The following is a 72,089-nucleotide window of genomic DNA, read 5'->3' as shown; positions in this document are numbered from 1 at the left end:
TAATGCAGAGAACTTCTTCAGTACCATTGGTGTTATCCAACCTTATGGTAAGAGCAAATATAGATCTAACGTGTAGAAAAATGGAGGGCAAAGGAAAATAAGCTGCAGAGTGTTGGTACATGAACAACTACTTGTCAATATAAGTACACTGATAAAGGACAGCCGATACTTACAAGAACAATGCAGAGCTAAAAAAATTCATTGGCATTGGATATATTCTACACTAATGTGACCATTCATACAGATCAGATAATTTGGAGCGAACGATTGATAAGAAAGCTATCATGCATACTACTATCACATAATGAACCAGGTATGTATGCAAGTACAGTGATACAGGACAACAGGTACTAACAAGAGCAAAGCAGCGGGCAGCATATTTGCGATATCATGTCATTCTTTTCAAACCAGAATTCTTCTTCAAGCAGATTTCCTACAAAAAAGATCTATAAGGCACATGCGGAAAAGTAGAAGTTCAAATTGCCATGTGATATCATAGAGAGTACCTCATCCTGGGAACGAGACCAGTGCATAACAAGGTTTTTCCATTCAATGTCTTCTAAATTTAGCACAGGAGACTTAACCGGAAATTCTTTTATAGACTTGCCATCAAAGTGTGATTTCCTCAGGTAACACTGATACTGCTGCAATGCTTCCTTGAAAAGCGCAAGCAAGCTTTGCTCGTCATGACTATCCAGATTGACCTTGGCCTACTTACAACAATGTAATGTAAATCATTGATGTGTTCAATCAGCAGAAAACAGGAAAATAATCACCATGAATAATAGCACTTACACGTAAGTGAGACATGAAGATGTGAAAATGGTGTTTGTCTTCACTATAATCTTCCCATGATGGGAATATATGCACATAGTCCCTAACAACATTGAAAGCATTGTCTTTTAAACTGGGAATAACTGGAATGGGGTTCCAATCTGCAGGAATTGGCCGTCTCTGCAGTTGGGATAGGTCTTCGGCCGGTGGACTTGCTGTACTTTTTGCTGAGTGGGATTTTTCTATGGTACGGTTGGTGCTATGGCAACTGGAATCGGCATACCTTTTGCTGGAGTGCAGGCCTTGTGTGGTGGGGCTAGTGGTGTGTCCACTGAAGTATGGGTATAGTCTACTGGAGTCGGTCCTACGTTTTGTGTCACTAGTTGTACAACCAATATAAGTGGAGTGTTGTCTGATTTCTCCGGCACCACCATGTTTTTCAAGGACTTTGCTGGTGCTCCTTCAGGTTCGGCAATCACCCTCTTCCTTTTTGATGTCTGGTGCACAAGAACAACATTTGAGTGGAAAAACATGGTATGGTGACAGATGGAATATGTATTGATAATGGATGGGCATGGCATCTCGACATATATGATGAGTAAACTAAGCAGATGGCGGTGCAACAAACTAGAAGAAATGCAACACAACATACGCAAGATGCACGCAATCAATAAAACCTTGCCAAATTAGAATAGACACCTGGATGGGTGAACACGACAGACCATCTGCCTTTGACTCCTCAAGGTTAGAATAGTCATTAGGATCATATTCTGAACAAGAATCAACAGGTGGGGAGCGTATGAGTTTCATTGCATCCAGAATGGCACTCAATGCATTGGTGCCAATTTTGCAAGTCATTGCAGTGTTTAGCTTCAAGAGTGGACTGCTGCTAGTTTTACTCAAAGCAGCTACACAGATCATAGTGTAGATATAACAGGAAAACCGTAAGCATCAGAGTAAAATCAGTAAAGTGGAACTTGCTGGAATATATGTGCTAGTATTGCTGGTATGACTAGAAAGGCTTCGGATACCAGCTCTCTTCAACTGAACGTGTGGTACTGTTAATATCAGTGTAACTCTCAAAGGCAACACAGCTCCCCGCATTTCCTTGCTATTCTTATAGGATGCAAGTGGGCAGGCCACTACAAATCCTATTCCTATGTTTACAAAATCCTATGAATCAAAGAGGCTCGAAGAGTTCAAAGTGTCCATCACAACCGACCGTATAGACCTCTACACTGCAAATGTCCTTGCTCATCTTCACTACAAGGAACATAGTGTACTACTATCATACTCCCTCCGTTCCAAAATATAAGTCTTTGTAGAGATTTCCACTATGGATCACATACAGATGTATCCAGATACATTTTAGAGTGTAGATTCACTCATTTTGCTCCATATGTAGTCCATGGTGGAATCTATACAAAGACTTGTATTTAGGAATAGAGATAGTACTTATTAAAGAAGAACGGAAGAGGAACATGCTAAAGAAGAGCAAGCAGATTATGGATAATAAAATGTTCGTTGCGCAGTGCCCACACATGATGAACCAGAGCGCATTAAGAATGCAACTCCCTGTTGTCTCTCTATATGTGGTGCACGTGTTTTCGAAAGTAAAGTAGGCACATTAGGCGTAGCGTGAACAGGGAAGCAGATGACATCGCCAAGAGGGCATTCCGCCGCGAGCCTCAGAAGTTGAGCGTCTTCGAGGAGAGGCTCTTCAAGTGGTTGACTGTGGCTCCGGCTGCAGGCCCGCTACTGCTCCGGGAGGAGCCGCTGCTTGTGCCACCCTCGAGCGCCCCAGCATGCGGCTTGGCCTTGGGAGCCTGCCCGCTCCTGGCGTTGGAACCTCAGGTGGGTGACTGGACCAAGGAGTTCAAGGCGTACATGCTCCGCGGCGCCCTGCTGGAGAAGGAGGAAGATGCAGAGTTTGTGGCTCGACATGCCACTGCGTATTGCTTGCAGGACGGTGAGATGTACTGCAGGTGCCCCAATGATGTCTCACTACGTTGCATATTGAAGGAGAAGGGGCGCGAGCTATTGGCTGACATCCATGGTGAAACTGCGGGCACCATTTCTCGTCACGCACCCTCGTGGGAAAGGTGTTCCACAGCAGGTTGTACTACCTATGGTGATCCACGGCACCACTGAGCTGGTTCGATCCTGCAAGGCTTGCCAGTTCCACGCTAAGCAGATTCACCAGCCGACGCAAGGGCTCTAGACCATCCTACTCTCATGGCCTTTCATGATCTAGGGGCTGGACATTCTGGGCCCATTCCCTCGAGCGGGCGGTAGTTACCGCTACCTCTACGTCGCCATCGAAAAGTTCACTAAGTGGGCGGAGGTGGAGCCTGTGCGCACGATCCCCATAGGATCGGTTGTCAAGTTCATTAAGGGCCTCGTGAGCCGATTCGGTGTCCCCAACCGCATCATCACTGACAACGGCTCCCAGTTCACAAGCAATCTCTTCAGGTCATATTGTGCTAACCTTGGAACGCAAATATACTACGCTTCGGTGGCGCACCCATGGAGCAACGACCAGGCCGAGCGCGCCAATGTGGAGGTCCTGAGTGGCCTCAAGACCATAAGCTTCAAGAAGAAGCTCGAGGCCTGCGGTAGGGGTTGGCTCGATGAGCTACAGTCTGTGTTGTGGTCCGTCTGCACCACTGCGACTAAGCCCACCGGTTAGACCCTGTTCTTCCTCATCTACGGGGCCAAGGCGGTCCTCTCGCTCGAGATCAAGCATCGTTCCCCGCGAGTCTTGACATTTGACGAGGCATGTCAGGATGTCTCACGGGGGACTGATCTAGTGCTCGGAGAGGAGGCCTGCCACCAGGCCTCTCTCCGAGCCGCAAGGTACCAGTAGGCCCTGCATCACTACCACTGCCGTAGCATCTGCCCAGGACTCTCTAAGTCGGAGACCTCGTCCTGAGGCAGGTCCTCTCCAGGGAGGGCCTCCACAAGCTCTCGCCCATGCGGGAGGGCTCATTCAGGGTCGCCTGTGTCTCTAGGCCTGGCGCCGCACACCTGGAGATGGAGGACAGGGTCCCCATCCAGAATGCCTGGAACATCCAGTACCTCCGCAAGTTCTACCCCTAACACTCTCATGTAATAATGAGTGGGGATGTACACGCCTCGGAGTCTCCCGGTGTGCCGTTTCGCAGCCTCATGGGAGCTCCCACCCACATTCTAGTGGAAGCCCCATGCTTCACGCTGGTGGAAACGGTCGAACAATGACTATGCCCACGCCCAAGTGGAGGCCGCATGCTCCGTGCTGGTGGGAAGACTAGTATAGGCGCCAGACATGGCCGTTTTTCATCCTCTCTTGTAAATGAATTTGCCATTTCTTGGATTGAAGTTTGATGTTTTCGCATCTTTGTTCGAAAAGGGTCGAGATTTTCTCCTTGCGGTATTTCCCTTCTTGAATCCCATTTTTAAAGGAAATGGCGACTGCCTATTGCTCCCTCCCACGCGTCCCACGAGCGGGGGCTGGGCACGGTGTTTACGCTTGGGTTAGCCCCAGTGGCATTGAGGACCCATGCCGCAACAGCCGCGGGTCCGCCGGTACGCACACCTTACCAAGGCTTTGGCGCTTAAATCCTTGTGCGACGCTCTCGAGCGAGTCAACAGGCACGTGCTACATTTGGCCCATGGCCTTGGGAGCACTCGCCCCCTGGCCTTGCCGGGCATCGTGACCCAGCACACCAACGACGACTAACCCTCACTCGGGGGCTCTAGTTGCAGGAGGCGTGCCAAGGGAAGGTTGCCTGGGAAGGCAAAATTATTTCCCAACGCCTGGTGGAGGCGTCCCAGAGGGCCTCGGACCCTCGCGAGCCCTCCCAGTGCCTCGCGAGCCTCCCGGGCCTCCGGAGCTGTCCGGCCCGTGAAGAGGAAGACTCCCTAACAAGCTCCTCCGGCTGCCTCGATGCCCCAGCAGCATCGTTGCCGGAACAAGAAGTATGCATAGGATCAAAAGCTCCGGAGAAGCATGCCCCCACGATGCAGGAACCGTCCAAGGGCCACGAGCACACCAAGCTAAGTTATCCTAATCACGCTAGGAAGGAACCTTTCAATTAATGCCTTAATGCCAATATAATTGAAGAACATGAGAGGGAAACACTAATATAAAGGCGCAAGTGCCGTAGTTCATTTCATGCCCCTGCAGGGCTTTTCATGATTCTTGGCGCAGGAAATAAAAAAACAAAAAAATTGCCTCCTGAAGGTCGCAGCTCCTAAGGCGCTGGCCCCGGCGCCACATCACCTAGTTAGAGTCCTCCTCCTCCTTCACCAGGGTACGGTGACGCGGCGGCTCGTCGTAGTCGTCGTCCGTCGAGCTCCCCCTGGAGGAGGTGCCAGTGCTGCTGGAGGTGTCGCGACCATTGCCGAGGGAAAGTTCCCTGCCTAGAACATTGCTGCCACGACGGTCGTCGTCGTCGGAACAGCGATCCCCGCTGCCGATGTCACCCTTCGGGCAGCACCCCAAGCGCCCGCCGTCTTCCTCAAAGATCTTGACGAAGAGCGTCGTCGCCCCATCATAGTTGAAGTGGAGGGTGTGCCTCCCCTTCAAGACGTGGGTGCGGGCGAACGTCTGCCACCCACAGGTCAGGAACACTTAGCCCATGGAGGTAACCTCGACCTCCGCCCACGAAGACCGGTTGCAGCAGCCGTCGGGCTACAGCCACAGTCCGACGGGTCCTCCGGCCGGTAGCTCTTCCATGAAGGAGCATGGAAGCTGGATCCAGGTGTCGGACGGACTCTCCATCCGAGTGGGCATGCGGACGAGGAGGCCTAGCGACCACCGTGTTCCTCCTCCCTTGGCCTCGGCTGCCATGGCTTCCGCGGTCGCTTCTGCGGGAGGGGTTCTTCCTGCGGCTGCCAGAACCAACACGAACCACCAATGTAGGGCGGCCACGGCCCCAAGAAGACATTGCGGGCGTAGCCGTGGACGTGCGAGGGTGTTCGCGCCCCCTCTTGGGTGGTGGTGACTCTGGTCCCTCCTTGGGGACCTTCCCCTTCTCGGCGGTGGAGAACTTGCTCACTAGCGCCATGGCTACTATGACAAATGTTTGGAATGGATAAGCGAGAAGACGAAGACGTGCTGGGGGCTCCACTCCCCTTTCCCTTTTATAGGCGATCGGAGAAAGCCAACCGGCATCCCTTCACATTCAGGGCAATGATGGCCCCATGGCGCGTGCCAGTCTTTTGTTAGCCTGGGTAGCTGCTGAGGCAATGTGGGGAAGTGGGGGCGTCCCTGTCCCGTTGTGCGCCATGCGTTAAGCCTGCCCCGAAGGCGATTGGGGCCCACATCGCTTCGCCCTTCGCCCTTGCCTTCGCTTCCAAGCCAGGCCGAGCGCGCCTTGGGCCCGGCGGCTACTATCGGTGTTTTGCGATTGGCGGTACCTGTTGTAGGGTGGAACCCTATGGGGAGATCTTTCACGAATTGGAGGGTGAATCCCCAAGAACAAGATGAACACAAGAGGGAAAACAAGAGGAACACTCAAGAACAAGTCCAATCACACATCCACTAGACAATCAAACACACAAGATCCACAAGGTACATGAACAATCAAAGGGAAACAAGATACATGGTAGAGTTCATCCCAAATCCTATGAAGGAGATGAGGGCTTGAATCCTAGAAGGATCTTCCCACGAAGGGGGGCTTGAATCCCTCGGGATCTTCTCACATGTAGGTCTTGAACTCCATGGGAGTGGTCTCTCTCTCTCTCTCAAGAGGAGGAGGTAGGAGCTAAGCTCACATAAGAATGAGCTATCACTTCGCTTAGTCTAAATGGAGGAGCAAGGGGAGTATATATAGGTCCAAGGGATGAAGGGGTAAGTAGGGACGAGATGGGGATACAAGGGCCAAGCCCAACAGCCACGCACAGGTGGCCCCGTGTGCACGGGGTAAGTGGAGCCCATGCGCAACGGGGTCTCCAGAGACTTGACGCATGAGCCCGTGCGCATGGGGTCCGTGAGGCCCGTGGACACGGGGGTCCCGTGGGCACGGGGTCGAAGGGGCCTGTGCGCACGGGGTCGCCTGGGAGCGGTTGCCTTCTTCTTGGCGCTTCCTTCTCCACTTCCAGGCTTCCCTCTTGGATGGTGTAGATGTTCTCTTCTTCTTGGACTCCTCCTCGATGAATGCGCAGCTCCGCTCACACCTATGTATGAATGCGAGGGAGGGGTCAAGTAGTATACCATCCTCGAAAGGTACAAGTGAACATGTGTAAAGGAGATGATTCACCTTTGTTTGCATGAAGTAGATGTGGCACGTGTCACTTGCCAAATGGACTCTTGACATGGTGATGACCATAGGATGCTCCGCATCATCCCTCCCCCTCGGGAAAGATCCGAGCTCGGATCGAAATCCAAATCACCATGGGAAAGAGATGGTGTCATCGTGTAGAAGTGGACGATCCCCAAGCATTCGTCATCTTGTAGTTCCAAATTGGCACTCTCCAATGTTGCACCGTCTTGTAATTCCTTCAAAAGGATCAAAGATAACAAGCACTTGGAAAAACAAATGTGGTTGGCGTAAGACCAAAACCAAGCATTCAAGAGGTGATTCACCCAACAAGTGTTGTTATCAAGCATGGCATATGGTTTGAAAAAGAAGTGTGGCATGGCATTTAAGCATATAAATTGAGCACAATCAAGTACGTCATGGGAACAAGCATGCAAATGGGAGGTCGAGATGCAAATATATGTGATAAGTGAACAAGCATCTACCTCAAGGTCATAACAAGCATGCATAAAGTGCTCAATGAATGGTCTATGGTAGGCATAAGAGTCATTCACAACACCAAATATAGTGAAATGTCTAAACACGTGGGGCAAGTGAAAGACAATCCAAGCATACGTGCATAGGGTGTAGTGAAGATATCGTGGCACTCAACACAATGGAAAGAGCAATTGTTCAACATGTGTGAGGCAATCAAGTCAAGCATGTGATAAGCAAAGGGACATGGCATATGTGAAGAACTAGATGCAACACACAAGGCATATATGTCATGGGGCATGGCAATGTGGTAATGATAAGTCGAAGCAAGATCGCTAGCATGTGTGCAAAGTGTCATGGAGCAAACAACACATGAAGTATGATCCACAATATGCATGCTCATGGTTTGTGTGTTCTTGAGATAGAATGATATCACCTCAAAAGCATGTCCTTGTGTGTTATTCACAATGTCGAAGTGGTAGGAAATGTGGTGTAGAAGCGAGTCATGGTCGAATGTATGAGGCTCGCTCTCAAGAGCTCGAATGGTCAACTCACGTGAAGTGGAAGTCGACATGAAGTCCAAGTACCCTACACATGCACACAACAAAACAAAGAGCGTATGCGCATGGTAGATAAACACATCAACCATCATGATGGTTCTGTTCTCTTGCACATAACCATTAGAAGCACAAGTGCATGAATAATATGATGCAATAATGGCGATATTCATGGCACTAGGTATATGGTGCAAAGAGGTAAGACAAGCATGCTTCAAAAGAAATATTTCAAAATCTCCAAGTATATGCGAGAATGATATGGGGGCAATCTTATGAGCAAGACGAGAATCATTGTTGCACTCAATACATGGCAAATCATGTAGCATGAGAGAAGCAACACATGGATATATATGACAAGAAGCAATATGAATCATGTGCAAAGCATATAGATGGTTGTCATCAACCGCATGAAATGAGCAAGTATGAGTCATTGGTGATGCAACATAAGCAAGCATATCAATCAAGTCGTGCAAACTAGTGGAGCGAAGATGCAACACACTAGAGTAAATCATGGCAATCATGTCATGTGAGCAAATAGTGGATATAGGCAATGCAGATGACATATCACTAGCACGAACACAAAGCAAGATCATAGTATCATCATAGGAATGGGTCATAGATGGAACATGGCAATAACAAGCAATATCTCCACCAAACTTGCAAATACACATAGAAGTACTGGAATCAATCATCATGTGTAATGCGAAGCATGAGTCACAAATGCATGACAAAGGCATAGGAATGAACATATCATGCAAAGTGAACATGGCAATATGGGCATAAATGAAGAAGTGATATATAACCCATAACCAAGTGAGGGCCATGTAGAAGAGATGCGAGAAGTCTTTGCGCGAAGGGAGCTGTGGGAAAGACAATCCATGTGATCCCAAGTCATCATTGCTCTCTAGAGCTCATTTTGTCAACTCATGGGATTATGAGGTTGACAAATATACATGGGTACCTACACAAAATAGACACGAACCAAAGAAAGTGTGTGCATGGTAAATGTACACATCATCCATCATGATGTGTATGTGCACGTGTGAGTTAGCACAAGATAAGCAATGCTCAAAGAAATTTGAGGCATGGTATATGAACATGTCATCCATCATGAAAGAATAGTTGTTATGTATGACACGATGGGGACACAAATTGAGCAAACAAGTATATGACACATCAATAGCATGTTTATTCATGGGGAGCATTGGTGCACACAATCATGGAAATCATGCAAATCATAGGATGTGTCAAAATCTCCTAATAGGTATGAGGAAACTATGGGGGTCTCCTCATGAGCAATATCGGAAGTATAATATGGAGAAAATGGACAACATGGCAAACAATGCATGTTCGAAGCTAGGTGGTCATGGCATGGCATATTAGCTAAATGATGCAAAGGGAGCATATCAATATCATCACAAGAAAAACAAATGCCAATCACCATGGGTTTGTCATCTATGCCATATGTGCAAATTGGGTTTATTTTAATGGCATATGCATAGTCACTACAATGAGATTGCAAATATGACATACGGAAGATCTCATGCATAGCATATGACAAGTCAAGCTGATTATCAAACATGATGTGACAAAGAGAATTATCACAAGAAATCCTATGTAACATGGCATCACAACTACTACACTCCTCATGGCAATCATCAAACTCATCATAAATGGGTAAATCATCGCATGGGGAAATCATACTAGCATGAAGCATGGTAATAGGTGGATCAACATCATGCAAGCAATCAAAATCAAGAATGTCCACTAGTGGGACTAGAGCATCTCATTCACCTATGTTACCTTTCTCGTTCCACTCAAGTGGTGTAGGTGAGGTGGGAAAGACCAAATCGTGGTCATCTTCATCGTGATGGAACCATGTGGGGAGTGCATCATAGTCCACCATGGCCATCGTCATGTCCAAAGGGAGGACAAAGTCGTCGAGGATCGGTGTGTCATCATATATGGGACCTAGCACCAAATGAGAAGACATAATAGAGGTAGAGGTTAAGTTGCTAGAAACCAAAATGGCATCATATGCCTCATCAACTATCTCACTCTCTCTCTATGTGCGGTGGCTCACTCACTCCCTCAAGGTAGGTGCACTCAATGTCGCATATGGTGGAGTCACTCAAATCACTCAAGTGGTGGTGGTGGTGGCTCTCCTCACATGGGAATTGGGGCAGCTCATCATATATGGGGCTAGTGGTGAAGTCACTCTCACTCTCAATATGGTGGCAAAAGTCACTCAAGTCATCATATGTCGCCGTGGTCGAAGGGAGAATCCTATGCTCAACCATCTCGTAGTCGTTGCCGTGGATGAAGGCCGAAGATGGCACATCATCACTCTCGCCATCTTGTAGCATGGTCGTTGCAAAGTGAGCTCGGGGTCGAGTAAACTTAGCCTTCTTGAGTTCTTGCTCCGCCTTGAGAGCACCAAAGTAGTAGTCATCGAGGGACTTGTATTTCTCGAGGTAGATCGTCTTGTAGATGTCGTTGTTCAATCCCATCATGAAGTGGAACTTCATCGAAATGGGGTCATCCACTCCGGTTCGTCGCAAGGCAATTTTCATCTCCTTGAAGTACTTGTCGATGGACTTCGATCCTTGGATGGTGTTCTCCAATTGGCGTCAAAGTTGTTCCGTGTAGGTTGGAGGCACGAACTCTCGCCGCAAAGCTCTCTTCGTCTTGGGCCAACTCATCTCGTAGCTCTCCGAAGGTGTGTGAAGCCACCATGTCGAGGCGTAGTCGTGGAAGTTTCTTGTGGCGCACTTCACTTGATCTTCGGGACGAACTTGATGTAGCTTGAGGTAGTCGTCCATCAAGTGCTCCCACTCGAGATACTCCTCGGGTTCTTGAGTCCCATAGAAAGGAATTGCATGGTCGATGTCGAGGTCGTAGTAGCTCGAGGGAGTAGTGGACTTGAGCTCGTGGAGTAGGCGAAGATGCCATACGTCCGAAGGCGAAGATGCCTTGAAGTCACTTGGCGAAGATGCCAAAGGTCTTGAATAAGCCGTAGTCTTGTAGTTGATGTCGCGGTTCTGTAGAGCCCGTGTGCACGGGGGTGCAGGAAGCCGTGTGCACGGGGGTCGAGGGCCCGTGGGCACGGGGGTGGCAGAGCAGCCAACACGTTCCTGAAGCTCGCTCTTCATGGTCATGTCAATGTTGATGCTTGTGTGTACTTGTTGGAGATGGTAGCTCAGGAGTCTTTGCACTTGTGTGTCTTCTCGAAGATGAGGAAGACCGCTTGCGGTTCTTGATGAGGGCCTTGAGCTCCTCCATGCGCTTGTCCATCTTGGCGTCGATGAAGTTCTTCATAGCATCGAACTCGTCGTCGTTGTTGTAGATCGGAGATGATGTGCTTTGCATATCCATCACAAGACTCAAGCAAAGGTGAGTAGGAAATGAGATAAACAATACCAAGCTACCTTTTCCCAAAGTTGAGGATGTATCTCGTATCACTCAATGTGAGATGAAAGAATAGTGGAATTGGTACCGGACTTGTTCACTCACACCTACAAGTAAAAGCTTATCGAGTGGCTTGGTTAGGAAAAGTGGCACAAATTTCATGCAAATTGAAGTCCAAGATATTGTAAATGTTGAAATAAATCCAAAGGACTCAAAATGCAAAGCAAGTGATCACAAATATAGAGGAGGGCAATAAAGAAACACACACGGTGGGATAATGGGGCTTGTGCAACTATAGGGACGAGCAATACAAAATTGCCTAACAAAGACTAAGCTCGTGTTGCACAAACACTAGGAGAGCACTAGCTTGATTGCACACTTGGGCACGATTCACCACTTGGCACCAACCTATATGTATGCAAGCTAAATGTTCCCTATTCCATGTATCATCATGCACAAGTATTTCTTTTCATGCTCAACTCTTTGCTTATAAGCTTATGATCATTCTCTTTCTTGCTTAAAAGCTTTTTTTTGACTTTCCTCTTCCTTTCCACTATGCTTAATGAGCCTCAACCACAAATATGGGACATGTATCACAATATATGCACGGGAGTAAACAATGGCACAATATGATATATCTAATGATGCAACAATATGATATCGCATCACTATGGTGCACCAGTTTTCGCGAAGCCCGGCAATACTCGGATAGCTAGTCTCAATAGGTATGAAGGTATTCGCAAAGATAGTGAGACTATCAATATGTAATGGCAAGGAAGGAAAAGTTTATTGCGGAATGGATACCTTTATCACACTTAACCTTTCACGAAGTCGGGGGTAATCGTCCTTGCTTCTGGTTGAAGATGGTCTCAAAGGATGGATGGTCATCGTCGATGTGGAAGATCGTGGTGGATGTAGTCGATGGAATGATACAAGTCGTCGGTGGTTGATGTAGATGTAACCGTCCCTAAGTAGCCGAAACACCTTAGGAGACTCAAATCACAACTCAAACAACCACAAATACCAAAGGAACCAAAATGGGTTAGTTTGCGGAAGTTTTATGTGGTGGTGCGAAAGTTATGGTGGAGGGCCGATGCAAAAGATGCAAAATGGACAAAATTTGATGGAGTCAAATGGTGGTAAAACCAAGATGAGCAGCTCGGGCACGTCGCTAGCTTTTCAACGAGCCAAAGAACACCCAAATCAAAGTTCGGGAGTGGGAGTTATGGGCAAAATGGTGAAATGCTCGTGGCTGTTGTAGGGGGGCCGTGCGCACGGGGTCCAGGGCACATGGACACGGGGTCCTGTGCGCACGGTACACATACCGAGGACATTGGGTCACCAGAGACTTCGCGGGGGCCCGTGGGCACGGGGTAGGCGGAAGTTTCGCGATTTTCTTGTCAAATTCGATGGGGGAAAGAAAAATTGGGGTATGGGGACGCAAGAGGGGGTAGATCTACTTGATATACATCAGATCCATGGATCAAATCAACAAAAACTCACAAAAACTTCAAATCACAAAAAAATTGTATGGCTCTTTTTGTGGGGAATTTTCGAAATTGGGCAAGAACAAGCAAAATTAGGCTAGAAAACTAAGAGGGGGGCTCCAATTTCGTGAGAAACCATGGCTCATGATACCAAGATGTTGTAGGGTGGAACCCTATGGGGAGATCTTTCACGAATTGGAGGGGGAATCCCCAAGAACAAGATGAACATAAGAGGGAAAACAAGAGGAACACTCAAGAACAAGTCCACTCACACATCCACTAGACAATCAAACACACAAGATCCACAAGGTACATGAACAATCAAAGGGAAACAAGATACATGGTAGAGTTCATCCCAAATCCTATGAAGGAGATGAGGTCTTAAATCCTAGACGGATCTTCCCACGAAGGGGGGCTTGAATCCCTCGGGATCTTCTCACATGGAGGTCTTGAACTCCATGGGAGTGGTCTCTCTCTCTCTCAAGAGGAGGAGGTAGGAGCAAAGCTCACCTAAGAATGAGCTATCACTTTGCTTAGTCTAAATGGAGGAGCAAGGGGAGTATATATAGGTCCAAGGGATGAAGGGGTAAGTAGGGACAAGATGGGGATACAAGGGCCAAGCCCAACAGCCACGCACAGGTGGCCCCGTGTGCACGGGGTAAGTGGAGCCCGTGCGCACAGGGTATCTAGAGACTTGACGCATGAGCCCGTGCGCACGGGGTCCGTGAGGCCCGTGGACACGGGGGTCCCGTGGGCACGGGGTCGCCTGGGAGCGGTGGCCTTCTTCTTGGCGCTTCCTTCTCCGCTTCCAGGCTTCCCTATTGGATGGTGTAGATGTTCTCTTCTTCTTGCACTCCTCCTCGATGAATGTGTAGCTCCGCTCACACCTATGTATGCACACAAGGGAGGGGTCAAGTGGTTTACCATCCTCGAAAGGTACAAGTGAACACGTGTAAAGGAGATGATTCACCTTTGTATGCATGAAGTAGGTGTGGCACGTGTCACTTGCCAAATGGACTCTTGACATGGTGATGACCATAGGATGCTCCGCATCAGTACCTAGACTTGCCTGCCTACGGCCCAGAGCATGGCCCCGCTATCGGCCCGGTGCGGCCCAGCTGCAAGACCTAGTGAACAAGACCCTTGCAAGGGCCCTGGTGTCGGTGTCAAAACCGGCGGATCTCGGGTAGGGGGTCCCGAACTGTGCGTCTAAGGCTAATGGTAACATGAGACGGGGGACATGATGTTTACCCAGGTTCGGGCCCTCTCTATGGAGGTAATACCCTACTCCCTGCTTGATTGATCTTGATGAATATGAGTATTACAAGAGTTGATCTACCACGAGATCGTAAGGGCTAAACCCTAGAAGCCTAGCCTATGAGATTATGATCGTTGTCCTACGGACTAAACCCTCCGGTTTATATAGACATCGGAGGGGGCTAGGGTTACACAAAGTCGGTTTCAGAGAAAGGAATCTACATATCCGAATCGCCAAGCTTGCCTTCCACGCAAAGGAGAGTCCCATCCGAAAATGGGAAGAAGTCTTCTATCTTGTATCTTCATAGTCCAACAGTCCGGCCAAAGTATATAGTCCGGTTGTTCGAGGACCCCTTAGTCCAGGACTCCCTTAGTATCCCCCGAACCAGGCTTCAATGACGATGAGTCCGGTGCGCAGATTGTCTTTGGCATTGCAAGGCGGGTTCCTTCTCTGAATACTTCAAAGTACCTGACTTAAAGAGCGGTATTTGGCTTTCCCGTCAAAGTCGTGCTCCTCGGCTTCTGCACCTTCATGATTTCAGCTTCCACGTGTCGAGCGAATGCGAGAGGTCAGGGCATTTTTACATTTACCACCCCGACCATATGAGAAAATTGTCTATTTAAGGAGATGAGGATCCTCAGATCTAATCCCACACCAGCTCCCCCAAACGAGGAATCCTCGGAGCTTGCACGTAGAAACCACCCCAACATGGCTAGCGCTCCCAGCTCTTCCTCCCGTTCTCACGGCCCCGAACAGGGTGATTGGGAAAAGTGTTCCATATCCCACGGCCAACTTGTGAAGCTGCAGACCCAGGGATTTCTTCCCCCCGCAGATCTAGTTCCCGTTCGAGCCGGGTTGGCTTCCTTCGATGGTGGGGAGCAGGCGGAGAAGTTCCCCAACCCATCCAGGGGGGAACGAGTATGTTTTGTTCCCTATTTGTTGAGAGGCGTTGGCCAATCCATCCATGTAACACCCCGAGACCGGCGCTCTAGAAGACTTCTAGCTATTCCGAGTTTCGTCATGTGATTTATTTGTTTGATGCATTCGTCATTGCATCATTTGCATTGCATCATGTCATCATGCAACCCTTTTTTTTAAAGCTCAACTAAATAAATCGTAAGGATCCTCGGTCCATTTAAATTGAGGGATATTCACAATGGTGATTTCTCTTTATAACATATCCTCCCAATATTAGGGAGCTATTATATTGAAATATTCCATTAGTTTGGAACCACCCTCAAACACACTTGCAGTTTAAATTATATGCCTTTCGTAATTTCCTTTTCAACCTTCTCCTAACCCTATGCCCAATTCTTTCCCTAACCTTTGCTCTTCTCTCTTTTTCTCCTTCCTTTTTTTCTGTAATAGAAGAGAAGTAGGGAGAGAGCGAGAGAACCAGGTCGGCCCAACCCTGCAGGCCCAGCCGTTGGCCTCCAACATCCCGGTCATCACCATCTTAACCCTAGCCTCCTCCCGATCCCCTCGCTCTCTCCCTCGATGCCCCATCCAGCGCCGCCATGAGCCCCGATCCCCATCTTCCTCCGCTCGATCTCCTCCTCACCCTCTCTATCTCCTAGCACGCGCCCCTTCGCCTGCCTGCTCCCTCCTGCTTCTTCGACCTCGCCTCGCCCCGTGACCCCGCCGTCGCTCTGGGCGGCGAGCCCATGCTCCGACGCCGCCGTCCTCGTGCTGCAACGCCGCCAGCAAGCCCTGCCTCTGTCTCCTCCTTTCCCGCGCGTGAGATGCTCTCCTCCACCAGCCACCTCCCGCTCGCCTCCTTCTTCTCTTCCTCGTGCGCCTGCGACCATGGCTGCCTCATCATCAAGCTCGCCTTCGTCTCCCTGGTGGCCGACTGCCTCGACCTCCTCTGTAAGGACAAGCCACTGCTGCTGCCACCACCACCACCTTGCTCCGTCGCTCGCCTCCCTCACGACCTCGCGTCGCCCCGCTGCCTGAGCCGTCCTCTCCACCCTCCTCCTGTGCCGCACACACACGCCCCGCGCCTCACCTCCATGGCCTTCTGCCTGAGCCACCACGACCACGTGCGCCTCCTTCATGGTTGCCGCACTGTCGGTTTTTCATGCCTCGTCCTGTTGCTGCGGGTGCCACGCGAGCCGCCGATGTCCCCGCGAGCTGCTCTGTCTGATAGGGCTCCCCTCCAAGACAAGTTGGCTGCCCCGTTGGCCCTGCTGCCTTTGTCGTGGCCAAGTCAACCCAGATGCCCGGAGTCCATCTTTGGTTCCACACCAAGTCGGCCATGCCTTGCTGCCTCCTGTAAATTGTTGGTCAACAGTTGATGCACGCCAAGTACTTTGACTACAGCCGATGCCCCAAGGATACCGAGTACGACTACACATGGCGATGCGTCAAGTTCCACTACCGTCGACCCCATGGACCGCCAAGTTCCTCTACTAATGACTCAATCATCTTCAAACATGTACAACTACCGTCGCCAAGCCCGTGAGTACCACTACTTCCCATGACGACCCGTGAACGTCTACTTCCACTACCGTCGCGAGTACGACTACTTCCACTACGGCCCGTGTACCACTACTTCCTTCGACGAACTCGATCCGCCCCAAAACGCACGCTTCAAAGGTATAATAACGAGACGACCGCCCATGTACGAATGCATGTTCTATGAGATGTCCGTGTTTGCTCCGTGTCCAAGTTGTCTTTGCACGTTCCTTCTCATTTGCCATGCCGCCGTCTCGTGGGAACCCGGAATCCTGGATCACCACACCATCTTGCATGACTCGCTCACGTCACACTTCCTTTTGCACCGGTATCTCCATGAGCTAACGGAATTGATATGTTGTCGTGGCATCATTTTCGAATTTGTTGTCGTGGAACCCTTTCTTTCCACCACGGTGACTAATGTTTCATATCATGCTCATGTCAACATTTTCATAAAATTGCATAAAACTTGCATATGTCATCCACATCATGATAACAACATTTAAAATGTTTAAAATTGTTGTTTGCTTTAAATTGCCAAATGTCATATGGGGATTTTCCGGAATTGTTGTTTGTTGTTTCCAGACTCATTTAAACTTGCCTAAATAGTAGTTCACTTATGTTTGACCCCTTGCCATGTTTAATAACATTTAATGTTGTTGGGTACATAAACGAGAGCGGACTAAATAAATGGATGGGGTGTTTTGTCGATATGCAACTCGTTGCATATTAAACTCCACCTAACTTGTAGTTTTGTTTGTTGCACTTTGCCATGCCAAGCCTTATTACAGCGGACATGCATCATACTTGATTTTGCATCATGCCATGCTTACGTGATGATTGTTTACCATGTTGTTTGCTTCTTTCCGGTTGCGCTTCCCCTTGATAGTTCCGGTTATGTTGCGATTGTGAGGATTCGTTCGACTATGTTGGTTCGTCTACTTCTTGGACTCGTTCTTCTTCCTAGCGGGATTTTAGGCAAGATGACCGTCACCTTGGATCTCACTACTATCAGTGTTATGCTAGTTGCTTCGTTCAATCGCTATGCTGCGCTACCTATCTCTTGTTGATCAAGCCTCCCAAACTACCATGTCAGCCTCTAACCTTTTCACCCTTCCTAGCAAACCATTGCTTGGCTATGTTACTGCTTTGCTCAGCCCCTCTTATAGCGTTGTTAGTTGCAGGTGAAGTCGAAGATTGCTCCATGGTGGACAGGATTATGTTGGGATATCACAATATCTCTTATTTAATTAATGCATCTATATACTTGGTAAAGGGTGGAAGGCTCGGCCTTATGCCTCGTGTTTTGTTCCACTCTTGCTGCCCTAGTTTCCGTCATACTGGTGTTATGTTCCTTGATTTTGCGTTCCTTAACCGGTTGGGTGATTTATGGAACCCCCTTGACAGTTTGCTTTGAATAAAACTCCTCCAGCAAGGCCCAACCTTGGTTTTACCATTTGCCCACCTAAGCCTTTTTCCCTTGGGTTTCCGGAGCCCGAGGGTCATCTTTATTTACCCCCCCCCCCCCGGGGGCCAGTGCTCCTCTGAGTGTTGTTCCAAACTAGAGCACCATGCGGGACCGTCCCTTGGCAACTTGGGTTATGTTGGTACTCGTACGCTTAGCTTATCCAGTGTGCCCAGAGAACGAGATATGTGCAGCTCCTATCGGGATTTGTCGGCACATCCGGGCGGTCTTGTTGGTCTTGTTTTACCATTGTCGAAATGTCTTGTAACCGGGATTCCGAGACTGATCGGGTCTTCTTGGGAGAAGGAATATCCTTCGTTGACCGTGAGAGCTTGTGATGGGCTAAGTTGGGACACCCCTGCAGGGTATAAACTTTCGAGAGTCGTGCCCGCGGTTATGTGGCAGATGGGAATTTGTTAATATCCGGTTGTAGAGAACTTGACACTTGACTTAATTAAAATGCATCAACCGCGTGTGTAGCCGTGATGGTCTCTTTTCGGTGGAGTCAGTGAACCTGGTTTTGGGTTATGTTTGACGTAAGTAGGAGTTCAGGTTCACTTCTTGATCATTGGTAGCTTCACGACCATTCCGTTGCTTCTCTTCTCGCTCTTATTTGCGTATGTTAGCCACCATATCATGCTTAGTCGCTGCTGCAACCTCACCACTTTACCCCTTCCTTACCCATTAAGCTTTGCTAGTCTTGATACCCATGGTAATGGGATTGCTAAGTCCTTGTGGCTCACAGATTACTACAACAACAGTTGCAGGTACAAGTTTTGCGATGATCTTGACGCGAGAGCGATGTTACTTGTTTCGGAGTTCTTCTTCTGCTCCTTCTTCGATCAGGGGATAGGTTCCAGGTCGGCAGCCCGGGCTAGCAGGGTGGATGTCGTTTGAGCTTCTGTTTGTGTTTCATCCGTAGTCGGATGTTGATCTTATGTATGATGTATTGTTGTACCCTTGCGGCATTTGTATGTCTTGTATGTATCCCCAACTATTATGTAATGGTATGATGTAATGATATCCACCTTGCAAAAGTGTCTCCAATATGCGCTTCTATCCTTAGTGGGACTTTCGAGTTCCTTTAGGATAGGGTCACATATTGGGCGTGACAATCCATTCCTCTGAGGGCTTCTAGAGCACTATGGCCTCCAACTGCACAACTTTACACCTGCCTCCATCCTGCATATTGCGGGTTATGTTGCTCTTTGCGAGCTATTTTTGGGTTGCGAGGCCCATTTCGAGTTATGGAAGAAGTTGTTTTGCCTCGTCCCTCGTAATCAGGAGGGATCAATATTCCAAGTGGGCAGAGCCGAGATATGGCGCATCGCCGGAACTGGATACCTATCCGGTACACCGAAGAAGGCATCCGAAGAATGGCCTTCTGAATGGTTTTATGTTGAAGACGTCTCCCTTCCTGACCCAATCCGGAGGGGTCTTCCTGAATATTCAAGTACTCCATTGAAGAAGCGCCTCAGCTGGCGTCCTCGGAGCCCCGGGGAGGAAGATAGTATGGAAATCCACCAACTGATGAGCAAGATAACGACGCTCGCTCAATCTGGATTGTCAATAGTCGAGGTTATGGTGATATCCATAATGCGAGGGGTTCAGCCACTCCAATACCGAGGGCGCCCTATGTGGCACTTCATTGGAGAAGATAATGCCACCCGCTATGGTCGGAAGGTTCTGGATACTTCCTCTGCTTGGCGAAAATACTGTCCGGATTATACAAAGGGGAGGAGGAGCAGTTTATCCACATTAAGCCCAGGGATGGATTTTCCATGTACAACCCTCCCAGCTGGGTGAGTTTCCGTCCCACTACTCTGCTCCATCAACTCCCTGAATCCTTTTTGGTAAATATTAATCCGTCATTTATAACAGGAATGGCGGAAAGTCACCAGGGAGATCAACAGCCCCGCACCACAGCTAGAGGACCACAACCAGGCCCTAGATCCCGGATTAGAAGAGGATCCGGATATATTCGTGGAGCTTGGGGAATGTGATGCCCGGATCATTAAGCTACAGTAATCCCTCGTTAATGGTGCCATGTCATCACATTACTGTTGCTAATCCTTGTTTGATCCAACTCTTAGTTCAAACTCAAATTCAAATTAAAGCTTAAAATTTAAATTTCCCAACCATGCAAAATAAAATGTTCAAAGTGTGGGAAATATTACATAACTAATTATGGTGGTGATCCAACACTTTTGTAAAGTATTTGAATGCTCTTTTGTGAATATAACAGTGACTAAAAATAATTGTTAAATGCCTTTCCTAATTTAAAATGTTAAACTATTTTTATTATGTGTGAAACCTTTTGTGGTTGTGGTTTATTTTGTAAATCGATTTATAGAGACAGTCATATGTTTTAGTAAAGCTGTTTTTGCCTACTAAAATAATATAAACAGAGTGTAATAAAAAGAAAGAAAACCAAAACGAAACAAAAAAATAAATAAAAAGAACCAGCCTACCCCCGGGCTTTGGCCCACTAAACCATCAGGCCGGCCCACCCTCACCGAACCCTCCTCTCTCTCCTATTCACGCGACCAGGTCGCTACAAGGGCTTGGTCGCCGCCGCACCCTCTCGCCGACAGCGCCGGGAGGGGATAAGGGCGCCACGCCCCGACCCCTCGATCCCATCCCCCCACTCCTTCCCTCTCTCCCTCCCCACAGATCTCCCATGCCCCAAGCACGTCCATGGCAGCGTCATCGTCGTTCCCATGGCCGGAGCCGTCCCCGACCCGTGAGGTTATGCTCTGCAGCTCCGTTGGCCTCGTCTGCATCGCCTACAACCTTCGGTTCGAGCTGAAGCCCTCCACAACCTCGCCATCTGGTCGTCTTCCCCGCCACGGCCACGGCGCCATCGCCGTCGATCTCCATCACCGGCGCCTCCCGGCGGTTCCAGGCACGTCCACGACCTCCCTCGAAGTGAGCCGCGTCTATCCTCCTTCATTACCCCCTTGATTTGTTGCCGTAGCCGCCGTCCCCGAGCTCGTCTGCGTACGCGTACGTGGTGCTGCTGCCCATGGCCTTACCCCCTGCGTCTCGCCCGCGCCTGGCCTCGAGGTCGTCTACTGCTGCGCCGCTGTTGGCCCTGTCCGCCGTCGCCGTTCGCGCCCGCTGGCGCCGGCCGCGCCTGCCTTCGCCCGGCCGCGTCGGCGTCACCCCGCAGCATCCCGCTCTCACCGCCGCCTGGCTGCGCCCGCCTCCGTCGCCTGCTGCTCGCCCGACGCCGCGCCCGGCCCTGCTTGCCATCCCGCACGCGCCCCTGTGCCTGCTCGTGCTGCTTCTGTTGAAGCTCTTGCCCTGCTGCGCATAACTGCTGCTGCTTACTGTACTACTAGTTAGCTTTTCAATATCTACTTTGACTAACCCCCTAGGCAGCCTCTAATCAGCGGTTAAACAACTACTAACAGGCCAAAAATAAATATGAGTAGAATGTACACTTGACAAACTACATATTACTCCACTGGATCAAATTCATTTGATGCATGGTTTAAATCCAACAAAAATCACAAAATGCTATCTTCTCTTAAACCCAAGCATTGTGTGTGCGTGTGTGCTCTGTGTGTTTGCGCGCCGTACGTGTGGCCGGCTAGGCTATGCCCAGTAGTGGCCGGTCCTTGTTTAATTATGTTAGGTGTAGCTTAGTATTAGTTTAGTGCTAAGTTAGCCTATTAGCAAATGACATGTGGGTCCCATCTATTTAGTTTAGATAAATCCTTTTGGAAATTATTAAAGCAGTGACATGTGGGCCACCAACTCCCATTTAGACCAGTCCTTTTGACTTGGTCAATTCGGATTAAAATAAATACATAATTTTAGAAAATGAATTAAAACTTTAAAAATTAATATAAAATAAACCGTAGCTCGGATGAAAAAACTTTGTACATAAAAGTTGCTCAGAACGACGAGACGAATCCGGATACGCGGTCCGTTCGTCCGCCACACACCCCTAACCTATCGAACCCGCAACTTTCCCCCTCCGGCTCCTCTGCCCGAAAACACGAAACACCGGGAATACTTTCCCGGGGGTTTTCCCCCCTTCACCGGTATCACCTACTACCGCGTTAGGGCACACCGAACACCGCGTATTGCCTTGATATATTTTGTGGTGCTTTGTTTGCTCTGTATTCATTATTTCTTCCCCCTCTTCTCTTCGGTAGACTACGAGACCGACGCTGCTGCTGACCAGTTCGACTACGGAGTTGACGACCCTCTCTCTTGCCAGAGCAACCAGGCAACCCCCCCTTGATCACCAGATATCGCCTATTCTATTCTATACTGCTTGCATTAGAGTAGTGTAGCATGTTACTGCTTCCCGTTAATCCTATTCTGATGCATAGCCTGTCATTGCTGCTACAGTCATTGATACCTTACCCGCAATCCTAAATGCTTAGTATAGGATGCTAGTGTTCCATCAGTGGCCCTACACTCTTGTCCGTCTGCCATGCTATACTACTGGGCTGTGATCACTTCGGGAGGTGATCACGGGCATATACTATATACTTTACACTGTTACATTACCTGTGATACTGTTTGGAGTTGGGGGCTGAAGGGGCAGGTGGCTCCATCCCGGTAGAGGTGGGCCTGGGTTCCCGACGGCCCCCGACTGTTACTTTGTGGCGGAGCGACAGGGCAGGTTGAGACCACCTAGGAGACAGGTGGGCCTGGCCCTGTTCGGCGTTCGCGGATACTTAACACGCTTAACGAGATCTTGGTATTTGATCTGAGTTGGCTACGAGCTTATACGCACTAACCATCTACGCGGGAGTAGTTATGGGTATCCCGGCGTCGTGGTATCAGCCGAAGCACTTCAGACGTCAGCGACGGAGCGGCGCGCGCCGAATTGGACTGGAACGCCACTAGGCTAGGTCTGCTTTCGGCCGCCCACGCAACGTGCAGGTGTGCTCAGGGCGATGGGCCCAGACCCCTGCGCGCTTAGGTTTAGACCGGCGTGCTGGCCTCTCTGTTTTGCCTAGGTAGGGCTGCGACGTGTTGATCTTCCGCGGCCGGGCATGACCCAGGAAAGTGTGTCCGGCCAAATGGGATCAAGCGTGTTGGGTAAGTTGGTGCACCCCTGCAGGGAAGTTAATCTATTCGAATAGCCGTGATCTTCGGTAACAGGACGACTTGGAGTTGTACCTTGACCTTATGACAACTAGAACCGGATACTTAATAAAACACACCCTTCCAAGTTCCACAGACAACCCGGTGATCGCTTTTCTACAGGGCGACGAGAGGAGGATCGCCGGGTAGGTTTATGCTATGCGATGCTACTGGAGCTGCTACTTGGAGATGCTACTTGGAGATGCTACTTGGAGGACTTCAATCTACTCGCTTCTACTTGATGCAAGACGGAGGCTGCCAGAAGCGTAGTCTTCGACAGGATTAGCTATCCCCCTCTTATTCTGGCATTCTGCAGTTCAGTCCACTGATATGGCCTCCTTACACATATACCCATGCATATGTAGTGTAGTTCCTTGCTTGTGAGTACTTTGGATGAGTACTCACGGTTGCTTTCTCCCCCCTTTTTCCCCTTTTCCTTTCTTTCTGGTTGTCGCAACCAGATGCTGGAGCCCTGGAGCCAGACGACTACTACCCCGGAGGTGCCTACTACTGCGTGCAGCCCGCTGACGACGATCAGGAGTAGTTTAGGAGGATCCCAGGCAGGAGGCCTGCGCCTCTTTCGATCTGTATCCCAGTTTGTGCTAGCCTTCTTAAGGCAAACTTGTTTAACTTATGTCTGTACTCAGATATTGTTGCTTCCGCTGACTCGTCTATGATCGAGCACTTGTATTCGAGCCCTCGAGGCCCCTGGCTTGTATTATGATGCTTGTATGACTTATTTATGTTTTAGAGTTGTGTTGTGATATCTTCCCGTGAGTCCCTGATCTTGATCGTACACATTTGCGTGCATGATTAGTGTACGATTGAATCGGGGGCGTCACAAGTTGGTATCAGAGCCGACTGCTTGTAGGAATCCCCCTTCCACACTCCTTGGCCGAAGTCGAGTCTAGACGTTGCAAAAACTTTTACTAACATGGCTGTGTGGCCCATGGGCCCACGTCGCCATCGGGTGGTAGTAGGATCTTTTACTCCTCGACCTATACTCTGGGACTCTGATCTCTCTACTATTCGGGTTAAATGAATTTGCTAACTCTAAGATTATGATCTCGTGATCGCATCCACCGAAGAGCCCCTTATTGCAGAGGATCGCCTGCTACATCAGAAGATTCCGAAGATACTCTCTGATGTTCTCTCGAGACTTGTGCCCATCACTTTGGCTATTCCTGACCACCAATAAATCCGTATGGATAACTACTTACACTTGCCATTCATACGATCATCCCCCATTGATCTTGTTATTACAAGATACCCCGAAGTTTTCTCTATTGTTCCGAGAATACTTTGTGCCTACTGCCTAGCAGTTCTTTGCCACATGAATACCCCTTCGAATAAATCCTCGCACTTGTCGAGTATCCGCTCATCCCCAGTTGTTCATGTGTTTCACAAAAGTCTTCGAAATAATATTCGATCTTCCGAAAATCCTTTGGAGCCTTTGGCTCTTGAAAATTCTTGCTTGCTTGCATTATGGATAATCCCATAAGTCTCGTAGTCATATTGACATTCCTTGTCATTATCATTTTGAGTCTGTTGACTCAATATGTTGCGAATACACGCAATCATCATTGCTCCTTATAAATTACCTTTCCGGCTGAGCTTCCATTCTTCTAACTGGAATTGGTTCTCGACCAATCCAATTGTCGTTGATTGTACCCTAAGGCTATTCAACTTATCCATCCCTAATCAGAGCATTGCTTCTGATCCCTTGATTTGGAAATCATAATTCCTTTGCATTTGACAATTGAGTTAGCCAGTTGTTTCTATAATTTGATCTCCTTGCATTCTTCTTCCTCTAGTTGAGTACCGATGCTCACGTCAGATCCCTTGTGGACCACCAGATCCTTTGTTGGATTTTATCTGACAACGCCCTTCATATTCAATAAACTTGTGAGCCTTTTCTCAGATACATAATGCCTTTGGTAAATTGTATCGTCTGCTTTCTCAACCATGCTCTGCCTTTGAGCTTGAGTTAATTACTTCTAAAAGATTTTGGTATAGGATTCTAAGATGCCCCGATGGGTTGAACCTATGCCTTCCTTAATAAGTGTGAACTCGAAAGTTTTCACGAGTCGTACTCTTCTAGTATTTTGCCAGATAAAATTTCAACGCTATAACTTCATCGAAAGCGAGAAGTGAATGAAAGGGTATGCATTGGAGAAGTGGGAGTCGACCTTGAACTTTGTGTTCATGCCCATGGACGCGATATATATCCTATCATGGAAGCTTCTTGTAACAATAACTATTTCCTTGGTAACTAACATATGGTATCTGTGAATTGATCCCTTGCAACCGTGGTTCCGACCATGATTGTTCTTCTTTGATCTCATTTCTCGGACAATTTAAAACAATTGTCTCCTATGGATCAATACGCCAGTCCAACCTTTACTTTGATCTTGTGTCGAGTATTACCCCCCTGGTATCTCGAGATTATCATGGAACTGCATAACTTCTTATGAGTTCTTAATCAAGTGCTACCTTCCAACTAATTCCAATTTTTCACGGGCTCTGAGTTATTATACACTCAAAGACACCGATAACTGAACCGAGTCCGCTCTTCGGTTCAACAACTCTTCAGTAAGCTTCTATAAGTACGAGTTTGTACCCGATCACGCCATTCCTAGCCTGTTTGGCTATATCATTGTCGTGACGATTCTAACTGTGCTACCTGGTCCTTATTCTCGAGCACCAATTTTCGACGATGAACTAACCTTACGTCGATCCTCATCGTCATATCATTTCGCCTTGAACAACAAGCTTGGTTTCGACTTTGTGTCGTACCCTTGGTTCCAATAACCTTTCACTTCATCATTACTTGACTTGATGTCGTTACCGATCGATTACATCTTCATGAACTCTTGCGACAAAGGTGTCGTGATCATCAACATTCTGAGCTCATCCAGGATATCAATTGAATTCATGATGAGACATACCATCCTTGCCCTCGATGAATTGTATTATCGTCGACCACTTTATTGCCCTCCCACCAACACAAGCTTGTTCATGTTTGTTGTTATACCTTGAGTTCCTTGCTATCCAGCAATTGTTCTTCTTTACCTTGGAGTATTACCATCCTTTATGTCAAGAATGTTCTGAGATTTGTTCCACCTCTTGAGAATTCTTGACATAGAAATACTTCTCACCATCACCATTCTATCTTGGTCCCCGTGTTAATTCCAACAAGTGAACGGTGTTGTTTGGATTCTTTCCTTCTAGCAACCCTATTTTTTTTTGAAGTTAATGGTCGAAAGTTCATTCTTAGGCTATTGACTATTGAATCACCATTCTGACATTGGTCGTGCAACCCAACCCATATTTTGGGTGCACCTTTCAACCAATGTTTAATTGTGTATGTTTTCCTCGAGCATACATTTTATACCATTTGATCTGACAAATGTCATCTTCTTGTTCACATTATTGTGGAAATCCATCTTTTGAAAATCTCAATGAATTGTCGCTGAGTCAATCAGCCACCTCCTCACCTCTCCTTGGTTTAATGATGAACTATTGTTTCAGGAACCCGCTCCCATAGTTCATTTCCCGAGAATCTTGCAATGCCATTTCAATGATTTGTGTTGCGCCTTTTATTCTCGGACATCCTGAGTCTGAGGCATCATGACACCAATTGGATCTGAATCTCGGTCAGATATGATGGTTGGGACAACTTTCCAGGAATTATGTTGTTTGTCCTTTGATGGCCCGGTAACATGATGTCATGCCTAGCACCCCCCCTGGCTGGAGGACCTATCATTATGATTTCTTTTGCAAGGATAACCATTCCTCCTGGAGGAAGTGGTAAGACCTATTTTATAAGCTGTTCCTGATGGATCCAATGAGTATCTGTAGTCCGAACTTTGCTTGAAGACCATGTCAATGCTATCTCGAAGCATGTTTCTGGTAAACCGATTTTCAACAAGAACATTTGAAACCCAATACTAAATGTTTCTCGCTCGATTATCCAAACACCGTTGTTTGCGTAATGTCATGAAATTTCTCTCCCCTACCTAAAGAGTTTTCTACATTATATCCTGTCATGGATATCATGCTCTGCTTATCCTTGGGAAGGATATACCCCTGAAATATGTGTTTAAACACATTTTCCTTCCCATTGTTCTGTTTAATCTGATGATCATATTTTCCTTCCATTGTTGGTTTAACCTTTCTTGTGAACTATATGATCTGAGCAGTAATATTCTCCTGCTTATGTAAACACCTTGTTGTACCACTCTGTTTGTAAGACCCTGTTACTATTGTTGATGACATTCCGGTAACCACCGATGGGTGATAGCTTGCCAATTGGTTTGCCTCGTTCAACAAGCAGGAAAATTACTCTCTTCGTTCCCCGTCCTTGGTACCGACATTGTTGCCGGCATAGCTGACAAGCTATTCACTGGCATGCCTCCCTGTCGCGGCTGTTCAAGATGTCACCACCATTCCTACTTTCAACCCACATGGTGGGCCCATAACCCACAGGTCCACTGGATCGAAACCTGACTCTCCTGTACAACCCTGTTTCTAATGAATATTCCTCATGCTTGGCTTCGTATTTAATTCACGGGGCACCTTCCTAGTGCTCTATTCTGGTATCAGACGCAATACTTACTCTCGCTGCTTGGACCCATTTCACACGTTGTTTCAGGCATCGAACGGTTACCCGCCCGCTCAAAACTTCCCATGATAACTCCTTACTTTGCTCTCAATATTTCCTTAAGTTTCAATTCGAGGGTTACTTTCCGCCACCTTCCTTGATGTTATCTACTAGATAAACAAGCATTGTAGCGGTCCGTTCTTCCGTAATACCCCCTTATCCTTTCGTAAGTATGATGGAGTTCCCGAAGGAAGACAACTTCATCATGATGACCCGAAGCAGAGAAATGAAGACATCAACGAAAGGGATCAACCTCTTCGAAAGGGCAGCCAAGACCGAGAAGACTCGTTAGGTTTTTGCTACCAGCCCTTTTCCCCTTACTCCGCCGCTTAAATCTCGGGACGAGATTTCTTGTAGTGGAGGAGAATTGTGATGCCCGGATCATTAAGCTACAGTAATCCCTCGTTAATGGTGCCATGTCATCACATTACTGTTGCTAATCCTTGTTTGATCCAACTCTTAGTTCAAACTCAAATTCAAATTAAAGCTTAAAATTTAAATTTCCCGACCATGCAAAATAAAATGTTCAAAGTGTGGGAAATATTACATAACTAATTATGGTGGTGATCCAACACTTTTGTAAAGTATTTGAATGCTCTTTTGTGAATATAACAGTGACTAAAAATAATTGTTAAATGCCTTTCCTAATTTAAAATGTTAAACTATTTTTATTATGTGTGAAACCTTTTGTGGTTGTGGTTTATTTTGTAAATCGATTTATAGAGACAGTCATATGTTTTAGTAAAGCTGTTTTTGCCTACTAAAATAATATAAACAGAGTATAATAAAAAGAAAGAAAACCAAAACGAAACAAAAAAATAAATAAAAAGAACCAGCCTACCCCCGGGCTTTGGCCCACTAAACCATCAGGCCGGCCCACCCTCACCGAACCCTCCTCTCTCTCCTATTCACGCGACCAGGTCGCTACAAGGGCTTGGTCGCCGCCGCACCCTCTCGCCGACAGCGCCGGGAGGGGATAAGGGCGCCACGCCCCGACCCCTCGATCCCATCCCCCCACTCCTTCCCTCTCTCCCTCCCCACAGATCTCCCATGCCCCAAGCACGTCCATGGCCGCGTCATCGTCGTTCCCATGGCCGGAGCCGTCCCCGACCCGTGAGGTTATGCTCTGCAGCTCCGTTGGCCTCGTCTGCATCGCCTACAACCTTCGGTTCGAGCTGAAGCCCTCCACAACCTCGCCATCTGGTCGTCTTCCCCGCCACGGCCACGGCGCCATCGCCGTCGATCTCCATCACCGGCGCCTCCCGGCGGTTCCAGGCACGTCCACGACCTCCCTCGAAGTGAGCCGCGTCTATCCTCCTTCATTACCCCCTTGATTTGTTGCCGTAGCCGCCGTCCCCGAGCTCGTCTGCGTACGCGTACGTGGTGCTGCTGCCCATGGCCTTACCCCCTGCGTCTCGCCCGCGCCTGGCCTCGAGGTCGTCTACTGCTGCGCCGCTGTTGGCCGCCGTTCGCGCCCGCTGGCGCCGGCCGCGCCTGCCTTCGCCCGGCCGCGTCGGCGTCACCCCGCAGCATCCCGCTCTCACCGCCGCCTGGCTGCGCCCGCCTCCGTCGCCTGCTGCTCGCCCGACGCCGCGCCCGGCCCTGCTTGCCATCCCGCACGCGCCCCTGTGCCTGCTCGTGCTGCTTCTGTTGAAGCTCTTGCCCTGCTGCGCATAACTGCTGCTGCTTACTGTACTACTAGTTAGCTTTTCAATATCTACTTTGACTAACCCCCTAGGCAGCCTCTAATCAGTGGTTAAACAACTACTAACAGGCCAAAAATAAATATGAGTAAAATGTACACTTGACAAACTACATATTACTCCACTGGACCAAATTCATTTGATGCATGGTTTAAATCCAACAAAAATCACAAAATGCTATCTTCTCTTAAACCCAAGCATTGTGTGTGCGTGTGTGCTCTGTGTGTTTGCGCGCCGTACGTGTGGCCGGCTAGGCTATGCCCAGTAGTGGCCGGTCCTTGTTTAATTATGTTAGGTGTAGCTTAGTATTAGTTTAGTGCTAAGTTAGCCTATTAGCAAATGACATGTGGGTCCCATCTATTTAGTTTAGATAAATCCTTTTGGAAATTATTAAAGCAGTGACATGTGGGCCACCAACTCCCATTTAGACCAGTCCTTTTGACTTGGTCAATTCGGATTAAAGTAAATACATAATTTTAGAAAATGAATTAAAACTTTAAAAATTAATATAAAATAAACCGTAGCTCGGATGAAAAAACTTTGTACATAAAAGTTGCTCAGAACGACGAGGAATCCGGATACGCAGTCCGTTCGTCCGCCACACACCCCTAACCTATCGAACCCGCAACTTTCCCCCTCCGGCTCCTCTGCCCGAAAACACGAAACACCGGGGTATTTTCCCGAATGTTTCCCCCCCTTAACCGGTACCACCTCATACCACGCTAGGGCACGCCTAGCATCGTTACTTGTCTTGTCATGCATCGATATGCATCTGTTTACATGGTATTCATTGTTTCTTCCCCCCTCTTCTCTCTGGTAGACTACGAGACCGACGCTGCTGCTGCCCAGCTCGACTACGGAGTTGACGACCCCTCTCTCTTGCCAGAGCAACCAGGCAAGCCCCCCCCCTTGATCACCAGATATCGCCTATTCTCCTCTATACTGCTTGCATTAGAGTAGTGTAGCATGTTACTGCTTTCGTTAATCCTATTCTGATGCATAGCCTGACATTGTCGCTACATCTGTTGATACCTTACCTGCAATCCTAAATGCTTAGTATAGGATGCTAGTTTATCATCATTGGCCCTACATTCTTGTCAGTCTGCCTTGCTATACTATCGGGCCGTGATCACTTGGGAGGTGATCACGGGTATATACTATACATACATACATGCTTTGCAGATGGTGACTAAAGTCGGGTCAGCTCATTGAGTACCCGCAAGTGATTCTGACGAGGGGGCTGAAAGGACAGGTGGCTCCATCCCGGTAGAGGTGGGCCTGGGTTCCCGACGGCCCTCGACTGTTACTTTGTGGCGGAGCGACAGGGCAGGTTGAGACCACCTAGGAGACAGGTGGGCCTGGCCCTGTTCGGCGTTCGCGGATACTTAACACGCTTAACGAGATCTTGGTATTTGATCTGAGTCGGCTACGAGCCTATACGCACTAACCATCTACGTGGGAGTAGTTATGGGTATCCCGACGTCGTGGTATCAGCCGAAGCACTTCAGACGTCAGCGACGGAGCGGCGCGCGCCGGATTGGACTGGAACGCCTACTAGGCTAGGTCTGCTTCCGGCCGCCCACGCAACGTGCAGGTGTGCTCAGGGCGATGGGCCCAGACCCCTGCGCGCTTAGGTTTAGACCGGCGTGCTGGCCTCTCTGTTGTGCCTAGGTGGGGCTGCGACGTGTTGATCTTCCGCGGCCGGGCATGACCCAGGAAAGTGTGTCCGGCCAAATGGGATCAAGCGTGTTGGGTTATGTGGTGCACCCCTGCAGGGAAGTTAATCTATTCGAATAGCCTTGATCTTCGGTAACAGGACGACTTGGAGTTGTACCTTGACCTTATGACAACTAGAACCGGATACTTAATAAAACACACCCTTCCAAGTTCCACAGACAACCCGGTGATCGCTTTTCTACAGGGCGACGAGAGGAGGATCGCCGGGTAGGTTTATGCTATGCGATGCTACTGGAGCTGCTACTTGGAGATGCTACTTGGAGATGCTACTTGGAGGACTTCAATCTACTCGCTTCTACTTGATGCAAGACGGAGGCTGCCAGAAGCGTAGTCTTCGACAGGATTAGCTATCCCCCTCTTATTCTGGCATTCTGCAGTTCAGTCCACTGATATGGCCTCCTTACACATATACCCATGCATATGTAGTGTAGTTCCTTGCTTGTGAGTACTTTGGATGAGTACTCACGGTTGCTTTCTCCCCCCTTTTTCCCCTTTTCCTTTCTTTCTGGTTGTCGCAACCAGATGCTGGAGCCCTGGAGCCAGACGACTACTACCCCGGAGGTGCCTACTACTGCGTGCAGCCCGCTGACGACGATCAGGAGTAGTTTAGGAGGATCCCAGGCAGGAGGCCTGCGCCTCTTTCGATCTGTATCCCAGTTTGTGCTAGCCTTCTTAAGGCAAACTTGTTTAACTTATGTCTGTACTCAGATATTGTTGCTTCCGCTGACTCGTCTATGATCGAGCACTTGTATTCGAGCCCTCGAGGCCCCTGGCTTGTATTATGATGCTTGTATGACTTATTTATGTTTTAGAGTTGTGTTGTGATATCTTCCCGTGAGTCCCTGATCTTGATCGTACACATTTGCGTGCATGATTAGTGTACGATTGAATCGGGGGCGTCACAGGGAAGGGGTGTTTTATCAGGCGAGCTGTGACGGCACCGAAGTGGCCATCATTGCTGACTATCCCGGTCTGCTCCCTACGTCGCATGTAGGTAATTAGGAGACATGTCCTTTGGGAGAATTTCCCCCCTTCCGCCTTACCCACCGCACTATATTATGCTCTAAAGGGGAGGCGATCGGCACGCCACGCTGCACCTGAGGCGACACGCAAGAAGGCTGTCGGATTTCGGGTTCCGGCAAAACCCTTGAGTTTCGAACACTGGGGTGCGCACAAAGATTTCCCCTACTGAATCTCGCTCTCAGCCTTGTCGCGTTCCCTAAGCTTAGCTCGATGAACTCACAACACAAGGGACACAAGATTTATACAGGTTCGGGCCACCGTTGTGGTGTAATACCCTACTCCTGTGTGCTGGTGGTGGGTTGCCTCTTGGGCTGATGATGAACAGTACAAGGGAAGAACAGCCTCCTGAGGAGAGGTGTTCTTGAGCTGGTGTGGTGTGAAGATGAACTGAAAACCCCCTGCCTGCTACTCTGGTGGCTAGCCCTATTTATCGAGGCCCTGGTCCTCTCCCCAAATATTGAGCGGGAAGGGATCCAACAATGGACATTTTGAAAGGGGACAGCTAGTACAAGCTATCCTGACTAAAGGTGGTCTTCGCCTGTCAAAGGCACCAATGATGACGCCGTCTTGGGCTCCACGGTGACCTCCGTCCTGCCATCCTGCTAGTCTGGTCTTGTTGCACTGATATGGAAACCTTTGCCTGATGCCTTGGTACTCCGCGCCTGCACTTGCCCCCTTAGCACCAAAGGGGAAACGAGGACACTGCGCACGCTGGCGCCCGCCTGGCCTTGGTCGTCATGGCTTGTGAGGGAGTCCTGGATTAAGGGGTCCTCGGACAGCCAGACTATATACTTTGGCCGGACTGTTGGACTATTAAGATACAAGATTGAAGACTTCGTCCCGTGTCTGGATGGGACTCTCCTTTGCGTGAAAGGCAAGCTTGGCGATTCGGATATGTAGATTTCCTTCTCTGTAACCGACTCTGTGTAACACTAGCCCCCTCCGGTGTCTATATAAACCGGAGGGTTTAGTCCGTAGGACAACAACAATCAGAATCATAGGCTAGCTTCTAGGGTTTAGCCTCTACGATCTCGTGGTAGATCAACTCTTGTAATACTCATATCATCAAGATCAATCAAGCAGGAAGTAGGGTATTACCTCCATCGAGAGGGCCCAAACCTGGATAAACATCATGTCCCTGCCTCCTGTTACCATTAGCCTTAGACGCACAGTTCGGGACACCCTACCCAAGATCCGCCGGTTCTGACACCGACATTATTGCTTTCATTGAGAGTCCATTGCGTCATCGCGGTAAGGCTTGATGGCTCCTTCAATCATCTTCAACGACGCAGTCCATGGGGAGGTTTTCCTTCCCGGACAGATCTTCGTATTCGGCGGCTTCGTACTGCGGGCCAACTCGCTTGGCCACTTAGAGCAGATCGATAGCTATGCCACTGGCCATCAGGTCAGGTTTGGAAGCTTGAACTATACTGCCGACATCCGCGGAGACTTGATCTTCGACGGATTCGAGCCCATGTCAGGCGCGCCGGACGGTCATGACGGGCATGACTTTGATCTGTCATTGGACACTATTCGGGAGATCATCCCTGCGGCGGTGCCGGGAATCAATCCGGAGCAGTTCGTGCCTTCCGAGGACGGGTGAATGGACCCCGCCACGGAGGCTGCACACTCATCGGCGTCAGAGCCGAACACTGATCCCACCTCCTGTGAGGGTGGTGTCATCGGACCATCGGACTCGTCTCCGGCTACAGAATCTGAACCGCGTGCGTCCGTGCCTATCGAATCTGATTGGGCACCGGTCATGGGGTTCACCACCGCGGATATTTTTCAGCACTCACCCTTGGGTGACGTGCTGAACTCATTAAGGACTCTTTCCTTGTCGATAGATTCTTGGCCGAACTATGTCCGGCTCGAGTGGTAAGCGGACGATGAAGAAATTCGTTCCCCACCCACCACCCACTTAATAGCCACTGTTGACAACTTAACCGACGTGCTTGACTTCAACTCCGAAGACATCGACGGTATGGATGATGATGCAAGAGAAGAACAGGAACCACCGCCTATAGGGCGCTGGACAGCCACTTCATCATACGATATATATATGGTGGACACCCCAAAGAAGGCAATGGCAATGAGGCAACGGATGATAACCCCTTGGAGAAGCAATCTAAATACCGGTGTCATAGGCGCCGCTCCAAGCCCCGCCATAGCAAAAATAGCGATACCGGCACAAGAGATAACAATCCAGATGGTGCCGAAGACGAAAACAATCCTGCCCAGCCAGGCTTCGAGCAGGCTGAGCAAGAGGATGGGCAAGCTAGCCCTAAGGAACATGCGACATATGGAGAATCAGAGGACGATAATTATATGCCTCTCTCCAAAGATGAAGAGAGCCTTGGCGACGAAGAATTCATCGTGCCTGAGGATCCCATTGAGCAGGAGCGCTTCAAACGTCGGCTTATAGCCACCGCAAAAAGCCTGAAGAAAAAGCAGCAACAGCTTCAAGCCGATCAAGATCTGCTAACTAATAGATGGACCGAGGTCCTGGCTGTCAAGGAATACAGACTCGAGCGCCCTAGCAAAAGCTACCCAAAGCGCAGGTTGCTACCTCAACTCGAGGAGGAGGCTTTAAATCCCACGCTACTAGAGCATGATGCGGCTGACCGGCCACCCCGTGGCCGCTACAAAGCGGTGTACCAGCCCGAAGTCCAGACCGCACCCCGTCGCCAATCAAACGATAATACTAAGGCCCGGGGCTACACGAAGGACCTGCGAGATGTACTGGAAAACAAAGCAGGGTAGTCAAGATCGATCTACAGATCAAGGGGGTGTGCCACAAGACGTGACGATGACCGTCACACAGGATACAATAAACCAAAGTCCGGACGAGCCGAATACAATAGACTGGATTCATTTGAACTACGTCGAGATGTAGCCCGGCATAGAGGCGCCGCACACCCCCTATGCTTCACTGATGAAGTTATGGATCATGAATTCCCAAAAGGGTTTAAACCCGTAAACATTGACTCATATGATGGCACAACAGACCCCGTGGTATGGATTGAAGATTTTCTCCTACACATTCACATCGCCGGCAGCAATGACTTACATGCCATAAAGTACCTACCACTTAAGCTCAAAGGACTGGCTCAGCATTGGCTGAATAGCCTGCCAGCAAGCTCCATTGGCAGTTGGGAGGACTTGGAAGACGCATTTCTCGACAACTTCCAGGGCACTTATGTGCGACCACCAGATGCTGATGACTTAAGCCACATAACCCAACAGCCTGGAGAGTCAGCCAGGAAATTCTAGACTCGGTTCTTAACTAAAAAGAACCAAATTGTCGACTGTCCGGATGCCGAAGCCTTAGCAGCCTTCAAGCATAACATCCATGATGAATGGCTCGCCCGACACCTCGACCAAGAGAAGCCAAAGTCCATGGCAGCCCTCACGACACTCATGACCCACTTTTGCATGGGCAAGGACAGCTGGCTAGCTCGTAGCAACATCACACCCAAAAACTCAGGCAATTCAGACGCCAGGGATAGCAACGGCAAGCCACGACGAAATAGACACAAGCGTCACAATAATGGTGACAATGCTGAAGACATGGCAATCAATGCCGAATTCAGAGGCTTTAAATCCGGACAGCGGAAAAAGCCATTCAAAAGAAACAGTCCGGGCTCGTCCAGTTTGGACCGCATATTCGATTGCTCATGTCAAATTCATGGCACCCCCGATAAACCAGCCAACCACACCAACAGGGAATGCTGGGTGTTTAAACAGGCCGGCAAGTTGAATGCCGAAAACAAGGAAAAGGGGCTGCATAGCGATAACGACGAGGAGCCATGTTCACCGAACACAGGAGGACATAAGAAATTCCCTCCCCATGTGAAAACAGTAAATATGATATACGCAACCCACATTCCCAGGCGGGAACGGAAGCGTGTACTAAGGGACGTCTATGCGATGGAGCCAGTCGCCCCAAAGTTCAACCCATGGTCCTCTTGTCCGATCACCTTCGATCACAGGGACCATCCTACCAGCATCCTTCATGGCGGTTCGGCCGCATTGGTCCATGACCCCATCATCGACGGATTCCATCTCACACGAGTCCTCATGGACGGTGGCAGCAGCCTCAACCTGCTCTATCAGGATACAGTGCACAAAATAGGCATCGACCCCTCAAGGATCAAGCCCACAAAAACCACCTTCAAGGGTGTCATACCCGGTGTGGAGGCCTGTTGTACGGGCTCAATCACACTGGAAGTGGTCTTCGGATCTCCGGACAATTTCCGAAGCGAGGAGTTAATCTTCGACATCGTCCCCTTCCGCAGTGGCTATCATGCACTACTCAGACGAACCGCATTCGCCAAATTCAATGCGGTACCGCATTATGCATACCTCAAGCTCAAAATGCCAGGACCTCGTGGGGTTATTACAGTTAATGGAAACACAGAGCGCTCGCTCCGCACGGAAGAGCACACTACGACCCTCGCGGCGGAAGTACAAAACAACCTTCTTAGGCAAACATCCAATTCGGCGATAAAGAACCCGGACACCGTCAAGTGAGTCTGAAGTACTCCGCAACAGGATCATCCGGCACGTCCAGAGCTCGACTAGCAATCCGGCCTCCGCTCTAGTCCCAGTCAAGCGGCGAAATTTGTGTCGCGCGTACACAACTACGCACTTAAAATACCCTGGGCATAGGCGGAGGCATGGCCATGACACAGTCCACAATGCGGTTCGACCGCCCCGGGACACACGCATCTTTGCACCCCTTTTTTCTTTCAAGTCCCTATCTTCAGGAGGCTCTTCTGAAAGACCGGCTATCGGACACATAGCGGGACAGACACACCAGGAGGACAAGAATCTTTGGCGTACAAGGGAATCCTCAAGTGGTCTCTGATAACGATCGTTATACCTATTTTACATACCCGCATACCGCCCGCTCCTGGTCAGGATGTGTCAAACAGTCCTATTTTGCTTATCACACTACTTGTATATGTACGCTTTGACGTATCATTTAAATAACAAGGGAAAATAGTATACAGCGTCAGCTTGCTATTACGTTTATTTACCCCTTTCCTTTACTGCTTATTTATTATACCCGTGCATTTTGGCACGACCAGTTTGCCAGGGGCTTCAGCACCCCATAACCTGGCAAGACAAGTCCGAACACTTTCGACAGTGCAGCACCCCGAACTTATAGCACTATATGCATCAGCTCCGAATCATGTCTTGGGTCAACAGTTGGGTTTGCCCGGCTCCTATGTTTTGGTACCTTACGTTCCGCTATATCGGCTAAGGTAGCACAGGGAGAACTACTGCGATTGTGTCCTGGTTCTTCCGGACGAGCACCTCAGTAGAGAAAGCCAAAAACTGACTGTCATGATAAGGCGAGAGCCGGTCGCTGTTCGAGAGGTCTCAAATCCTTAAATATTTTTACCGCTTCAGGCGAGGAATCGGCCTTGTACGATTTAGGCGTGTATAGCGCCCCGAGTCCGGCCTTCCGGATACTAGGGGCTTCACCAAAATTTAAAATTATAGACTTCTATGGCTAAGTGAGAGCGTTAAAGCTGTATAGTCTGATTGCCTCATTCGCGGCGCTAAACACCTCCATTAAAGGACCAAATTTTTTGGATAAAGAGTGTTTATATTTATCCCGAACACCCCAGTACTAGTTGCATGGGGGCAGAAGCCGACGACTGGACAACTCTCAATATTTTATAAACGGCCGCACAGAAGGTAATATTTTAAATTAACAAGCGCCATATAGCGCACATGAACTGGTTTTCATATTACAGGATGACATGAGTACATTCATTCAAACATTACATCCTTAGTACATTCATCCTCTACAAGGCGGGCACCCTTAATGACATTTTCATAATACTTTTCAGGGTGGCGATGCTCCTTTCCCTTCGGTGGCCCCTCTGTCACTAGCTTCTCGGTGTCCATCTTCCCCCAGTGCACCTTCACACGGGCCAAGGCCCTGCGTGCACACTCAATGCAGACGGACCGCTTAACGACTTCAAGCCGCGGACAGGCATTCACCATCCGCTTGACAAGGCCGAAGTAGCTGCTGGGCAGGGGCTCGCCAGGCCACACCCGGACTATGAAATCCTTCATGGCTAGTTCGGCCGCCTTGTGAAGTTCGACCAGTTGCTTCAGCTGGTCGCTCAAGGCCATTGGATGTTTGGCCCCAACATTCTGGGACCAAAATAGCTTATCCGTCGAGCTCCCCTCCTCAGCCCGGTAGAACTCTGCAGCATCAGAGATGCTGCACGGCAGATATGTGAATGCTCCTGGAGAGCTCCGAACTCGGGTAAGTAAAAGGAAAGTCTCCTTCACATGCTTGCTTTGCATAATGAAAGCCTTACCTGCAACTATCTTCTTGGTCGCTTCAATTTCCAGGAGGGCCTTCTGGTCTTCGGCCTTGGCATCTAGTGCGCTCTGACGGGCCTTCGCAAGCTCCGACTCTTGCGTCTTGGAGTCACACTCCAAGGACTCGAATTTTTTGACGAAATCCTGGAGCTCTTGCTGGACCTCATCAACCCGAGCCTCTTGTTTTTCGCGCTCGGTGTGCTCCTTGGCCGCTTTGTTTTCGGCCTCGGACAGCGCCTTCTTAAGGACCGCCACTTTGGTCGTGGCCCCTAGTAAAATTCATCGTGCTTCTATTAGCATCAACGATTTTTTCCTTTATATAACATTCAGACGGGGTATTACTTACCTTTGTTCTCCTCGAGCTGCCTCTTCATGAGGCCAAGCTCTTCTTCGGCCTGCCCCAGGTTCTGCCTCAGTCCGGAGACCTCCGCAATGGCAGCGGCGGCGGCCAGTAGCGACGCCTACTTATTCACATAGACATAATATGATTAGACTCCTGGGAATAATATTTGATCCTCTGTTCGTCTTTTCTTCCCGAACACCAAACAGAGCATCAGGGAATACTGTCTATCCTGTGGTACTTTCTCATAATTCAAATTACTTACCTCACAGTCTGTCAGGAGGCTGGTGCAGGCTTCAGTCAATCCGCTTTTGGCGGACTGAACCTTCACAATCATCGTACTCCTAAGAGTACGGTGTCCTTCATCACGGGAAGCGCTCTGAAGCGCTTCCACCAAGTTATCCGATGCCTCTGGATGGACAGAGGTAATCGGCACAGGCGGCTCGCCCCCCTTGGCGGGGGCTGCTTGCCTGAATCCGGAACCACTGGAGGTTCCGGCGCAGTATCCGGCTGGGGGCCAAGCTTGCTGCGGCCCCCCTCATCCGAATCCATGGGGATCTTCCCTCCCCCCTGAGCCCGGCATCGGGGTCTCGCCTTGAGGAGTCTCCAGGACTACCTCCTCCTGGCTCGGTATCCTCTGAGATAACACCTCGGTGTCATCCGGGGGCCGGGGAGTGAAAGTCGTCGGGAGTGAATAGTTGTTCATCTCCGACGAGCTCAAGGACCCATCCGAGGAGGATAAGTTGATGTGGTCTTTGGACGGACTACACAAACAAATCTTGACATAATAAGAAGCCATAAAGCTAAAACATGCAAGAAGTATTATGGCATCCGAATACTTATGACTTCGCCAGGGCTTGGCCCTGGGTAGCCACTCCTCCTCGCTGTAGGCGGCGGTTGTGGAGTGGTCCGGAGGGAGGGTCCTTCCCTTCTTGGACCCTTCGGCCTTCCTTTTTTCTCCCCCTCAGTTTGAGGGAGAGGGTTTTCCTCTTCCTCCTCCTCATTGTCATTGGAGGAGTGTGCCTTGGTGTCTTCGGACGATGAGTCCGACACCACCTTGCACCGGAGACTTTTTCTGGTCCCCGTGGCCTTCTTCTTGGCCTTCTTCTCCGGCACCTCATAGGGTGCCGGAACCAGCATCTCCGTCAGGAGAGCGGTTGCTGGATCTTCAGGCAACGGGGCCGGTCAGTCGATCCGCTCCGCCGTCGCCACATACTCCAGTTAAATCAGTACGGTGGCTTAAGTTCCTCCCATCAATATACTGAGGAAAGACACATCTTGTGAAATTGTAGAGTGCTTACCGAGTTGGCGTGGCGCTTGGCGCTGAGTCCGCGGTCCTCGGTGGTGGGAGGAGGAACTTCGCTGGCCTTGAACGACACCTTCCAGACGTCTTTGTGCGTCGTGTCGAAGAGCTCTTGCAGTGTCTGGTGTTGGGCCGCGTCGAACTCCCACAGGTTGAATGCCCGTCTTTGACATGGGAGAATACGGCGAAATAGCATGACCTGGACCACGTTGACAAGCTTGATCTTCTTGGTTATCATATTTTTGATGCAATTTTGGAGTCCGGTCAGCTCCGCGGACGTGCCCCAGGCCAGGCCCTTCTTCTTCTAGGAGGTGAGCCGCATGGGGATGCCGGATCAGAATTCAGGGGCCGCCACCCAGTTGGCGTCGCGCGGCTCGGTGATGTAGAACCACCCCGATTGCCACCCCTTCACGGTCTCCACAAAGGAGGCTTCGAGCCAGGTGAAGCTGGGCATCTTGCCCACTGATACGTCTCCAACGTATCTATAATTTTTTATTGTTCCATGCTATTATATTACCCCTTTTGGATGTTTATGGGCTTTATTTTACACATTTATATCATTTTTGGGACTAACCTACTAACCAGAGGCCCAGCCCGTATTGCTGTTTTTTTTTGCCTATTTCAGTATTTCGAAGAAAAGGAATATCAAACGGAGTCCAAATGGAATGAAACCTTCGGGAGCATGATTTTTGGAACGAACGTGGTCCAGAGGACTTGGAGTGCAAGTCAAGAAGCAGCCGAGGCCTCCACGAGATAGGAGCCCCCCCCCTATAGGGCGTGCCCCCTTGTCTTGTGGGCCCCTCGGGTAGCCACCGACGTACTTCTTCCTCCTATATAAGCCTACGTACCCCGAAAACATCCAGCGAGCCAACGAAACACAATTTCCACCGCTGTAACCTTCTGTATCCGTGAGATCCCATCTTGGAGCCTTTGCTGGCGCTCCGCCAGAGGGGGAATCGACCACGGAGGGCTTCTACATCAACACCATAGTAAGGATGGCAATTTTATCCATGGACATGGATATCCGACCCGAATGGATAGGGTTTGGATATACTTTTGTGTCCACGGGCGGCACCCAAACCCGACCCGATTGTTCGTGGGTAGGGCATGGATATAATCTTGTACCCATGGATATATCCAAACCCGACCCTATAGTATGACTTAATGGGAAAAAATCTGTTATCCCTGCCCCATGTTCAAATGTCCCACTGCAATTTTACACTTTTTTTATCTAAAACATGCATAAGAAATTACACCATCCCCATCGTAACTTTTATAAGTTGATAGTCAATCCCCTCTGTAACATTAACACCCCTTCCCTTATTTTTACCTCCTTCTTAAATGACTCGTCATTCTCATCTGTTAGAAAAATACTAAATGATCTTAGGTTGTTACTGGATGTTGATTTACCATAAGTGAAGCCTAGCCTGCCACGAGGTGAAGAATGGAAGAGTTTATGTTAATATTGTGTTAAGTCTTATTTATATGTCTCGAGAGGACCCAATGGATATCCAGTGGATATGGATATCCATCGGATTTGGACATGGACACAATTTTTCACCCATGGATTTTTTCATGGGCGGGCAAAGACTGTCTTCATGGATATGGATATGGATTTGACATCGTTCAACCCGATCCAAACCCGACCCATTGCCATCCTTACACCATAGCCCCTCCGATGAGTTGTGAGTAGTTTACCACAGACCTACGGGTCCATAGTTATTATCTAGATGGCTTCTTCTCTCTTTTTGGATCTCAATACAATGTTCTCCCCCTCTCTTGGGGAGATCTATTCGATGTAAACTCTTTTTGCAGTGTGTTTGTTGAGATCCGATGAATTGTGGGTTTATGATCAAGTTTATCTATGAATAATATTTGAATCTTCTCTGAATTCTTTTATGTATGATTGAGTTATCTTTGCAAGTCTCTTCGAATTATCAGTTTGGTTTGGCCTAGTAGATTGATCTTTCTTGCCATGGGAGAAGTGCTTAGCTTTGGGTTCAATCTTGCAGTGTCCTTTCTCAGTGACAGCAGGGGCAGCAAGGCACGTATTGTATTGTTGCCATCGAGGATAAAAAGATGGGGTTTATATCACATTTCTTGAGTTTATCCCTCTACATCATGTCATCTTGCTTAATGTGTTACTTTGTTCTTTATGAACTTAATACTCTAGATGCAGGCAGGAGTCGGTCGATGTGTGGAGTAATAGTAGTAGATGCAGGCAGGAGTCGGTCTATTTGTTGCGGACGTGATGCCTATATACATGATCATGCCAGATAATCTTATAATTATTCGCTTTTCTATCAATTGCTTGACAGTAATTTGTTAATCCACCGTAATACTTATCATATTTGAGAGAAGCCTCTAGTGAAACCAATGGCCCCCGGGTCTATCTCTTATCATATTTGCTTCCAATCTACTTTTATTTGCATCTTTACTTTTTGCATCTATATTATAAAATACCAAAAATATATTTATCTTATCTTACGATCTCTATTAGATCTCACTTTTGCAAGTGGCCCTGAAGGGATTGACAACCCCTTTATTGTGTTGGTTGTGAGTTCTTTGTTTGTTTGTGTAGGTGTGTGGGACTTTTGAGGAGCCTCCTACTGGATTGATACCTTGGCTCTCAAAAACTGAGGGAAATACTTACGCTACTATTGCTGCATCACCCTTTCCTCTTCAAGGAAAACCAACGCAAGCTCAAGACGTAGCAAGAAGGATTTCTGGCGCCGTTGCCGGGGAGGTCTTCGCTCAAGTCAAGACATACCAAGTACCCATCACAAACTCACCTCCCTCGCATTTACATTATTTGTCATTTGCCTCTCGTTTTCCTCTCCCCCACTTCACCCTTGCCATTTTGTTCGCCCTCTCTTTCCCAATCTCCTCTTCTCTTTCGCTTGCCCGTTGTTTGCTCGTTGTTATGTATAGTTCCTTATCCGCTCCTATGTCTCCCGAGTTTGAAGTTCTTCACTTCAAGCAAAGGCAAGGAGAAAATTTAAAAGATGTCTGGTATAGGATGATGGAATCTTATCGCAAGTGCACCCTAGAGGTGAACTTTAGAATTCTTCTTCGCAATTTCTATGTTGCGTTAAATATGACGCATAGACAACTCTTGGATTGCATTGCCAAGGGAAACTTTATTGAAATTGATCCAACTATCGCACATGAAATTATAGAGGGAATAGTGGGAACACTACCTCAAAAGGGAGGACCGCATCCTACCCAAGAAGAAACCCAAGTGTTTGGAAAGATTTGCGAAGTAACAAAAAATTTACAAAAGTCTCTTGAGCCTCTTAAAAGTGTTAGCGGAAATCTTCACCGCATGAATATGTTGATTACTCTTTGCAATAAGCGGTTGGATTCTTTAGATCTAACAATTTTTGAGTATGAAGGGAAGCGGAAAGAACCTCCCGGATTCGAGCATGACTCCGCTAAAAAGCTGAAAATTAAAGATGGCACTACTTAGATCTATCTTCGCTTTTATGCCTAGCTAGGGGCGTTAAACGATAGTGCTAGTTGGGAGGCAACCCAATTTTCTTTGTGTTTTTTTTGTTTTTGTTCCTGTTTAGTAATAAATCTTGCATCTACCTCCTGTTTAGATGTGTTTTTATCTTTTAATTAGTGTTTGTGCCAAGTAGAACCTATAGGATAACCTATGATGATAGTCGATTTGATTCTGCTGAAAAACAGAAACTTTGCACGCACGAATTTAGTTTTGTTAAATCCCAGAAATGTGCTTTTGCGTTGATTCTTTTTTCTTCTAATCAATAAACAAATTTTCCAGGACTTCCTATTTTGGTAGGATTTTTAGAGTTTCATAAGTTTGCGTTAGTTACAGATTTCTACAGACTGTTCTGTTTTTGACAGATTCTGTTTTTCGTGTGTTGTTTGCTTATTTCGATGCATCTATGGCTAGTAAAATAGTTTATAAACCATAGAGAAGTTGGATTACAGTAGGTTTAACACCAAAATAAATAAAGAATGAGTTCACTACATTACCTATGTGGTGGTTTTGTTTTCTTTCACTAACGGAGCTTATAAGATTTCCTGTTGAGTTTTGTGTTGTGAAGTTTTCAAGTTTTGGGTAAAGCTTTTATGGACTATGGAATAAGGAGTGGAAAGAGCCTAAGCTTGAGGATGCCCAAGGCACCCCAAGATATTCAAGAATAGCCAAAAGCCTAAGCTTGGGGATGCCCCGGGAAGGCACCCCCTCTTTCGTCTTCGTTCATTGGTAACTTTACTTGGAGCTATATTTTTATTTTCCACATGATATGTGTTTTGCTTGGAGCGTCGTGTATTATATTAGTCTTTGCTTTTTAGTTTACCACAATCATCCTTGCTGTACACACCTTTTTGGAGAAGCCTATTTGATTAGAATTTGCTAGAATACTCTATGTGCTTCACTTATATCTTTTGAGCTTGATAGTTTTTGCTCTAGTGCTTCACTTATATCTTTTAGAGCACGGCGGTGGCTTATTTTTGTAGAAATTGCTAGTCTCTCATGCTTCACTTATATATTTTTGAGAGTCTTTTAGAACAGCATGGTATTTGCTATGGTTATAAAATTGGTCCTAGAATGGTAGGCATCCAAGTTGGGTATAATAAAAACTATCATAGGAAGTGAATTGGATGCTATGATCAATTTGATACTTGATAATTGTTTTGAGATATGGAGGTAGTGATATTAAAGTCATGCTAGTTGGGTGATTATGAATTTAAAGAATTCTTGTGTTAAACTTAGCAAGTCCCGTAGCATGCACGTATGGTTAAAGTTGTGTAACAAATTTGAAACATGAAGTGTACCTGGCTTGTGCATCCTTATGAGTGGCGGTCGGGAACGAGCGATGGTCTTTTCCTACCAATCTATCCACCTAGGAGCATGCGCGTAGTACTTGATTTTTGATGACTTCTAAATTTTCTCAATAAGTATATGAGTTCTTTTGACTAATGTTGAGTCCATGGATTATACGTACTTTTACCTTTCCACCGTTGCTAGCCTCTTCGGTACCGTGCATTGCCCTTTCTCACCTTGAGAGTTGGTGCAAACTTCGTCGGTGCATCCAAACCCTGTGATACGATACGCTCTATCACACATAAACCTCCTTATATCTTCCTCAAAACAGCCACCATACCTACCTATTATGGCATTTCCATAGCCATTCCGAGATATATTGCCATGAAACTTTCCATCGTTCCGTTTATCATCATAATGACATACTTTACTTTTGTCATATTGCCATCGCATGATCATGTAGTTGACATCATATTTGTGGCAAAGCCACCATGCATTATTTTTCATACATGTCACTCTTGATTCATTGCACCATCCCGGTACACCGCCGGAGGCATTCATATAGAGTCATATCTTGTTCTAGTTTCGAGTTGTAATTCATATGTTGTAATCAATGAAAGTGTGATGATCATCATTGTTAGAGCATTGCCAAAAAGAAAAAGAAAAAAAAAGAAAAAAATAAAAAGGAAAAAAAGAAAGAAAAAAAAGAAAAAGAAAATAAAAAGGGCAATGTTACTATCTCTTTTTCCACACTTGTGCTTCAAAGTAGCACCTTGTTCTTCATGTAGTGAGTCTGATATATTGTGCTTCAAAGTAGCACCATGTTTTTCATATAGTGAGTCTCATAAGTTGTCTTTTTCATACTAGTGGGTATTTTTCATTATAGAACTTGGCTTGTATATTCCTACGACGGGCTTCCTCAAATGCCCTAGGTCTTCGTGAGCAAGCAAGTTGGATGCACACCCACTAGTTTTCTTTTGTTGAGCATTCATTTATAGCTCTAGTGCATCCGTTGCATGGCAATCCCTACTCCTCATGTTGACATCAATTGATGGGCATCTCCATAGCCCGTTAATTATCCTCGTCAATGTGAGACTTTCTCCTTTTTTGTCTTCTCCACACAATCCCCATCATCATATTCTATTCCACTCATAGTGCTATATCCATGGCTCACGCTCATGTATTGCGTGAAGGTTGAAAAAGTTTGAGATTATTTAAGTATGAAACAATTGCTTGGCTTGTCATCAGGGGTATAGAAGTTGGGAACATCTTTGTGTGACGAAAATGAAGCATAGCCTAACTATATGATTTTGTAGGGATGAACTTTCTTTTGCCATGTTATTTTGAGAAGACATGATTACTTTGATTAGTATGCTTGACGTGTTACTATTTCTTAAATCAATATGAACTTTTATTTTGAATCATTTAGATCTGAACATTCATCCCACAATAAAGAAAATTACATTGAGAATTATGCTAGGTATCATTCCACATCAAAAATTCTCTTTTTATCATTTATTTACTCGAGGACGAGTAGGAATTAAGCTTGGGGATGCTTGATACGTCTCCAACGTATCTATAATTTTTTATTGTTACATGCTATTATATTACCCCTTTTAGATGTTTATGGGCTTTATTTTACACATTTATATCATTTTTGGGACTAACCTACTAACCGGAGGCCCAACCCGTATTGCTGTTTTTTTGTGCCTATTTCAGTATTTCGAAGAAAAGGAATATCAAACGGAGTCCAAACGGAATGAAACCTTCGGGAGCGTGATTTTTGGAACAAATGTGATCCAGAGGACTTGGAGTGCAAGTCAAGAAGCAGCCGAGTCCTCCACAAGATAGGAGCCCCCCCCCTATAGGGCGTGCCCCCCTATCTCGTGGGCCCCTCAGGCGGCCACTCACGTACTTCTTCCTCCTATATAAGCCTACGTACCCCAAAAACATCCAGGGAGCCAACAAAACACAATTTCCACTGCCGTAACCTTTTGTATCCACGAGATCCCATCTTGGAGCCTTCGCCGGCGCTCCGCCGGAGGGGGAATCGACCATGGAGGGCTTCTACATCAACACCATAGCCCCTCCAATGAGTTGTGAGTAGTTTACCATAGACCTACGGGTCCATAGTTATTAGCTAGATGGCTTCTTCTCTCTTTTTGGATCTCAATACAATGTTCTCCCCCTCTCTTGTGGAGATCTATTTGATGTAAACTCTTTTTGCGGTGTGTTTGTTGAGATCCGATGAATTGTGGGTTTATGATCAAGTTTATCTATGAATAATATTTGAATCTTCTCTAAATTCTTTTATGTATGATTGAGTTATCTTTGCAAGTCTCTTCGAATTATCAGTTTGGTTTGGCCTACTAGATTGATCTTTCTTGCCATGGGAGAAGTGCTTAGCTTTGGGTTCAATCTTGCGGTGTCCTTTCCCAGTGACAGCAGGGGCAGCAAGGCACGTATTGTATTGTTGCCATCGAGGATAAAAAGATGGGGTTTATATCATATTGCTTGAGTTTATCCCTCTACATCATGTCATCTTGTTTAATGCGTTACTTTGTTCTTTATGAACTTAATACTCTAGATGCAGGCAGGAGTCGATCGATGTGTGGAGTAATAGTAGTAGATGCAGGCAGGAGTCGGTCTATTTGTTGCGGACGTGATGCATATATACATGATCATGCCTAGATAATCTCACAATTATTCGCTTTTCTATCAATTGCTCGACAGTAATTTGTTCACCCACCGTAATACTTATGCTATCTTGAGAGAAGCCTCTAGTGAAACCTATGGCCCCCGGGTCTATCTCTTATCATATTTGCTTCCAATCTACTTTTATTTGCATCTTTACTTTTTGCATCTATATTATAAAATACCAAAAATATATTTATCTTATCTTACTATCTCTATTAGATCTCACTTTCGCAAGTGGCCGTGAAGGGATTGACAACCCCTTTATTGCGTTGGTTGCGAGTTCTTTGTTTATTTGTGTAGGTTCATGGGACTTTTAAGGAGCCTCCTACTGGATTGATACCTTGATTCTCAAAAACTGAGGGAAATACTTACGCTACTATTGTTGCATCACCCTTTCCTCTTCAAGGAAAACCAAAGCAAGCTCAAGACATAGCACCCACCATGGTGCCTCCACACTCCGCCTGCTGGCCGACCACTATCTTCGGCTTCACGTTGAAATCTTCAGCCACAGGCCGAAGTGGGGCCTGATGCGGAGAAAAGCCTCGCACACGACGATAAACGACGAGATGTTGAGGATGAAATTACGGGCCAGCTCATGGAAATCCAGCCCGTAATAGAACATGAGCCTGCAGACAAATGGGTGGAGGGGGAATCCTAGTCCGTGGACGAAGTGGGCGAGGAACACAACCCTCACGTGGGGTCCCGGAGTCAGAATGATCTGCCCTACGTCCGGGAGCCGGTGCGCGATGTCTGCGGCCAAGTATCCGGCCGCCCGGAGCTTCATAATGTCCTCCTCCATGACGGAGGAGGCCATCCACTTGCCTCCCGCTCCGGACATGTTTGGCTGTACGGAGAAGGTGAGAACTGGGGTGCTGGAGCTTGAGCGTGCGAGAATGGATGGGCGAAGAAGGAAGAAGGCGTGGGTGAAAGAGGAGAATCCTTATCTCTTTATAAAGGCGGTAGACACTGTGCGCCTCCCCACTTGCCCGTTAAAATCGCTTATTTCCCAAGCGCCACGATTGATGGCGCGGTTGGGTTACCCATACCCGTATTGATGAGAATCCCGTGATAAGGGGACACGATCTCTGCTTCGACAAGACGTGTCAAGGAAACCGCCTCGCATTACGTGCAGTAACTGGTTGTGAAAAACGGTTCGAATAATGACCGGACGGTGGCATGATGTCATGCTATAAAAAGCTGTCAGCAGATTAGGTTTGTGGAATATTGTATTCTCTACGGTGGTAGTGGAATTTGTTTTGCAGAGCCGGACACAATCCTTGTGTTTGAAATCTTCTATGGAGTATTCGGAGAAGATACCCGCCTTGCAATGCCGAAGACAATCTGCGCGCCAGACTCATCGTCGTTGAAGCCTGGTTCAGGGGCTACTGAGGGATTCCTAGATTAAGGGGTCCTCGAACAGCCGGACTATATACTTTGGCCGGACTGTTGGACTATGAAGATACAAGATTGAAGACTTCGTCCCGTGTCCGGATGGGACTCTCCTTTGTGTGGAAGGCAAGCTTGGCAATTTCGATATGTAGATTTCCTTCTCTGTAACCGACTCTGTGTAACCCTAGCCCCCTCCGGTGTCTATATAAACCGGAGGGTTTGGTCGGTAGGACAACAACAATCAGAATCATAGGCTAGCTTCTAGGGTTTAGCCTCTACGATCTCATGGTAGATTAACTCTTGTAATACTCATATCATCAAGATCAATCAAGCAGGAAGTAGGGTATTACCTCCATCGAGAGGGCCCGAACCTGGGTAAAACATCGTGTCCCCTGCCTCCTATTACCATTAGCCTTAGATGCACAGTTCGGGACCCCCTACCCGAGATCCGCCGGTTTTTACACCGACAGCTTGCGTCACGGGTACCTCGCGAGGTACCCCTTGCCTTGATCTCTCCGCCTCCTCGCGAGACTGCCTGGTGAGGCCGCTCCTAAGGAGGCCTTGTGTCGTCCGCCCCGCGAGGCTTGGCCCCTTGTGAGGGTTTTGAGTGTTGGTTGATGAAGACGGGCCGTACTGGGCCACTGGTGGAGCCATGCCGTGGGCCGCAGGGAGGCAAGTCTGGGGACCCCCGTTCCCAGAACGCCGACAAAGGCGGCGCCTACGACGGGCAGGCCTTGGAAGAGGAAGGCGAATAGAGATATGGCTGAGCATTCATTGAAGAGGTATGGTTTTAAATATCCCCCATGGTCGTCCTCTTAAAGTATGACACTATCCGTTATGTCTTATCAGGAAAAACATTCGCCGGACTGTGTTCGGGGATCCTACCGGTCATGCCTCTACTAGCCGGATTCCGGACCCTGTCACGAGGACTGAGGCTAACGTGGAAGTGACACCGGATTGTCCTTCTACGGAGGATTCAGATAAAGTATCCACCACAAACAAGTGGAAAGTGCCAAGAATCATCGGCACCGGCGGGCCGCTCTTCGCGACACTGGTTTTTCAGAAGAGAATTTCAATGCCTTCAACTCGAGTGATGCATACATCCGAGCTGCTCAAGATGGGATTTCAAGAGCCACAGATTAGTATTTGAAGGATATGCAGGTAAGTTCATACTTGCACAATTCTGATAATTATATACCAGTAGCCCCCGAGACTTGAAGCAGTTTAAGCAACTGATTTAAGGATCGTTGTATACCCAGGTGCTCAAAGAGAAGAACGACCTATTGTCTCAAGAGCTGGAGAAGTGTCAAGCCTAGCTAACTGCTGCTACCACCAAAATGGAGAAATCCAAGAAGGCAGCGTCTGGTAATGTTCCCCTCTATCAAGAAAACATGATCATATACCAAGAGTATTAATACATGTGCAAATCTTATGATAGAGGCACCGGAGGTCGCACAAGCGGGAGGTCCGGGAGCTCAAAGGCAACTGGTCGCGGGAGAACATATCCTGACACAGGTCAGGGTGGAGAAGAACAAACTCCAAGATGCCAACACCGAGCTGGACGTGGAACTAAAAGACGTGCGTGCCCAGCTGGCTGACTCCATGAAGGAGAATAAAAGGCTACGAGGCGGCATATTTAGTATGTGTTCGGACTTACCTTTACATAGTTCGGCAAGGAAAGAAACTGAAAATAATTATGTCTGTAGGTATATTGACGGGTCGTCCCGAAGAGGAGGTGTTCGGATTGTCGAGCGGTCTGCTACAACAGTTGTCGCAAATGCACGAGCGAACTCGACAGGCGATGCAAATTATTGCCAAGGCTTTATGGCCATCCAACTCCCCTCCAGGAAGTATGGAGGGGCTTGTATAGCTACTCAAGGGAGCGCGGCGGCGCTTCCGATTATGGAAGATATCGGCCTGCCGGGAAGGTGCGTGAGAGGCCTGGGCAATGGTGAAAACTCGTTATACCAAGCTCGACCCGGATCACATGGCCAGGGTCGGAACTGTAGGGTAAAATGGGGAAGAAATTCCCGTTTGTTTGGTATATGACAAGGTACAAGTAGCCGCCAAGTATTCCCAACAGGATTATAGGCTAGATAGCATGTTGGATGGCATAGAGGAAGAAGTGTTTGAGTCTAAGTGACTATGTACTTCATTTGACAAATTATGTCTCTAGCTGAATTGTAAAACACTTGTCATGGCAGACCTTTTTGCTTCAACCTCTGGACCCGAAGGTGCGGAGTGCTTCCGAATACCCGCTTGGTAATGTAAACCGGGGTATGCATGGAAACCAGGCGTAGGGGTCATAGTTGCTTGAACAAACAAGTATCCGACTAGTTATGTTATATTACATTTTGATCGTAAGAAACATCTTCCACAGAGAATAGTTCTGTTAAGGGTTCCTTTCCCTGGGTAAGCATGCATTAATGTGCATGTCCGAACTGTGTTGAAAAAACCACAATGTACATAACATCTGGGGGTTCATAATGTGATAGGTAAAAAACATCTTTAGTCCGCCCACCGAATATTCCCTTAAGAATGCTAGTTTTCAGCTTCACCCAGTCTGATGTACACATCCGGATGACCCGGCAGTAACAATCACAGAGGTGCTCCCTTTATGCCCTAGCCTAACTAACGGGAACGTAGGGCATAAGCACAGGAGCCACGCAACCCAACTTGGCCAAAACTTAAGTCATATCGATGCATATAATGGCGAAGAAAAGGTAGATACATGGAAAGGACACATATGTGGTGAGCTTGATGCTCGGAAAATGTTAATAATAAGCTTCTGTACAAGAAGCCCCCCAGGTATAATATACATACATATTAAGAATTGTATGCATCGTAGGTGTACGGTTTAGCCGTACAAGAGCTTTACAGCTATAAAAAAGAAAGGTGAAAAAAGAGAGAAAAATAAAAATTGAAACAAAAAATGGGAAAAAAGGAGACAAACAAAGAGTCCGGCGCTAGGTATAGAATCTTCGGAGTCTGGCCGCGTTCCATGGGTTCGGCTCTAGGCAATTGTCTGACGCATCACGTAGGCGGTACGCTCGTCCAGTGAGTACTTCGTCAATGATGAAGGGACTGTCGAATGTTGGGTTCCGGCAGACCCTTAAGGTTCGAACTCTGGGGTGCGCACGAAGATCTCTCCCCTACCGATCTACGTCCAATCGCCTCGTGAGATCTAATCTGAAAATGATGAACAACACAAGGGACACGAGATTTATACTGGTTCGAGCCACTGTTGTGGTGAAATACCCTACTCCAGTGTGTGGTGTGGTGGATTGCCTCAGGGGCTGATGATGAACAGTACAAGGGTAGAATAGCCTCGCGAGAGGTGTTCTTGAACTGATGCGATGAACTGCTAGGGTGAGTTCGATCGCCTCTCTCTCTCTCTGCTAGGGCTCTATCCGATCATCTCTACTCTGTGGTGGCTAGCTCTATTTATAGAGACCCTGGGCCTCTCCCCAAATATTGAGCGGGAAGGGCTCCAACAACGGCCATTTCGAAGGGGAACATCTAGTACAAGTTATCCTGACTAAAGTTGGTCTTCGGCTGCCAAAAGCACTGGCGATGACGCTGTATTGGGCTCCACGGTGACCTCCATCCTGCCGCTCCGTTGGTCTTGGTCTCGTTGCACTGAAATGGCAACCTTTGTCTGATGCCTCGGTACTCCATGTCCGTGCTTGCCCCCTTTGCACCAAAGAGGAAACAAGGACACTACGCAGGCCGGCACCCGCCTGGCGCCCGCCTGGCCTCGATCGTCATGGCTTGTGTCACGAGCACCTCGCGAGGTATCATGCCTTGATCTCTCCGTCTCCTCGTGAGCCTGCCTGGCGAGGCCGTCCCTGAGGAAGCCCTGCGTCGTCTGCCCCGCGAGGCTTGGCCCCTCGCGAGGGTCTTGAGTCTTGTGCTGATGAAGATGGGCCGTATTGGGCCACCACTTGAGCCACGCCACAGGCTGCAGGTAGGCAAGTCTGGGGACCCCCATTCCCAGAACGCCGACAGTAGCCCCCAGGCCCAAGGCACGCTCGGGCTTGGCTTAGCGGAGAAGCGAAGGGGCAAGTGCGGAGCACCGCGGGCCCCATCAGCCTGCGGCCTTGGGCGCCGCGTGGCGGTTGACTGGACGTGGGCGTCTCCGCTTCCCCATGCTGCCTCGGCAACTGTTCAACTTGACAAGTCCCTGCATGCAAAAATGGGTCATGATTACCTGAGATCGTGGTGGCCAACGGTTGGCCTCCTCCGGACTATAAGTACGGACGGGTGAGAGCCCCCATAGTCCATCCCTTCCTGCTACTCCCTTTCTTCTTCTTCCTCTCCCTTGCTCCACCTTACGCCAATGGCGCCGATCCACCGGTTTTCTGCGGAAGAGAAGGGAAAGGCCCCTCGAGAGGGCCCTGCCCCACTTCCGTCGAAGAAGCGACCTATCCTCGGTCGTCGCGACGTGGTCACTTGGCAGGGGTTGTCGCGGCCCTGGTACGAGAGGCCACTGCCTGGGTTCCCGCTGCCCTTGTACACCCGAATTGAGGGCCCTAGAGAAGAAGCCGCCGAACGACATCACCGACGCTGCAGGCGACGCCGACGAGTCAAGGCAGTTCGCGTCGTCACCCCTTGTCGTGGTTCTAAGCCTGACAGTAGAGTGGGGGTAGGTATGGAGAGGCAAGGTCCTAGCTATGGAGAGGTTGTAAGCACAAGGGATGTACGAGTTCAGGCCCTTCTCGGAAGAAGTAACAGCCCTACGTCTCGGAGCCCGGAGGCGGTCGAGTGGATTATGAATGTATGGACTACAAGGTGCCGAACCCTTCTGCCTGTGGAGGGGGGTGGCTTATATAGAGTGCGCCAGGACCCCAGCCAGCCCACGTAGGAGAGGGTTTAAGGTGAGTTAAGTCTGGGGCGTTACTGGTAACGCCCCACATAAAGTGCCTTTACTATCATAAAGTCTACTTAATTACAGGCCGTTGCGGTGCAGAGTGCCCCTTGACCTCCTGGTGGTCGAGTGAGTCTTCGTGGTCGAGTCCTTCAGGCCAGTCGAGTGAATCCTCGTTGGTCGACTGGAAGGCGACCTCTTCTAGGGATGTCCTAGGGTAAGTTACTTGGAACATGTCCATGACCCTACCCTAGGTACATAACCCCATCATTAGCCCCCGAATGGATTGAGGCTTCCAGTGAAGAAGGAGTTGATGTCGTTTCCGATTAACCTTTGCGCTCTAGTTGTGCGCTGTTCTGGATCAAAGAATCTCTTCGTTGACAGGGAGCAATTTGTCTTCGGTCGACTCGATCCATTCTATTTTTGCGTCGAGTGATCTTTCGAGCTTCGACGATCTCCGAGCGACGGATCGCCGGAAACACCGCGTCTGACAGACTGATTTGTTGCTCGCGGATTCCGCGGGGTGCGAAATTTGGGGGCGTGCGCGAAGCGGGGCAGACCGCGGCGTTCGGATGGGACGGGGCATAGCCGCCTCGATCTCCGCGCCGCCTTTTTCGCCACGTATCCAGTCCTCATAACTGCTCCCAGATATGATTAGATCGACCAGGCCCACATGTCAGCCACTCGGAAGGGACCTTATAAATGTGCCCGGCGAGGATTTCTGTGCTGCGCCTCAGCATTCTCCCTCTCTCCCTCTGCTTCCTTCCTCCCTGCTCAGCGTGCCCGCTCTCGCCCCCGCACCACTTCCCTTCGTGCATCTCACCGGCGACCATGGCCAAGGAGAAGACGGCGGCGCTGGAGCGTGCCAAGAAGGCGTCGGCATCGGAGAAGGCGAAGGGGAGATCCACCAGCCGCAGAGGGTCCTCGTCCAGATCCCGCCTGCCGAAAGGCTGGGTCCAAGGAGACTGGATCCAGTCGACCATCACGGAGACGGACCTCCTCGACATGGCCAACGAGGGCTTGATCCCTCACGGAGCTGCGAGGTTGCCGGGGAAGGAGTGGCAGCCACAGCCAGAAGAGGGTGAGTGTGTGCTTCTGGCCACTCATGTTGATCGTGGGTTTTCCTTGCCGCCAAGCATTTTCTTCCGTGGCTTCTTGAATTTCTTTGGAGCGCAGCTCCACCACTTTACCCCAAACTCCATTGCCTATCTTGCTGCATTCGTGTCCATGTGCGAGGGTTTCTTGGGCTGTCGACCGCACTGGGGTTTGTTCAAACGTATCTTCACGTGTCGCTCTCAGACCGTGAAGAAGGCGAGCCCAGGTGATGAGAAGACCCGAGTCGTCCAAATGTGTGGGGGCCTGGGGATTCAGGTGAGGAACAATAGCACCTTCCCGCCCATGTCCTTTCCCGAGTCCGTCAGAGGCTGGCAGTCGACTGTCGTGGTTCTAAGCCTGACAGTAGAGTGGGGGGTAGGTATGGAGAGGCAAGGTGTCCTTTCCCGAGTCCGTCAGAGGCTGGCAGTCGACTTGGTTCTACTGTCAGGTCCAGTCGACGCCAGGGCAGTCGAGTGGACTCCCTCCGTTTACCATGGACCGAGTGAACAAGCCCTCCCCTCTGAAGCTGATTCCGGAGGAGAAAGCCGACGTGAAGATGTTGATGGAGCGCGTGGTGCAGTTGGTCCGGGAGGGGGTGACGGGCATGGATCTTCTGGAGGTCTTCCTCAGGCGTCGCATCCAACCCCTTCAATTCCGGAGCCACTGCATGTGGTTGTACTGTGGGCCCGAAGACGAGACTAGAGTCCATCCAGAAGAAGTCGACGATGCCACTTTGGAAAGATGGATGGTAGCCGTTACCGGAAACAGGGACAACCCGCGCGGAGCCAGAAGGATTCCTCCACTCGACCACAACAGCGACCCGAACAAGGTACACTTGCTCTGCTTTCCATTGTGTCCTTGTCGTATTCATTTCTGCTAACCCTGCCGACTGGTCGACTGATCCTTGTTTGGGCATCTGCTAGGCTTTCACCGAGTTGTACTCGATGCCCAATGGGGCACAAGCTTCGACTGAAGAAGGCGAGGCGAGCGGGGGCGAGGCGAGCGGGGGCGAGAGCCAGGAAGAGGAGGAATGGGACTCGGATGCTGCAGGGGATGATGACGACGATGATGATGATGAAGGTGACGAAGATGACATCGAGGACGAAGAAGAAGAGGAGGAGGAGGCCGTTCCACCACGCTCAGAAAGGCGGTCGAAGCTTGTCCACGACCCTTCGACCGAACGTGGTAAGGGGGTTGCGACCGCCACTCAGTCGACCAAGCGCCCTCGGACCACCTCTCCGGCGCCGACTGAAAAGGCGCCGAAGCAGCTCAGGGCGGCCTCATCGAAGCCGACCAAGCTCCTGCCGAAGATGAAGGTGTCTATCCCCACCATATCAGGGTAATTGTGTTGCTCATATTTTCTTATTCTGTGCGAACTTTATTTCTGGTCGACGCTGAAGTTAGTCGACTGATCCTTTGGATTTGCAGTGCTGCTACTTCTGAGACCTCGGCCCGGGCCGATGACCACGAGATGGAGGATGCGGCAACTTCGAACCCAGGTACTGTATTCTTAACACCGTTTTTAGTCGACTGACTCGCGACCTCTGATCCTGATTCTTCTTCGCAGCTCCGCCCCATACTGTTATCGATCTTCCTGACGACGACGACGATGAAGAACCACTGGCACGCAGGAAGAGTCGGAAAACGCCCGCCAGTAAGGTGCCTCAGGATGCGACGGCGCCTGAGACTCTGACTGTGGAGGAAGAGAACACCACTCGACACACGGTGTCCTTCGCGAATCCACTGACGAGTGCTCAGCAGCCCTCCCTCTTCACGACTCACCACGTCCCAGAGGACCAAGCTGGTGCAGCGAAGGAGGCAATACGCCAGGCGGGACTCATGATGGAGCAGCTGAAGACCATCCGGGATGCGAGCCAGGCAGCTTATGACGCCAGCTCTGCCCTCCAAAGCAATGTCCAGGTCAGTCGACTGCTGTTTGTTCTGTTGGATATGCTACCAAAAACTTTTCTTTTCCGGAATTTATATTAGTCACCCACTGGGAGTGTCGAATAAACTCCGTGTTAGCGGGGGCACGCTGAGTGCACCCGCTGGGTGTAGTCCCCAAGGCTAAGGTCGACTGCTGGCAGTCGGCCTTAGGCTTTATGATGTCAATCTTTCTCTCAGTCGACTGGTCGACTGGATTTCACAAACCGGTGGGGGCACGCTAAGTGCACCCACTGGGTGTAGTCCCCAAGGCTAAGGTCGACTGCTGGCAGTCGGCCTTAGGCTTTATAATGTAAATCTTTCTGTCAGTCGACTGGTCGACTGGATTTCACAAACCGGTGGGGGCACGCTGAGTGCACCCACTGGGTGTAGTCCCCGAGACTGTGGTCGACTGCTGGCAGTTGATCACAGTCTTAGAGAATGCATCTCGCACGCTTTTTTTTTTGAGGTCGACTGGTCGACTTTGTCTTCAACAGGATTAGTGGGGGCACGCTGAGTGCACCCACTGGGTGTAGTCCCCGAGACTACGGTCGAATGTTTGTATTCGGCTGTAGTCTTAGAAACGTGTGCTTTTCCCTTTTCACTCGGAAGTGAATTATTTTTGACATTTAGTCGATTGGTTCTTCGCAGAACTCTTGTGATCTTGTGGCTCGCTACTCAGAGCTGGAACAGAAGCATACTCAAGTCGAGCTGAGCTTGAAGCTGGTTCAAGAGAAGCTGACAAAGGCAAAGGAGGAGACCGAAGGTATGTTTGGTGAGACCCTGACGACTGCTTTTCCCCTTGCTTGTTTCAGCATCTGATCTTGCTGTGGCTTGCAGGTAAGGTAAGGGAGGCCCACCAGAAGAAAGACCTTGAGCTAGCTGAGAAGATCAAGCTTGCTGACGAGAAGTTAGCTTCAGTCACCAAGCTCGAACAAGACAATACCAATCTGAAAACTGCTCTTGGGATTGCCAACAAGGAGGTCAGTCGACTGAGAACTGACAAAGCTGCCTTGACCGACCAAGTCAGCAAATTGACTGAGAAGAAAACTGAACTGGAGGCCTTCCTGAGTGGCCTTGCCAAGAAGCTGTTTCTTATGCTTGAAGGTAAACCTCCATGTTTGGCAAATATTTCCAATTGTGGCTTTTTCCATTCGACTATCCCCTTGACTTAGTGATCACTCTTGCAGAATTTTGTCAAAACTTCGAAGAGGAAACCAGCCGACTGGAGCCAAACCTTGACCCCGTCAATTCTCCGGTGAACGACGAAGTTGCCATGGATGTTTTCCGACTGGAGTCTCGTGTTGCAGCTGTCGTGGACTATCTCACAAGGCTGAAGGTCGCCACATCTCGCATCGACTCGACGCTCTGGCCTGAGGAGACACTTCAGAATGACCTTGAGTCGCTGATGGCCCGCTTGAACACGATCCCTGGTCGAGTGCAGGAGTGGAAGAAGTCCTCGGCTCGGTGTGGTGCAGATGTCGCTCTGTGTCTGGCCCGAGTCCACTGCAAAGATGCACGAGAGGAGAAGCTGGCGGCCCTTCGGGTGGCCAATACCAAGAAGCACGACTTCAGGTCCTTTATGGAGACTTTCCTTGCAGCTGCCACTCGGATTGCCGACGGAATTGACCTTGATGAATTTGTTGCACCTTCCAGCCCTCCACAGGAGGGGTAAAAAACTTCTTCTGGCTCGACTCTTTAAATTTGCCTCGGTATGCCGAGTGGAATTGTAACCGACAAACTTTAACAGGCTTGACGCCTGAGCGCTTTCGGTTCCTTTAGATATCGATTCGAACTTGAATTTGGCGCTTGAATATGATTACCTTCGGCTCAAAATGTCTTTTGCAGGTTCAAAGCAAGGTGCCTGTGCTTAGGCGAGCGTTTGGACTGCAGCTAAGCCTCCGAGTGAGAGGATCGCTCTTCACTCGGTAGGATTTTCACAACTTAGGCGAGTGCTTGGACTGCAGCTAAGCCCCCGAGTGGAAGGCTGGCTTACCACTCGGTAGGATTTTGATAAACTTAGGCGAGTCCTTGGACTGCAGCTAAGCCTCCGAGTGAGAGGATCGCTCTTCACTCGGTAGGATTTTCACAACTTAGGCGAGTGCTTGGACTGCAGCTAAGCCCCCGAGTGGAAGGCTGGCTTACCACTCGGTAGGATTTTGATAAACTTAGGCGAGTCCTTGGACTGCAGCTAAGCCTCCGAGTGAGAGGATCGCTCTTCACTCGGTAGGATTTTCACAACTTAGGCGAGTGCTTGGACTGCAGCTAAGCCCCCGAGTGGAAGGCTGGCTTACCACTTGGTAGGATTTTGATAAACTTAGGCGAGTCCTTGGACTGCAGCTAAGCCTCCGAGTGGAAGGCTGGCTTACCACTCGGTAGGATTTTGATAAACTTAGGCGAAACAGATTCGCAGCTAAGCCTCCGAGTGAGAGTCTGGCTCAACACTCGGTAGGATTTTTACAAACTTAGGCGAAACGGATTCGCGGCTAAGTCACCCACTGAGGGGGAGTTTTTATGTGGAAAAAAATAAAAAGTGATGACACTATTATTTCCAAACCCATGAACTACAGAAGTACTTTATTGCAACTCATCCGAGTGATAAAACTTAAGTGTAAAATGGGCGGAGTAGCTCCGCGTTCCAAGCTCGGGGCTCGTCGATATTATGCTCGACGTTGTAAAGACGGTACGCCCCGTTGTGGAGAACCTTGGTGACGATGAAGGGACCTTCCCAAGAAGGAGCAAGCTTGTGTGGTTTGTGCTGATCCACTCGGAGAACCAAATCCCCTTCCTGGAAGGCTCGACCTCTCACATTTCGGGCGTGGAAACGCCGCAGATCTTGTTGGTAGATGGTCGACCGGATCAGAGCCATCTCCCTTTCTTCCTCTAAAAGGTCGACTGCGTCCTACCGCGCTTGTTCAGCTTCTGCTTCGCTGTAGATTTCAACTCGAGGAGCATTGTGGAGAAGATCACTCGGCAAGACTGCCTCAGCTCCATAGACCAAGAAGAATGGAGTTCTTCCGGTCGACCGATTAGGCGTGGTCCGCAGTCCCCAGAGTACAGATGGAAGTTCGTCGACCCAAGCTCCAGCCGCGTGTTTGAGATCACGCATCAGTCGAGGCTTCAGTCCCTTGAGAATCAGTCCATTAGCTCGCTCTGCTTGTCCATTCGACTGCGGATGGGCGACTGATGCGTAGTCGACTCGTGTGCCCTGGGAGTTGCAGAAAGCTCTGAATTCCTCTGAGTCAAAGTTCGACCCATTATCCGTTATGATGCTGTGCGGGACTCCATATCTGAATATTAGTTCCCTGATGAAGCTAACAGCAGTACCGGTGTCAAGGCTCTTGATTACATCCTTTGCCATCTCATTCGCCTTGGGCCAGTAAAATCCGGCTCGGTATGCTTTGGCCACGATGGTCCGAGAGGACGCATGATGACCGCAGGTCCCCGAGTGAATATCATTGAGGATGAGTCGACCTTCTTCTGGTGTTATGCACTTCTGACCAACTCCAGTCGCGCTTTCTCTGTATAATTGTCCTTTGATTACGGTAAAGGCTTTAGATCGACGGACGATCTGTCGAGCCTCTTCCTCATCCTCCGGAAGCTCTTTCCTCAAGATATATGCGACATACGGAATCGTCCAGTCGGGAATGACCACCAAAACCTCCATGATCAAGTCGACCACTGCTGGGACTTCAACTTCAGTCGGATCTGTGGCGCTCTTGGGCTGCGGAGTTTCTTCGGTGAAAGGATCTTCTTTGACTGACGGAGTATGTATATGCTCCAAGAACACACCACTCGGAATGGCTTCTCTCTTGGAACCTATCTTTGCTAGATCATCAGCTGCTTGATTTTTCAGTCGGGGTATATGATGGAGCTCCAACCCCTCGAACTTTTTCTCCAGCTTCCTCACTGCACTACAGTATCCAGTCATGGCTGGGCTTCTCACGTCCCACTCTTTCATCACCTGATTGACCACTAAATCCGAGTCGCCATAGACCATTAGGCGACGGACGCCGAGTGAAATGGCCATGCGCAACCCATATAGGAGGGCCTCATATTCTGCCTCATTGTTGGAGGAACCAAAGTGAATCTGGAGCACATATCTGAGCTTATCTCCTCTGGGGGAAACCAGGACAACCCCAGCACCGGAACCATTCAACATCTTAGAACCATCGAAAAACATGGTCCAATGCTCCGAGTGAACTTCAGTCGGCTGCTGCTGTTTGATCCACTCGGCGAGGAAATCTGCTATTGCCTGGGACTTAATGGCTTTCTTTGCCTCAAACTTGATATCAAGGGGAAGAAGTTCAATCGCCCATTTGGCCACTCGACCAGTTGCATCTCTGTTGTGCAAAATCTCTGATAGTGGAGCGTCGCTGACGACTGTGATTGAATGGTCAGAGAAATAATGAGCAACCTTCTTTGTGGTCATGTATATTCCATACACAAGCTTCTGATAATGAGGATATCTCTGCTTGGATGGAGTCAAGACTTCAGACAAATAATACACTGGGCGCTGAACTTTGAGAGCTTTTCCTTCTTCTTCCCGCTCGACCGTTAGCACAGTACTGACGACTTGTCCTGTGGCTGCGATGTAGAGCAACAGAGGCTCTTTGCTGATTGGAGCAGCAAGCACCGGCTGGGTGGAGAGCAGAGCTTTTAGCTCGGCAAACGCTGCATCAGCTTCTGTAGTCCACTCGAACTTGTCAGCCTTCTTCATCAGTCGGTAAAGAGGCAATGCCTTTTCACCGAGTCGTGAGATGAATCGACTTAATGCGGCCAAGCATCCAGTAAGCTTCTGGACATCGTGCACTCGCACAGGGCGTTTCATTCGGAGAATAGTGCCAATCTTTTCTGAGTTGGCGTCGATTCCCCGTTCGGAAACGAGAAAACCGAGTAACTTGCCACCAGGAACTCCAAATGTGCACTTTGATGGATTGAGCTTGATATCATACCTTCTGAGGTTGGCAAATGTTTCGGCGAGGTCAGCGAGCAGGTCGGAACCTTTTCGTGACTTGACAACAATATCATCCATATAAGCTTCCACATTCTGACTGATTTGAGTGAGTAGACACTTCTGGGTCATTCGCATAAATGTGGCTCCGGCATTCTTGAGGCCGAATGGCATGGTGATATAGCAGAAGCACCCGAATGGAGTGATGAAAGCTGTTTTTACTTCATCGGGCCCATACAGACGGATCTGGTGGTACCCGGAGTAAGCATCTAAAAAAGACAACCTCTCGCATCCCGCGGTCGAGTCAACAATTTGATCTATGCGAGGGAGAGGAAAGTGATCTTTCGGGCAGGCCCGGTTGATGTGCTTGAAATCAATGCACATTCGGAGCGACTTGTCCTTCTTAGGAACCATGACGACATTAGCGAGCCACTCGGAGTGGAATATCTCTCGGATAAATCCTGCCGCCAACAGTCGAGCCACTTCTTCACCGATGGCCTTTCTCTTCTGGACGGCGGACCGCCGAAGATGTTCTTTGACTGGCTTTGCAGACGAGTCGACTCTTAGGCGATGCTCAACCAGTCCCCTGGGAACACCTGGCATGTCAGCGGGCTTCCATGCAAAAATGTCCCAGTTCTCACGGAGGAACTGGATGAGCGCTTCTTCCTATTTTGGGTCGAGTGTTGTGGAGATGCGGGTCGGAGCTGCTTCGGGGTCGGTCGGGTGAATGTGAACAGGCTTCGTCCCACCGGACGACTGGAATGCAGATTCTGTGGCGGGCTTCTTGGATCGCAGCAAGTCACTCGGATCTGCGTTTTGCTTGTATTCTTCGAACTCGACCGCTGTCACTTGGGAATCGGCAATTTTGGAGCCCTTCTGAAAGCACTCCTCTGCCTTTTTCCTATCACCGGTGACAGTGATCACACCTTTGGGACCGGGCATCTTCAATTTGAGGTACACGTAACATGGTCGAGCCATGAACCGTGCATAGGCCGGCCTCCCCAAAATGGCATGATATGCACTTTGAAAATCCACGACCTCAAACGTCAACTTTTCTTTGCGAAAATGCTTTGAATCGCCAAACACTACGTCCAAAGCTATCTGGCCGAGTGACTCGGCCTTCTTCCCTGGTATAACTCCATGGAAGCTCATGTTACTAGTGCTCAGTCGGGACATCGGAATGCCCATACCTTTCAACGTGTCCGCATATAACAGATTCAGCCCACTTCCACCATCCATCAGCACCTTTGTCAGTCGAGTGCCTTCGACAACTGGATCGACCACCAAAGCTTGCCTCCCAGGGGTGGCAATATGAGTCGGGTGATCAGATTGGTCGAATGTGATGGGTGTTTGAGACCACTTCAGATAATTTGCCTTTGCTGGGGCAACCATGTTAACATCTCGGTTAATCACTTTCAGTCGACTTCTGCTTTCCACATCTGCGAAGATCATCAGAGTGGAGTTGATATGCGGATATCCTCCCTCACTGTCCTCTTTGTCTTCGGCCTTGTCCGGCTCCTTCTCCTTGTCCTTAGACTGTTTTCCCTGAAACTGCTGGATCAGGAGTCGACATTGGCGAGTGGTGTGCTTTGGGTAAATGATATTCCCCTCTTCATCTTTCTTCGTGTGGATGTGGCACGGCATATCCATCACGTCGTTCCCTTCTTTATCCTTCACCTTCTTGGGGTTCCAGGATCCTTTTGGTTTCCCCTTAGACTTTCCTTGAGTCACGGCCAGAGCCTCTCCAGGAGCTGCCGGTTCAGCCTTCCGCTTCTGTTTCCGACTGGTGTTTCCTTTTTCCGACTGACTCGGCTTGTGCTTGCCGCTTCGGAGTCGGTCTTCTTCTTTGCCGTTGGCGTACTTGGTAGCAATCTCCATCATCCGACTCAAGGTCATGTCACCAGTTCGACCAAATTTCAAACTCAGTTCTCTGTTCTTGACACCATCTTTGAAGGCGCATACTGCCTGATGGTCAGAGACATTTTCCACAGTGTGGTGCAAAGTGATCCACCTCTGAATATACTCTCTGAGAGTCTCATTGGTTTTCTGCACGCAGACTTGCAACTCTGTCAATCCCGCTGGTCGCTTGCAAGTCCCTTCGAACGTTCTGACGAACACTCGGGACAGATCTTCCCAAGTGTAAATGCTGCTAGGAGGCAATTGAGTCAACCATGCCCTGGCAGAACCTTCCAACATGAGGGGCAAATGCTTCATGGCCACCTCGTCGTTCCCACCACCGATCTGAACTGCCACTCGGTAGTCTTCAAGCCAAGTTTCAGGCTTAGACTCACCAGTGAACTTGCTGACTCCTGTTGCCAACCTGAAATTGGGGGGGATAACTGCGGCTCTGATAGCTCTGCTGAAACATTCAGGACCAGAAACATGAACTCGACTGCTCGTGGGCACATCTCTGTCGAGTGCGCCTCGATGGGCTCTGTTCCGGTCGACCAACCCTTGCACGATAATGGATCGCGCGTCAAAGCCTGGCTCTCTGGGGTCAACTGGAACCCTACGCCCTGTACTGTACCGACGCCTATCATCTGGCTGCCGAGGAGCGTAAGACCCACCCCTCGGAGGGGAATAGGGCACTCGACGCCTATCATCTCGGTCGAGTCTGTCGCCATATTGATCTCGCCGATTCTCACGCCCTTCGCGCCGCGGAGGCGATCTGGGGCTGTGAGCCGACTGAACCGTATTCACAGTGACAGATCGACTGTGAATTCTGTTGCGCGACTGAGACACGGCTGAATTCTGATCTCCTGCTGCCCGGAGCAGATCCCTGATCTGCAGCAAACCTCTGCCAGCCTCTGACTGCGAAGGCTGAATGGACTCTGCTATACGGGTCACAGCTGCTAAATTCTGAATTGGGGTTCGATATACCTGAGTCAGCGGGAAGAGTTGACGTCGCCTGGTGTCGGGAACTCGTTGCCGCGCGCGCTCGTCGAGTGCTCGCTGAAGGTTCTCCAGTCGAGTGCGCTCGGCCAAATTGGCCAGACGCGCCTCCTCCAAGGCACGAGCCTCGGGGGTTTCTCCTGCGATGGGAATACGCAGGGGATCCTCGTTCCTGCGGCGAAGCTCTTCTCTTTGCAGAGAGTCGAGTGGCTCGGGCTGGTACTCTTCGTAGCCTCGAGCAGGGTCGCCGCCGTCGCCTGCTCCACCACCGCGGGCGAAGCCAGGAGGGCTGTGGGGCCCGTCGACCATCAAGATTTCCGCCGCTGGATCACTGCTTCCGCACTCGGATGCAGTCTCTCCGGAGCCAGTCGACTGATCGAACAAGCCGTAGAGAGATTCGTTGGGCTCGATTGCCGCAACTTGTGTAGTGGTCGACTGGCGAGCCACCGCGTGACTCACCCATCGCTGAAGCCTCGACCGGCCTGAGCGCTTGCGCTGGCGGGAGACCGGGAGGGTGGAAGACGGAGGAGCCGACCGATACTGGGTCGACGGTTGCCGCAGCAGAACGCCGCGGACACATGCGCGAAAATGCGTCGCACCGTGGACGGGGAGCGCATCTACGTCGAGTGGAGCCTCCTGGAGCCATGCGGAGTCGTCGGCGATGAAGGTGAGAGTGCCGAGACGGATCTCTTGACCCTCGACCAAAACTCCAGCAGACACCATGATGAAAGTACTCGGAAGAATCGCAACTTCTCCACAAAATCGCTAAAACACCAGCCCCAAGGTGGGCGCCAACTGTCGTGGTTCTAAGCCTGACAGTAGAGTGGGGGTAGGTATGGAGAGGCAAGGTCCTAGCTATGGAGAGGTTGTAAGCACAAGGGATGTACGAGTTCAGGCCCTTCTCGGAAGAAGTAACAGCCCTACGTCTCGGAGCCCGGAGGCGGTCGAGTGGATTATGAATGTATGGACTACAAGGTGCCGAACCCTTCTGCCTGTGGAGGGGGGTGGCTTATATAGAGTGCGCCAGGACCCCAGCCAGCCCACGTAGGAGAGGGTTTAAGGTGAGTTAAGTCTGGGGCGTTACTGGTAACGCCCCACATAAAGTGCCTTTACTATCATAAAGTCTACTTAATTACAGGCCGTTGCGGTGCAGAGTGCCCCTTGACCTCCTGGTGGTCGAGTGAGTCTTCGTGGTCGAGTCCTTCAGGCCAGTCGAGTGAATCCTCGTTGGTCGACTGGAAGGCGACCTCTTCTAGGGATGTCCTAGGGTAAGTTACTTGGAACAGGTCCATGACCCTACCCTAGGTACATAACCCCATCACCCCTGGCATCCATGCCGAGGGCTCTTCCCGCGAATTCGTGCTTCAAGCTGCCATGCCTCCGTGATCTTGGGTTCGTCTTCCTCCCTCCTTCACCTTTGAGATACCGCCGAGCGGGTCCCTGGAGCTCTGGCTGTAGTACCCTTGCAACCGGAGTGGAGGTTGCAGTCGTCGCTCCGGGCAAGGTCTTCATGACCCGGGGCTGGGGTGAGATCGCCCGGGTCTGCCAGACAAGGGGCGCCCTCATAATTCATCTTGAATATGATGGCGCCTCCTTGATGTTCTTCAAGGTCTTCGACGCGGAAGGCCGCCGGTTGGAGTGCTGCCCTGAGAAAGGCGGCCGGGGCACCGGCGTGGCGAGGGCCAGGCTGGCCAATCGCCTCCCCAACAGCTCCTCGGACAGTAGCGGAGGAGCCATAGGATCCAGCGACTCCGCCAAGCTTCACGCGACTCCGGAGACAAGCAACGACATCCACGAGCCCCCTAGCTCGCGTCGCGCCCGAAGCAGGGCAGCTGCATCAGGCCGTCGGCGCCACTGATCTGGATGGGGTTGCCGCCGGCGCCTGATGGCCCACTGTTGATGATGGCGTCTCCTGTGGAGGCGCGCATAGTTAATGCTCCCTAGGATTAGCACCTTTTGTTCCTTGCGAGGAATCAAAATGACACCCCATGGGGATATGTAAGGCGCCTGCCATGTCTTCTGTGAATTGTACATCCTTATCATGAATCGATGCGAGCTGCGTGTTCTGCCCCGGATCAGCTCCCCCTTTCTTTCTTCACGAGGGTTTGGTGCTCTACGCCGACACGTCCCGGTCCCCAGGCAGGCTTCAGCCGTCGCTGGTATGCCAGGTCACGATGCCGTGGTCAAGGCCAGGAGGTGAGCGGCCCAAGGTCCAGTAAGAGCCCTTGAGTCGCGATGCTCAGGTGGTCCCCCTTAGCGCTCAAGCAGCCTCCGCTGGGCAAGAAAGGCAGGCAACATCGCCGCGACAGAGCTGCACTAGTCGTGGGTTTGGCATTGAGTTAATTTAGCTTTCGCGTGACTTATCTCATATGTTTGGAGTAGTTCTTCGGTGAGGTGTCGGGCCTGCGTGCAGGCAGCTGGGGTGTTGCTGGGTCAGGCCCTCGTGAGCTTCTCCCCCCTTCCCCGCGCTTTCCTTCATCCTCTACGTCCTCAGGTCCCGGCCCTCGAGCGAGCTCAGCCACCGCTGGTATGACAGGTCGCGATGTCGTGGGTCAAGGCCAGGGGGTGAGGGCTGGAGAGCCAGTAAGAGCCCATGAGTCGTGATGCTCAGGCGCCCCCCTTTTAACGTGCGAGCGGATCGTATGGGGGATAGGGAGAGGGAGCTCATGACGCCCCCCACGTTATTCCTTAAGTGGATCCTGCACACCAATCATGAGGGAAAACAAGGTTTGCCGTTACGGTTGCCAGCCAGCCATTGGTTGCTCCGAGGGAGCGATTGGGGCACTGAGGGCCTGGTGAGGTGGCGCTATGCGGGGCTGCCGCGGCCAGAGATCGACCACTCAGATTTATCGGTGTTGCAGGGACGGACCCATGCGCAAGCGCCATGCCAGAACGAGCGGCTCCAAAGGTAAGTGTCAATCGAGCGGGCTATTATCTCAAGCAGGTTAATCATGAAGGAGCAAATCAACTTAGAGAGATGCGGAGAAAACAAACGCTACTGGGTCAGGCCCGAGTGGCTTGGGAATGATGCAGCCCGAGGGGCGCCCCCAACAAGGTAAGCTGAGAACATAAGCAAAATGGATACATGCCGCAGGGACGGACCCACGCGACCTGGGAATGATGCAGCCCTGTGGGCGCTCCCAGCTGAAACGAAAACTGAAAAGAAGTCACCTGATACTGTCGCAGAACGATTGTCGGAGTAGCTGACGATGCGGGGTGAAGGAGCAGATCCTCACGAGCCCTCGGGACTCCGAGCCTCGGGAGACACAGGAGGTCCGGGCGGCCTGACGAGGTCCATCTCCGTCTCCTCCAAGAACGAGCGATGCTTGGCCACCTGAGCTTCCAGAATGCTCCTCATCAGGCACTGGCGGGCTGCAGCCGCATTCCGCAAGCCGAAGGGCATGCGAACGTAGCTATGTGGCGGGCCTGCGCAACACCCCATGCGCGAAGGCCAGAAGCACTCCTGAGAAGCGACTCAATTGAGCCCTGGATAGTCGATGCAGACGCGCAGCCCGCCATCCTTGCCTGGATGGGGAGCTACGCAGGGTAGGCGGCGGTTGCCGCGCATGACTCTTGATTCCTCCAACTCCTGAGCGGCCTCGGTGATGAACTCCCGAGGGTTGGGTCCTTCTTTCCTTACGCCTTCCTAAGGGAAACGTGCCGTGAAGCATGCCTCCAAGTGGTGCCCAAGCGTCTCCCTCGTGATCTTGGCAAGGTCGATGGCTCCCAAGGAGAGAGCCCCTGAGCCCTGCCCGAGGAGGGCGCCGGGCGCGCCTTCCTATGCGATGGAGGGTGGCGCCCCTTGGACGGGCGTATGTCCTGATGTGGCGCCTCCAGAGGTGCTTGCCTCCTGAGGCCTTGATCCAGGTGATGTCTTCTTCTTCTTGGGAGCTGCTCCGGGGAGGTTTCCACTCTTGCTGTCTGGGTCCTCGATCGACGCGGCCTGGAAGGCGCGCTTGAGGGAGTACACCGCATCCTTCTCTTCACAGGGGACCGTGATGACCCTGCCGCTTCCTGGCATCTTGAGGATGTTGTATCCATGGTGAGTCACTGCCATGAACTTGGCCAGGGCCGGATACCCGAGGATGGCATTGTATGGCAGGCGAATGTGAGCGACGTCGAAGTCAATGAGCTCGGTGCGGTAGTTGTTGTGCTGTCCAAAGGTGACAGGAAGGCGGACCTGCCCTATCGGGACAGTGGAACCATCAGTGACTCCTGAGAAAGGCTTGGTTGGCTGAAGCTGATCATAGGGCACTTGGAGATTGTTGAACGTCTCGACGGACAGAACGTTGAGTCTTGCTCCGTCGTCGATGAGGGTCTTGGTGACTTGCACATTGTTGATGACTGGAGAACAGAGCATTGGGAGGACACCGGCCGTCGCCGCGCACTTGAGCTGATCCGCTGAGCTGAACGTGATGGCGCACGCAGACCACCTGAGAGGGCATGTGGCCTCAAGCTTGGGGAGGACTGCATTCACCTCGCGAGCAAACTGCTTGAAGATGCGTTGTGAGGCTGGGGCCTGAGCGCCGCCCAGGATGCAAGCGATTGCACGTGGCTCCTGGAAGCCCCCAGCCCCCTCGTCCTGATGATGGTCTTCATTCCTTCTTGGTGGTGGTGGCAGAGGAGGAAGGCATGCGTTGCCTTGCGGGCGATCCTCACGAGGCTGATCTCTCCAAGCTCCCTCGCGAGGCTGGTCCTGCCAGCGGTCCTCGCTGTCAGTGGGAAACGACACCTATGAGATCACTGGAATCAATTCTACGGTTGTGGGGCACAGAATCGTGAGAAGAGCGGGACTAGGGGATGGCACACAGAGGATTTACCCAGGTTCGGGCCGCAAAGATGCACAAAACCCTATGATCCTGCTTTGGTGGTTGTATTAGTGTTCTTGAGACCTCGAACTAGCTCTGGGTGCTGTGAGGTTCAAAAGAGCCAAATCCCTTCTCAGTATGCCATGGGCCTCCTTTTATAGGTGAAAGGGGCTGCCACAGTGGCACACAGGAGGTGGAGAGTGCTACAGCGTTGTGAGGTTATCGCTAGTATTACAGGACAAGATGCATTAAATGCAGGGCTTAGGTGTCCGTCACTTTATTGGGGGACGGGGGTGAGGCCCGTCCCGTCCGTCGCCGCCCCTCCTGGCTTCGACACGCGCCCCGGCCAGCAACGCGTGCAACGCCACATAGGCAGGCAGGCAGCTGAGGTGGCATGGTGGTGGAGCCTCCACGAAGGTCTGCATGCTGCCACGCAGGTGCCTGCCCAGCTGGTTGGGTTGGCGGCTGTGTACGAACGGCAGTAGGAACCTCGCTGGTGCGAGCCTGGCGATGGCCTTGCCGGGATGCTTGGCGACGGTCTTGCCGGGTGGCCCGGCAAGGGTCTTGCCACGGCGCGCTGGCTTCCCCGGCAAGGATCTTGCCGGGGGATCCTCTGGGTTTCTTCGGTGGGGACGACCGCCTTCCTATCCCCATTTGATCTTGATTGTTCTGTGTCTTCACAAAGATCTCCATGCCACCACGGTGGTGCCTCCCGAACCTTGTCCTGACGCGACTGCTCAGCATTGGTGGGCTCGAAGGTGGCTCACTCAATGGGTGTGGACGAGCTGCCCTGGCAAGGATCTTGCCGGGGCCGCTGGGGCTGCCCTCAGCAAGGGTCCTTGCCAGGGCAACCTGTATTGCCCGTGCAACCTTTGTGGTCTTGGTCCTTTGTTGTTTTGCTTTGCTTGTCCCTGTGGCCTTGGCTTTTCTCTGGCTTCCCTCCCTTGCCTTGCTCATGTGCGGCCGTGGCAGGCGGCTCTGACTGCCCGTGCACAAGTAAAGGGGTCAAAAGCTAGGCCCCTATTTTTGTACACCGACAGGAGCCCCCGGGCCTGGGTCACACATAGGCGCAATGCGTTGTTGGGCTAGGCCCAGAACGGTGTGCGGGCAGTTGAGGCGGATTTTACCATGGCCACTGTTTCGCCCGCTGCGCTTCCCCACGACCTGCGTTGAACGCGCGACATGGGGGTCATGCATGTGCATGACGTGGGCGTCCTGGCGTCGCTTTTCGGTGGATAGTAAAGGGGCGGCGTGTGTGTCTCTTCGAGACCGCAGGGCCGCCTCCCATTTAATGCCCTTGCTCGGGATCCGCCGTTCCACGCGCCCCATCGCTCCCGCTCCTTGCGCCACGTTCGCTGCATGCAAAGCAAATGACAGGCACAGGGGTCATGGATAGTCACGCACGTGCAGGTCGATTCCCACGCGCCTTCAATGGAGCGGGGAGGGCAGTCGATGGCCCCGCATGCTGTCATCTCAAGAGGCCGGATTGGCCGAGAGGGGGCGGCCAAGCCTCGCCCCCGCCCCTTTATAAAGAGGGGCACGAGAGGAATGGAGCCTCCCAACCTTTTGCCGTCTGCCTCTTCCCATCTCTGCTTCCTTTCTTCTTCTGTTATGGCGAGGGGGCGCGGCGATGCTTCATCAGTGGCGGCGAGGGTTTTGGCTAGACAGCGCATCACTCCTCCCCAAGAACTCGTAGCGGCGGAGCCGGCCGCTAGAGGGAGGGGAAGGGGCGAGGCCGAGGCCGCCGTGGAGCCCGGGGGAGAGGAGGACGGGGCGGCAGATCCGCCTCGCCCCCTCCAGCAGCCCTTCCCCCAATGGAAGGCCATGCTGGGGATAATCCCTACGAATTCTTTGTTAGGCTGCACCATCCGCCACGCCGTCACCTTTGCCTTCCGACCCCGTTTGCGCGGGAGATGGAGATGGATCCCCATAGGCGCTACGGCTACACATGAGGGGTTGTGGGAACATCGGCACGTGGGTCGACGTCGAGTTCCCCGCCCCTCATGTCATGTATCTTCACCGAGGGTGGAAGACCTTCGCTCGCCTTCACAGCTTAACGGACAGGCTCTCTCTCCATTTCAAACTAATGGAGGGCGGCCTCCTCTCCGTTAAGATCTTCGGGCACTTCGGGACCCGCGTGAGGTGCTGCGTAGAGAGCTCCTCTGGCGATGAAGAGTTCTCCTCGAGCAAGAGTGGCGAGGAAGACAACGGCAGCAACGACGAGGGCAGCAGGCGGCAGGATGACGGGTCCGACTAGGTGTCGGGCACCGCACCAGGTGGCACCGGTGACCCCATCATCCGTGTTGCCGTCTCCTTGAACT

Source organism: Triticum dicoccoides, chromosome 1B, assembly GCF_002162155.2.
Source record: "Triticum dicoccoides isolate Atlit2015 ecotype Zavitan chromosome 1B, WEW_v2.0, whole genome shotgun sequence".
Lineage (NCBI taxonomy): Eukaryota > Viridiplantae > Streptophyta > Magnoliopsida > Poales > Poaceae > Triticum > Triticum dicoccoides.
This window is presented reverse-complemented; position numbering follows the sequence as displayed.